We start from the raw sequence: 72,089 nt of genomic DNA, 5'->3' as shown, positions 1-72,089 counted from the left end.
TCTTTGAATTGACATTTGTGAATTTTTCAAATTTGAACCGATTTGTCCTTCTGTGGATTTCTGATATTTTCTTGATGGATCATGATCAACCTTTGATCAAATGATGCCTTTGACACTGAAATATTGATGTTGACCCAAAAATCAAAGATTTTGACTGTATTTTGACCATAGTTGACTTTTAGGTCGACCAGTCGATTATTGATCGTTTGGGCCATTGAGTGAGAAATCTTTTGAATCAGGGCTTGACACTTGGCATGAGAATTCTTTGAAGTATATATGAGGCCATGGAGTCCTTTGGAGATATCAGAATCTGACTTTTCTTTGAGAAAAGCGAAGACCCTAGTTTCAGAGCTTTGCTTAGGAGACTGTGTCTTGAAACTTTATGTATTGACTTGCATTTGTATAAGAGAGATAGTGTGGGCAAATTTTGGGGTATGACAGCTGCCCCTGTTCAATTTTCTTAAACCTGAAGATGTAGAGTGGTTTGTATGCCAGTCGGTATCTGAAGGTGGAAGATGATTGAACACTAGAATACCAAGAAATTTGCCCTAGCTGAAGTAGGGACTTTTGTCGGACATGGGCTTGAAGATGCCATCAGGCTTGCTAGAATTGAGAAGCAGAATTCATCGTACGTTAGATCATTTCCGGAGAATAGATTGAGTCATGTGTTTGACTGAATTTAGTTTGCATCAGCAGATGATGTCTGGAAAACCGTGCGTTAGGCTCGAAGGATGAGTCGTGCGTCAGACTAAATCCAATTTTGTTGAGAAGTATTTGAGAAGCATTTGTTAGAGATTGATCGTGTCAGCATTATTCGTGATGAGAGAAACGGGTCATACATTTAGACCATGTGTGATAGAGGACGTCAGAGCAAATAGACCATATATATTGAGGGATGTCAGAATGAGTCGTACATTTAGACCTTGTCTGTTGAAGGATGTCAGAACGAGTCATTCATTAGACCATATCTGCAGAGGAATGTCGGAACGAGTCATACTTTGGACCATATCTGAGGAATGTCAGAATGAGCCATACATTAAACCATATCTGTCGGAGGGTGTCAGAACGAGTCATACATTGGACCATATCTGAGGAAGGATATCAGAACGAGTTTTTCATTAAACCATATCTGAAGGAGAATACCAGAACGAGTCATACATTAAACCATATCTGATGAATAATGCCAGAACGAGTCATACATTAGACCATATCTGACTGAGAATACCGGAACGGGTCATACATTGGACCATATCTGATGAATAATGCCAGAACGAGTCATACATTAGACCATATCTGACTGAGAATACCGGAACGGGTCATACATTGGACCATATCTGATAGAGAATGCTTGCTTGTTAGAGTTGATAAGTTTATTTGATGAAGTTTTGGAATGTAAAAGGCTTGTCAGAATGAATCTTCAGCTTGATTATATCTGAGAGGAATACTTGTCGAGGCGGAACCTGAAAACAACGTTAGAAATATGCAGTGTCATGATGCATGTATTATATAGTAATGTATGCAATGTATGAATATGATGTATGACTGAGGTTGTTTGGAGTGTTTTGAGAGAACAAATCTCTGTATTGTTGTGATTCTGATGCCTGGTCTTGTCTTGAAGATAAGCAGCTGGGAATTTATGATTTCTGCTTGGGGATGAAAGCAATTTGAGTGATTGATCTTGATATACCATGACTGGGGATAAGAAGGATGAATAAACCCGTTTGAAGAAGAGAAAAGAGTCAGGGAATCAGCAGTGTCGAAGATGTAAAACTCTGTTGGGGAACTAAGTCCTTGTTGGGACGAGAACATTTGAAGATATCTTCTTAATAATTACTTTGTGGGGATATGATCCTGTGAAACCGGCTTTGTGGGAAGACATGGATGTCCTGAATGTTGCCCCCAGTATTATATTAACTGTCATTCCTGGATTTGTATTGATTGGAAAACTCCAATGAATATTGATCGAAGCGTTGAACGTGCCTTGTATAACTTTGCCCCAGCTAGTAGAAACTTGAAGAGATTCACCTCGTGAGGAACTTATGAGATGTGCACTATGGGCGAACATGCCTTTAGTAATCATGGGCCCAGGACAATGCCCCATGTTGACGGGAAAATAGCTTCAGATCTGTTTGGATGCATGCCCCTGATTGTTTTTTTTGGCATCCTTGAGGGATTTCTCAGAATATCGACTTGATTGCCCCAGATTGATCGGGAACTAGTTTGAAACCCACTTGGGATTTGTGCCTTTGACTGTTTGGCTTTTGAGAGATTCTTGGAATCTTGACTTGATTTCCCCAGATTGATTGGGAAAAACGGAGTAATATTGTCTGTCGGGATAACTTCCAGTCATTAGTTGAACCCTGTGCAAATTTTTTCTGTTGCTAACATTTGAAATTATGTAGCAGAATATGTTTAATAGTGTATTCATGAGATGCAATGCATACGTTTGTCTTGAGTTTTTTAAAACAAGAGATGTAAAAGCGTGATATTTGTAATACATGCTATTTGTAACAATGTGATGTTTGTAAAAACAAGATATCAACTTAACATTTGTAGTAAACCTTAAGGGGTCGGGATACCCTTTTGGTGCCAGTATGCTCTCGAACTAACCATGCTTCAATTAGGACTTTCAAGGGTTGTAACGTGGCTTGGTTCACGGTTTAAGAAACAAAGGATAAAGGCTCAAAGTTTATTTGTACCCACCCCTCTTCGTGATGATCTTCAGTCCTAAGCTCAGTTAATTCAACTTATGCATTCAGGTTCCGAGAGACTTTTGGATTTGCACCTTTGATAACGATGATGGTTCATAAGCACAGAGAACTTTTGAGATGACAGTCACTTCTTCCTTTTGGTAGTCACAACATTGTGTTGTTCAGGAATTTATTTGACTTCATCTTTTTGATATCCCTAACTTTTGCCTGAACTGTCTATTTTGAGCTTACAGTCAGCGGGATGCCTTGATTTTTGATAAGTCTCCTTCATAGGTTTTGACTTAGCAGGCTTTTCTTTGTATATATGTTTTTTCATTTTTTTTTCTTCTTTTTGAAAGATATTGACTGCCTTGCTTAATGATTGATGAACCATCATTGGCTTTTAATTGACATCTCCAACACTCCTTTGATGTGTGCGGATGAACGCTTGTGATTGAAACCTTTGTTGAAAGGTGTACTGAATGATTCTCCTAAAATAGAATGCACAGCCAAATTAACTGAGAACTACCCTACCCCAGGTTATGATTAAGGGTTTTAGTTAGTACAAGAAAGAAACTTCTACTTCTTAGGCTCAAAGAGGTTGACGAGGGATTATCATCCTTATATCTCCACTGTTTAGGAATTGAAACAATGCCTGTACATCGTCAGCATAGTCTGCTCAAAAGCATACTGTATGAGGTTGCGGTATCATTTTCGTCATCCTCCCTAAAAAGGCTTACGGCTTAGCAGGAGTTGAATATCACAAAACACATGCAAAGTAAAGACATAATTAAAAAATGAGTGAGCGAAATAATTAATTCAAGACAAGAATATGCAATGCACTGATGATGATCATTAAAGCAAATAATGTCTATCATAAGTCAAATGTTTAAACAAACAGGAAAGAAATTGCAAATGAAAGTAAATCTAATGATCTAAAAGTCTATCTTTCTAGCCATCCACAGCATTAGCAATTTTGTTGTGATTACGCATGGTTGCAGGAGAGTCGAACTCAATTTCTCCAGCGTCGATCATATCCTGGATTTTGTTCTTCAACGGCCAACAATCATTAGTGTCATGTCCAATGCTGTCAGAATGATAAGCGCATCTTGCATTAGGATTATATTGATGAGATAAGGTATTGGGCTTCAGAGGAGGATCCTTTAAAGTAATCAACCCTGCTTTCAGCAACTGTTGTAACGCTTCAGCCAAAGTTATGTTGATCTTTGTGAATTGCCTTTTAGATGCACCTTGTTTACGTTGGTTGCCCCTTTGTTGTGTCAGCATTTGATTGGAGGCTAGGACCGTCCCCACAGTATTAGATTCATTCCTCTCATTGTGCGCTTTCTTTGAGGTATTAGCATACGTAGCCACTTGAATTTTACCGCTTCGAATACCGCTTTCAACACGTTCCCCAGTCAGTATGAGATCGGTGAAACCAGACGAGGAGCTTCCAAGTAAATGGCTGTAGAAAGGACCAGTTGGTGTATTCATGAACATATCAACCAACTCTCTGTCAGTCAAGGAAGGTTTGACTCTTCCAGCTAGATCTCTCCATTTCTGAGCATACTCCTTGAAACTTTCCTTAGGTCCCATGGACATGCTTTGTAGTTGCATGCGAGTTGGTGCGAGATCAGAATTATATTGGTATTGCTTATAGAAAGCAACAACCAAATCTTCCCAAGTACGGATGTTGGTACTTTCCAGTTGATAGTACCATTCGAGTTGAGTTCCAGATAAACTCTCTTGGAAGAAATGGATCCAGAGCCTCTTATCAGCAGTGTGGGGCTGAATCTTTCTTACAAAAGACCTCAAGTGCATCTTTGGACAAGAGACTCCATCATACTTAGCAAAGGCGGGAGTTTTGAATTTTGGAGGAATAACGACCCCAGGAACGAGTCCAAGCTCTTCAAAATCCAGCCCAGGTACCTTCTGAATTTCCACGCTTCTCAGACGTTCTTCTAACATCTTGTATTTGTCATCAGGATGTTCATTCTCATGGTGATAGTCCTCTTCTTCTTCAGAGGGTTTGGCAGAATCATGGTTACTTTTTGCATCACTTTTGATACTAGCATCATCATCTTGCTCATCCTCATCACTGTCTTCAGAGGGTTCAGCATCCCTGAGTTGCAAGATCGGTCTAAGCTTTTTCCCCAGAGTCTTCTTACCCTTCTTCTTCTTCTTGGTCAGGAGTGCTTTCAGTTCATCTTGCCCCTTGGACAGGTTCAAGATCAGATCTTGAAACTGGGCGTTCTGAGCTTGAAGGTCTTTGACTGATTGCTCGAGATTCATGATGCTGAAGTAAACGGCGAGGTGGTAAGAAACCTGTGGTGGAAACCTGTGATGCAATGTTATGAATGCAGATGCAATACTTCCAAGGATCTTTGGAAATTTAGTTAGCAACATTGGAACATGATTCGGTCGCTTCTTCGTTTGAAGAACTCTGATTTTTTGGATGTTCTTCTATGGGAATCAAGCTCACCATATCCAGTGGGTCATCGCCTCTGATTCGGGATACTTCGAATTTGAAGGTATACGGCCAAAGGAAGATAAATCCTCTTGCCCCTTGATAGGACTTTAGTCCTTGATAAGAGTACCTGGAATTGTGCGCCCTAAATCCCTAAGATCCTTGAAAGGGTTAGTTAAATCATGTTATGCTTATGATGTCATGATGTCATGATCTTATGCGAATGCAGTTCATTAGACTTGGTGCGAGATGGTAAGGACAAACAAATCCTTTCAACAAAACCTGCGAGGAAATGAAGGTTAGTAGTAAATACAAACAAGTCACACAAGTCACACAATTTTTGGCTTAAGGCTTGCATGGAGTCTTATCGGGTGTCCTTCCCAAGGGCATTTATATGGATAAGGAGATTTCAGCAGCGGGTTCTACCAAGTGACCCAGAATTGTCAGCCCTTCTAAAGCACCCTCGAACATGATACATACATACCATGCAATGATACTTTGAGAAAGAACCTATCTGAGTTGTAGTATCGGGTAGCGACTATGCTCTCAACATACATCAAGAGTAGTCCCCCCACTACGTTCCTAAAAGTCAGGATGGGTTAAAGGTAACTAACGGTCCTTGAGCTCCGACTCACCCACAGGTATCCACACGAACCTCCCTCATACAAGAGAAGCATGTAAACACCCATAGAGGCCTAACTCAAGCGTGAACTCTCATATTGACCAATCCCAAGCATACACAAGGGAGGTCGCCATGACTATGCCACTTCCTATCTTAGATGTACTTGAATCCGGGAATAGGATTCGTCCTTCAGTTAATTCCCAAAACGCCCCTGAAAAATATACCAAAACAAAGCAAACAATAGAAAACATTTAAAATGAATCCTAAACTTTTAAGGTAACCCCTCTTAATCGAAATGTCCCCAGCAGAGTCGCCAGTTCTGTAACACGGTGAACTGACTTTTTAATAATCGAAATGTCGCGGTAAGCAAGAGTCGCCACCGACTTTTATTTTATCCAAACAATATTCGGAAAGGCAAAAAGAAACAGAAAAAAACCTTTTAAGAAATCTAAGTTCGGGGGGTAATTTATGCAAAGGGAAGGTGTAAGGCACCCTTTGCATCCATGGTTTTCCATGGGCTCTTAATTGCTTTGCTTGCTCGTTTTCAGAAAATGTAGATGAAAGAGGAAAAAATGGACTTTAGCTCGTAAAATGAGCGTAGCCAGTTTTTGAAGAATTTTGAGAAAGAATATAGAAAATAGAGCATGGCAAGGCAATTAGGGGCAATTACCTTAAACTCAGATGATAGGTCTCTTTTTAGCCTTTCAGAATGAAAGGGTCAATCTTTGCCATAAGAGGGCAGGAAGCCTTTCGTTTGGAGGTGGAAGGGTCATCGAATTATCATTCGCTCAAAGACTGACCCATGCCATAAAGAGGCAGGTAGTCTAAGAGGAAGGATCAGAATAGCCTTTCGTAGGCAACCAGAAGATACCTCAGCCTTTTCCGTAGGCAACTTCCGAGGGTCGAGGTCATGTTAGTGTATCGAAGGCAGCATCATTAGGGACCATGACCTTTTATCGAGGCAACATGGCTGAGGTATCCTCATATTCGAGGGACTGACTATTCTGCAAAAACACAAGGCAACAAGGCAACAGGCAACAGGCAACAAGGCAACAGAGAGGGTTACCCAAAAGCGTGCGTGTGTGCACCAATCACGTGATTATATTCAATTATATTATCTTGTAAATTAGTGAGGCTAATTCAATTTAATGGTTGTCACTCCCTATTTTACTAACCACGCAGGCAAGAAACAGTAACATGGGGGAGGGAAATTGCAACCAGCGGATCCCTTAATAGGGTTTGACATAAGTAATAATAATAAAAAAAGGGTATTAAAGCCAAGGTTTAGGGTTACCAAACATTCGTAGCTTTGGCAATCATCGAACCCTGAAAATGCAAACAAAATAAAAATAGGGTGAGTGTATGGCTAATTCAGAGGTGAACATCTCTAACCCTAAAATAAGAAGGTTGAGACAATAAATTGAAATGAGCAAATAAATGACAGGTACTTAGCTTTTTGCATTTGATCTGATATGGTTAGTAGTCAGGAGAGATCTCAGGGTTAACCCTGAAAAAGACAAAGGCAAAATGATGAAGGCAAGACAAACCTAATTTTTAAAAGGAAACCAAATAAACTTTTAAATTAAAATAAATAGAATACGTAGCTTTGTGACAGACGTGGCGTATAATCGGAGTGTACTTGAAAAGTCAAACCTGAAAAGAAGACACAAAACAAAAATAAGTGTAGGGCATGATCTTTGTAAACCTTGATTAGGGCGTAAGTTAGCCATAGTTAATAGAATAAATAAAAGCCAAATTAATTAATTATTGGTTTTCAACCTAATTAATTAAATCGGTGAAAATAGGATACCGACTAAATGTCACAACCCTAATATATATTTTTAAATAATTAGTAAAGGCATTAATAATTAATTAAATAATTTAAATAAATTTAACCAATTTAAATAAAATAAAATAAAAAGCTAATACTATTAAATGTTTTAAATTTAATATTTTTAAATTAAGAAAATAGAAATTTAAAATAATAAAAAGTTTGTTAAGAGAAAAAACTAAAAGGATTTTTAAGAAAAAACAATATATAATCAAATATATAAAAAGTAAATAAATTGTGTGATCAAAAATAAAAAGGATTAAAGAATTCTTAGCTTCAATTGAGTGTGACACGCTTCTGAAGGTCTATGGTGCTCCCTCAGCTTTGGATTCGTTGGATTATATAGTGGTGTTGATCCAATGGCGACGAGGGAAGCTGCATCGTAGTCTCGCGTGGGGCAATAACACAGAATCTAAATGCATGCTTTTCCAGAAAATTGATGAAAATAAAGGGAGGGCGCTGGGAATCGAACACGCTCCCCTTTGGTCATCAGCCTCTCTCGCTTGCCAACTCTTCTGCGTGTATATGTTGTCACTATAGCGCCAATGAGCAAATAAACATGATTCTAGATTTTGAATTTAAGGAAAACGGCGCCCAGCCTATCATCCCCTTCGTGGGATTTTCTGTAAAAAAGAAAGATACCTATAGCAACGGTTTTTGCGTGTTGCCAAAGCCCTGCAATCATCAATCTCATTACACATATCAAATAAATTCCAAATAGGCACATGAATCGATCATAAATCAACCTCTGAATTCAATGAGCCCCTTAATTTGGCATGAAATTGCTCTTATACAAAACCCCCATTCAAGAACTATATAACCCTAACAATGGTGGATTGGGATGCTTACCTCTAAACTTCAATCGATTCATACAAGTAGCTTCGAAATTTCATTATGAACACGTACATACCATCAAATCATGTCAATTATGCAATAATTAAAGAAAACGATGCAAAGAAAAGGTATAGCAAACCGTGGTTGTCAATGGCTGGTTCGAGGTGCTTCAAACGTTGGCGACGCTACTGTTGATTCCAGAGAGTATTGGTGAATCGATTGGACTCCTTAGAATTGCTTCAATTTGCTAAAATTCGGGTCTGCATATCCCTTCCAAACCACCGATTTTTTTTATCTCTGTAGGGTTCTTTTTTCGGCCAAGAAAATCCTCCCCTTGTGATTGAGCATGTCCAATATATATTAGGATACTGATTTTTTTAGGTTTAAAGAAGTGAATCAAATCCTTGCATTTGGGAAGATTTGATTTCAACTTGACATGAAATCTTTCCTTCACGTTCTCAGCTCCTATACAATCCCTTCCTTTTTTATTTTTCTTTTCTTCTCTTTTTTTTTTAATGTTATTTTCAATAAATCAAAAATAAATAAAATAATAAAAGAAAATAAAAATGGGAATTAGCTTATAGACCTCAAGGATTATTCTTTGGGCCTTAGTTTTGATCAAGCCCAAAATTAATTCATTCACTTTGTATTTTATTTAACTTATTTGAATAAAAATCCAAATAAATGTAAATAAGGGTTAAAAAAAAAAATTTAAGAGTCTTCTTTAAGATCATGGGCCAATTTAGCATTCAAATGGTAGGCCCATTAGTGAATAATCTCTAAATTCTTTGAATTGACATTTGTGAATTTTTCAAATTTGAACCGATTTGTCCTTCTGTGGATTTCTGATATTTTCTTGATGGATCATGATCAACCTTTGATCAAATGATGCCTTTGACACTGAAATATTGATGTTGACCCAAAAATCAAAGATTTTGACTGTATTTTGACCATAGTTGACTTTTAGGTCGACCAGTCGATTATTGATCGTTTGGGCCATTGAGTGAGAAATCTTTTGAATCAGGGCTTGACACTTGGCATGAGAATTCTTTGAAGTATATATGAGGCCATGGAGTCCTTTGGAGATATCAGAATCTGACTTTTCTTTGAGAAAAGCGAAGACCCTAGTTTCAGAGCTTTGCTTAGGAGACTGTGTCTTGAAACTTTGTGTATTGACTTGCATTTGTATAAGAGAGATAGTGTGATTCCCCCCATTCCAGAGTCTTTATTAGAAAGATCGCCTTTGATTAAACCAATTTCGAGATTTCTTCGATGCTAAGTGTATACTCGTAGATGACGTTGTACCCTTTGAGAAGTAACTCCAATGCGATATGTATGCAAGTTTTGAAACCGAAGTCCGTTATGAATTAGGACTGGATGGTTTTGAAAAGAATGCTTGAAGAAGCATAGTGATTAGAAGTAGTTTTAACAAACATAGGAGTCAGTATAACAAATTCCTGCTTAATATGCTTTCGTAGTTAACCTTGCCTCAATTAGGACTTTTAAATGTTGTAACTTGGCCTGGTTCATGTTTTAAGAAACAATGGATATAAGGCTCAAAATTTTATTTATCCCACCCCTTTCTCCTTGATGTTCTCCAGATCCTAAAAATTCGCCTAATCCAATGGATGTGCTTTGTTTGCAAGAGAATCGTTTCAGTTTCGATGTTGAGCAGAAGTCTCAGTAGAGATCCAAACTTTGATGACATATGTTGTAAAGATCCAAGCATTGATGTGAAGCTTTGATGGTTTAGCAGTCACAAGATTATCCTTTGTATTTCACCTTTGTTTTTATCCCTTATTTTTGCATGAGCTAATTCTTTTGAATTTGACCCATCGGGATGCCCCAATTTTGCCTAAGTCTTTTTGTTTCCTTTTATGGAATTTTCATTTTGACTTAGCGGGCGTTTTTTATTCTTGAAAGCTCCTTTTGATATTGATTCTTGGATATTGCATGTTGTGACTGCTATGTTGATTTTGATTTGTAAGCTTCGCCTTTGATACTTCCTCGATCTTGAATGATGTAATGAGGAAGAAGGTGTTGTAAATGTTACCTCCATTGCTTCCTCAATCTTGGATGAATGCGAGGAAGAAGATATGCTTGAACCTTATGCTTGGATTGACTGATTCTCTTGGCAACCAAAATACATCATTGAATTAGTTGACATCTACCCTGCCCCTGGTTAAAATCAAGGTTTATTTAAAAGTAGAAGAAAACTCCAACTCCTGGCTCGAGGGGGTGACGAGGGATTAACATCCTTATATCTCCACTGTTTGGGAATGGAAACAATGCCTGTACATCCTCGGCTCGGTCTTACCTTGAAAGCATATATTTAGCTGGACTTAGTTTTTGTATTCGTCATTCTCCCTCAAGTTTGTTAATAACCCTAAAAATAGAAGTGTGTGACTGGAAAGTCATGGTAGTGAGTGAATGAATTGACTCCAAAACCTGCATGGTTGTCCCATTAGAATTACTAATCCGAAGGTACAACTTTTATCTTGAGTAACACTTAGCGGTCGTAAGGGTTGAAATTTTGAGCACGGTAAACACCTATTGATCCTAGGGATAATCTCCTTTGTAGATCCACTGACCTTGTTTCACTCCTTAGATTCTTAAACTTGTAGAAGTGAGGGCAACCTCGAATTTTCTTTGGACATGTCAAACCTGGCGGGAATAAATCGTTAGTGGTGGGTTTTCGTCGTATCGGAACTTCATGAGTTTCCTTTGACTGAACCTCTTTTGCTTCTCCTGAGGATAGTATCACCTATGACCCTTTTTTCCTTTGGTGTGGGGCTGACATATGTCGCATTCCCTCCATTGTAGTCATGCATCTTTGCTTAGGGTATTGCCCCAGTTGGACTGACCCTTGCCCCAGGTTATCGTAGAGCGTCCTTGAAAGTTTGATATGTTCTTAGATGAACCCCTTATGACTAGATACCCCTTGAGTGTATCTATGAGGGAACTTCTTTGTTGAACTAATCCTTGTTCGACGATAACCTTTGTTGTATTCATAATCCTGTTATGACAAGGCATGGACATGTGGTTGGCATGGGGAAAGACATCCTCTTTTTTCTTAGTAAGACTAAGGTCATTCTCAATTTATCCTCCTTTCTCCATAGTCTACGATCCTTTGATTTTTTTTTTGCGAGTCTCAGGAAATCGGCTAGCGCGGTAAGTGTGGATCCAGGTGAAGATGCAAATGTAAATATAGATGCAAATGTATGTCAATGCAAATGCATGCGTATGCGAGAGACTCCTTGTATTATAACTCCATGTATGCAATGAAGACGTGTGACGTGTAATCCTAGGGATAGCCTTAGAGGCGACATTAGACCCTCTTGGAATCTTTGCAGGATAAATGTTATGACACGCTAAGGGAAATCCCTTGGATTCGAGAGTATGCAGAAGATAGCGGCTAGTGACCGATCAAGACAGTCACTAAATCTCATGGCCATCGAGAGGCCAATCAACGTGTACCAATGAATTTGTCCCTCGTGGGAAGGTTCTCTATGCGGAACACAACCTATCTAAGGACGATATGGACGAAGAGAAATCCCTACAGGCTAGGGATGTGATGTGTAAATGGAGATCCAAACCCTACAAGTTAGAGGGTGCGCGGGAATAAGCATGGAGTGACCGTTCAGGATAGTCACTAGATTTCATAGCCATCGAGAGGCCAATCGAATGCATGCTAGTGAAGTTGTCCTTCGGGGAAGGACGCGTCGTTGTGAAAACACACGGGTGTAACAGAAAATCCCTGTATGCTAGGGAGTACGTAGTAGCAAGCACGGGGTGACCGTTCACGACAATCACCGAATCGTGTAACATCCCAAAATTTATTATTTAATTAATTTAATTAAGTTTTAAATTAATTAATTTGAATTAGCATTTTATTGGAATTATGTGGGAAGAAATAATAAAATGTAGTGTTGGGCCATTGGTGGAGTTAGTAATGTGGGGGTGTTAGTGTGAAGAGGCCCATTACTAAATTATGTTATGTTTTGATAAAATAAGAAAAAGAAAAATTGGAAAGAAAAGAGGAAAACCTAAGAGGAAGAAGGAGAGAACTCATATACAAAAGCCATTTTCGTATTCATGGTGCAGCCTTCACAAAATGGGTCATAACTCTCGGCTCGTAACTCCAAATCAGGTAATTCTCGAAGATTCGGATTCTACACGAAATTTCCTTCGATTTGATATATTAATTCGTGTCAGGGAGGTTCTCGATGAGGGATATAAGCGAGTTTGAAGATGGGAGATTCTTGCTGAATTTGAGGGAAAAAGGGCTTACGGGTTTGATGAAGAAGAAGGGGAAAAGTCCAGATTTTTGGCTAAGGTAAGGGGGGACTCTTCCGGTTAATTTCTATTATGTGATTATGGGTAATGAGATGGATTAACGTATGATTCGATTCGAATTGGTATATTGGGATTTGATATTGTTAGGTATGTTATGATTTGGGATAATTGATGAATTTGTATAGATTGTTGGTTATTGATGTGTTGTTTTGATGTATAATGATGTGTGATGAGAAATTCGATGATTATATGCTTGTATGCGATGTATGGAATCGTTTTTGGGTGAAAAGGATGTGAAATCGCAGAGTCTGAATGCAGACCGTAATTCTGCAAAATCGCCAGGTCGCGCCGCGAACCACTGTTGCGCCGCGAACCGTTGGGCAGAAAACCAGGAAGTTGTGATACGCTCAGGTCGCGCCGCGTCCATGTGTTGGCGCCGCGAAGGCGTAAGTTTTTCTCGTTTCGCGCCGCGAACCCAGTTGGCGCCGCGTGCTGTAGCGATAATTGTTTTCTTTGAAAAATGTAAAAATGTGTAACTTTCAAACCGTAAGTCCGTTTTAGACGCCGTTTTGGACGTTGTTCCTTAAATTGAATGTTCTACCATATAAAATAAATATAACAGCAATAACTTGATTTTATTTTGAAAAGTATCGTTTTCTTCAAATGTGGTTTATTCTTGTTTTGCGTAGTTGATGAGGTGCAATGGTTTGTTGTTTGCATAATTGAATATGTGCAATGATGGGTGTTGTTATAATGCGATTGCTTCTGCTTGTTATGCAAAATGGATGTTGTTCATGGTAAATATGGTTATCATGTGTTTTGATGAATGATGATGTAAATGCTCTGTTATTGTTGGGTTGATTTGTTGTACTTGGTACACGATTGTGAGGGGTGCTATTGTTGCACTGTGTGGTGAATGTTTTATCTGTTATGATGTCGTGGTTGTAAATGGTAATTGATATACATATATTGTTGATGTAAAATATGTATTTATTTATAGTTGAGAAATAGCATAACTGTGTGTGGCTATTGATTATCGTGGTAGTTGATGATTATGACATTTGGTTGTTTAATGTTGATGGTGAGCATGTTATGGTTGATACATGCATTTCATAATCATGTTGTGGGCTGTATCCCTTATGGTGGTGGGACAGCGGTAGCTAATTCCCATTGTGTGGAATTGGTGAGAGAAGTAGCCGAATCTTTATGGTGGTGGATCGGTGAGATGGGTTATCCCATGTTTGGTACCACATGCATATAGTTGCATTTGCATTAGGTTGTTGTGTATAATTATAACATGAATGGAAGATTGTCCAATGTTATAATATTTGATGACGGTGTAATTGTTATGGTGTTGTCTTCTGGTAATGTATTCTTTTATTGTGTGAATTGATGAATAGTAGATGTGAATCTGAATATATGACAAATTGGGTGAATGATATATTATGATGTTTTGTTGCTTATGAATGCATAACATTGATTAATTGAGAATGAGACTCACCCTTACTTTGATGATTTCAGATTGGCGAGTAGCGGCTTTTGGCTCTGGTGAGGATAGCTCATAGGCCAGTTTGTTTAAGTATGGTGTCGGTGTCATGCTCTGATATTGTAACACTGGGGGAACGCTAGTTTAGAGTTGATGATGATACTCTGTTTTGTTGTTATTGGAGTAATTTTGTGAGATGTTGCATAGGTGATGTTATGCTTATCTGTTGATTATTGTTCCGCTGTATAGAAACATGATTCTGTTAAATGGATGATTTTCCCCTAAGTGAAGCATGACAATTGATTTATGAAAATTTGTTATAATTGGAATTGTGGCACCCTTGTTTTCATGTTTTACTCTGAGTTATTTTATTAATTTCCGCGGGGTTTAGAAGGGTGTTACAATAGTGGTATCAGAGCAGGTCGGTCCGTCCGGCCAATTGTTGAGTCAATTGAGTTGCACGACGGTTGAATACTGTCGGCATTTTTATTCCTTGGTATGCGACATGTGGGTGAATCACTGTCGGTACTTGGTTGTTTGTTGCAAGTGTGGGATTGAAACAAGTGGGGGAGAAGCTTCGCTTCTCGGTTACGTTTCAGTTGAAGAAGATTGATTCAGTAGGCTGTTGTTGGCAACAGTGCGAGCGTTGTTGGAGTTTGTTGTTTCGCGAGTTGAAGGTGACTTAGAATTAAGACTTCACTGGGAATTGAGTTGGAACATCTTGAAGGAAGATGATTAGAGGTAATTGACATTTATTGTAAGAGAAGGAAAATTGGAAAGTTGCAATGTGTCAGCTCTGCTGGTGTGCTGCGAAGTTGTCAGTTGAGTAGCCTTGCGTCTCGGAAGAGGTTCAGTTACGAGTTTGCAAGGAGGATTGTTGTCGTGATGTTGCAGGAAGCGGACTTCGGCGGAGGAATGTGTCGCTTAAGTTATAAGGATGTTTGGAAGTGAAGAGATATGATAAGGGGATGTTTGGAATGTGATAGAGTTGAAGAGAATGAGTTTTGGAGAGAGATTTTCGTAAGCAAAACGCAGGAAAATTGCTGAATAGCTGCGGAACTTCGAAAATTCATAACTGGAGTTCTGGACATCCGATTTGAGTTCCGTTTGAAGCGTCGGAAAGCTAACGAGATGAACTTTGTTATAAAAATGGTTGCAGCAGCTGTAACATAATTAATTGTGACAGGATGACGTTGGAAGGAGGCGAAGTTGCGGTTACCCTTGTTCTTATAACTAGACTTGTTTATTGGTACTGCACGGGATGTCAGTGTCAGTGTTGAATGGATCGAAGGAATAATTAGAAGGTTTGTTGAAGAGTAATTTTAAGAAGTGAATTTACCAATTGAGGAGTTTTGGATATATCGTATAGAGTGTCGCTGCATGATGTCAGTGTTGCATTTTTCGGGCAACGATTGGAAAATTCATATCTTGAGTTCCGAGTGTCGGATTAACGTGCCGTTTGAACCTATGAAGAGGAGAGATCATGTTCTACATTATGGGGAAAGTTATAAGTACAGTAGATTGATCCTATGAGGAGATATTCTGAAGACGGTTGAGGAAGCGTGAAACTTGTTGAATAAGAATGCCTACTACCGCGAATTGTTTGAACAGAAAATCGAGTGGAACATGTTGTTGATGAATAGGTTGATGAGATGTTCGGTAATAAAGATGGTTTGAGTACCGATGGGTTTTAGTGAGAAGCGAATTAGTATTAAAGATGGGATAAACTTTAGAACTATTGGAATCGTATTTGTGATGGCAAGGTAACGATAAGTATAAAAGAAGAATTGTAGGGAATTTCTAACATTTGTTGGCGTGAGGAAGACCTTGTTGAGATGTCGAGTGGGATGATATTTGGGCATGAAAGATGTCATAGAATTTGGAGCAAAACCACGAGTTATGAATGTTGAGTTACTGCTTGAGTAGGAAGTCTTTAAATATGTCGGTGCTAAGGATGAATGAGTTGGATTGAATTGGACAATTTTGAGACTTGAGTTGGTATGTGAAGGTGATCCTAATAGTGTTAGATTGAGTATGCTAGAAGATGACTAGTGGTATTCTTAACGAGATTAGAGAAGGTCAGAAAGATGATGTTGAGTTGATCGATAGGTTGACTTTGAATTACCAAGGTAAAGGCGGTGAATTCAGAATCGACGGGAATATATAATGAGGTTGAGTGATTGGATTTGTGTTCCTGATGTTTTGAGCTTCGGAAGAATATTCTAGAAGAAGGACACCGTAGTGGATTATTGAACTATGACGATGTTAATGAGTTTGGGTGCAAACTCGAAAATGGACACTATTATGTAGTAACGACGGTTTATGCTTAAATATGATTTTCAACTAATATTGACAAATTTAGGACTTGATCACCCTAAATCTCTTGTTGGTAGTAGATGGAATCATATAGAAGAGATAAGCTTGTTTTGTTACCTTAATGGTTTAAGATGTGATGAATATTAAGACGTGAGGATAATCACTCACTATGTTGTGTGAACTTATGAGGAAGTGAATATGAAAGAGTGCAACATGATGGGCAAATGACTTAAAACGGGTAATCAGAGTCGCGCAGCGAAAGTGAGATGTGGAGTAGTGTTATGAGTACTACTTGGGGGAAGTGAGGAATTAATATGTCAGGAGCTTACCTGGGGAATATGTGTCGATCTATATGTTGGATTTAGAACCCAGTGGATGTAAGGATGTCGGGTCGAAGAATTATAAATCTTTTGAATAATTGCCGAGATGATGAATATGTTATTATGGTTGTATGTAGTTAACGAGTATGTATTCGGCGGAATTAAAACGAAGAGTTGATGTTATATGATGCTGTAATAAGTTTGTGCTGTTAATAAGGTGATATTGTATATTCCAGATATAATGAGTAATTGCACTCTATGACGGACGAAGTGGATTTAATTCTTAAAGAAGAGTGGGATTCGGTTTGAACTAGTATGTAAGCAATGGTATATCGAGGCTGATGAGTGTGATTATAACTACTTGTGCGTACTCGTTCCGATGGCCGGAATGTTTAATAGATGTAGTAAAGCAGGAATTTGTTTTTGAGTGCGAGTAAGTATTGCTAAATGGTAGATTAGTACCATGAATGATGAAGAATGATTCTTGAAACGAATGAGTAAAGAGAGTCGGAATCGGGTAAAACCCAGAAATCTATTTGGTATAGGTGATTGTGATGAGTAGTCAGAGTAGTGCGGAAAACGCGGAATGTAACGTGTTGGATAATTACTGGTGTGACTTAAGAGGAGTCAGATAATTGGAATTCAATGGTATAAGAATACGAGTATTGAGTTTCTTGAAGGAAGTGGCTGATGAAAAGTGTAAGTATTACATTATCACTTAGATGGAAAAGTGTGTCTAAGGTTGGTATGTTTGGTAGATGGAATGCATTACTGCAGTGTTGATCAGTGTGATCATACTATGGATTGTGTAATTGTATTACTCAGTTGTTGAGTGTATTGTATAGGTTATGTCTCAATGTTCTATTGTAGTTAACCTTTTAGAGATATAATGAGTGGTACAACTTTTGGATAGTCAAATGCGACGTAAGAGCTGGGATTTGAATGTACGAAACATGGTTCCTGTTGGTTATGTTAATTGGGATTGACTGATGGTACTGTTAATTGGGAGCTGGAGAGTCAGGTGAAGTACTCTTATGCGAGCTGGTTACTTGAGGTATGTTTTCGAGGACGAAAACTCTTCTAGTGGGGGAGAGTTGTAACATCCCAAAATTTATTATTTAATTAATTTAATTAAGTTTTAAATTAATTAATTTGAATTAGCATTTTATTGGAATTATGTGGGAAGAAATAATAAAATGTAGTGTTGGGCCATTGGTGGAGTTAGTAATGTGGGGGTGTTAGTGTGAAGAGGCCCATTACTAAATTATGTTATGTTTTGATAAAATAAGAAAAAGAAAAATTGGAAAGAAAAGAGGAAAACCTAAGAGGAAGAAGGAGAGAACTCATATACAAAAGCCATTTTCGTATTCATGGTGCAGCCTTCACAAAATGGGTCATAACTCTCGGCTCGTAACTCCAAATCAGGTAATTCTCGAAGATTCGGATTCTACACGAAATTTCCTTCGATTTGATATATTAATTCGTGTCAGGGAGGTTCTCGATGAGGGATATAAGCGAGTTTGAAGATGGGAGATTCTTGCTGAATTTGAGGGAAAAAGGGCTTACGGGTTTGATGAAGAAGAAGGGGAAAAGTCCAGATTTTTGGCTAAGGTAAGGGGGGACTCTTCCGGTTAATTTCTATTATGTGATTATGGGTAATGAGATGGATTAACGTATGATTCGATTCGAATTGGTATATTGGGATTTGATATTGTTAGGTATGTTATGATTTGGGATAATTGATGAATTTGTATAGATTGTTGGTTATTGATGTGTTGTTTTGATGTATAATGATGTGTGATGAGAAATTCGATGATTATATGCTTGTATGCGATGTATGGAATCGTTTTTGGGTGAAAAGGATGTGAAATCGCAGAGTCTGAATGCAGACCGTAATTCTGCAAAATCGCCAGGTCGCGCCGCGAACCACTGTTGCGCCGCGAACCGTTGGGCAGAAAACCAGGAAGTTGTGATACGCTCAGGTCGCGCCGCGTCCATGTGTTGGCGCCGCGAAGGCGTAAGTTTTTCTCGTTTCGCGCCGCGAACCCAGTTGGCGCCGCGTGCTGTAGCGATAATTGTTTTCTTTGAAAAATGTAAAAATGTGTAACTTTCAAACCGTAAGTCCGTTTTAGACGCCGTTTTGGACGTTGTTCCTTAAATTGAATGTTCTACCATATAAAATAAATATAACAGCAATAACTTGATTTTATTTTGAAAAGTATCGTTTTCTTCAAATGTGGTTTATTCTTGTTTTGCGTAGTTGATGAGGTGCAATGGTTTGTTGTTTGCATAATTGAATATGTGCAATGATGGGTGTTGTTATAATGCGATTGCTTCTGCTTGTTATGCAAAATGGATGTTGTTCATGGTAAATATGGTTATCATGTGTTTTGATGAATGATGATGTAAATGCTCTGTTATTGTTGGGTTGATTTGTTGTACTTGGTACACGATTGTGAGGGGTGCTATTGTTGCACTGTGTGGTGAATGTTTTATCTGTTATGATGTCGTGGTTGTAAATGGTAATTGATATACATATATTGTTGATGTAAAATATGTATTTATTTATAGTTGAGAAATAGCATAACTGTGTGTGGCTATTGATTATCGTGGTAGTTGATGATTATGACATTTGGTTGTTTAATGTTGATGGTGAGCATGTTATGGTTGATACATGCATTTCATAATCATGTTGTGGGCTGTATCCCTTATGGTGGTGGGACAGCGGTAGCTAATTCCCATTGTGTGGAATTGGTGAGAGAAGTAGCCGAATCTTTATGGTGGTGGATCGGTGAGATGGGTTATCCCATGTTTGGTACCACATGCATATAGTTGCATTTGCATTAGGTTGTTGTGTATAATTATAACATGAATGGAAGATTGTCCAATGTTATAATATTTGATGACGGTGTAATTGTTATGGTGTTGTCTTCTGGTAATGTATTCTTTTATTGTGTGAATTGATGAATAGTAGATGTGAATCTGAATATATGACAAATTGGGTGAATGATATATTATGATGTTTTGTTGCTTATGAATGCATAACATTGATTAATTGAGAATGAGACTCACCCTTACTTTGATGATTTCAGATTGGCGAGTAGCGGCTTTTGGCTCTGGTGAGGATAGCTCATAGGCCAGTTTGTTTAAGTATGGTGTCGGTGTCATGCTCTGATATTGTAACACTGGGGGAACGCTAGTTTAGAGTTGATGATGATACTCTGTTTTGTTGTTATTGGAGTAATTTTGTGAGATGTTGCATAGGTGATGTTATGCTTATCTGTTGATTATTGTTCCGCTGTATAGAAACATGATTCTGTTAAATGGATGATTTTCCCCTAAGTGAAGCATGACAATTGATTTATGAAAATTTGTTATAATTGGAATTGTGGCACCCTTGTTTTCATGTTTTACTCTGAGTTATTTTATTAATTTCCGCGGGGTTTAGAAGGGTGTTACAAATCGCATGGCCATCGAGAGGCCAATTGACGTGCGTTAATGGAAATTTCCTTCGTGGGAAGGACGCGTAGTTGTAAGAATACAAGGATATAAAAATAAAATCCCCACAGGCTAGGGGATGCATAGATGGTGATGTCTTCCGTGGGAAAGACACGGTCTTTTAGAAATTAGAGTCCCTACAGGCTAGGGACCACGTAGGGATACCTGCAAAATCCAAACGCATAGATATCCAAAGCAAATAAGTTGCAAACATATAATAAGCACATGAGCACGAAAGTCCTAGGTTCATAGGTTCGACGTAGGGGCTCTAGGGAGCCAACCTTTTTATGGGAGTGTTCTAGAAGGTCTCATGGGGTCGTTCGTAGCCTCCGAGACTTTTTGTCTCTTCGGATTTTAGAACAACTCATTTTATCCATGAGGTTCGAATTTTTGGGGTAGGTTCCCGGAGAGATCAGCTAAGTATCCAGTCCAGCCCTCCACAAAGTCAAGCTTCGTTTCGGACCTTTCCAAATACCTAACCCACTCCGAGTGGAGTTATCAGTGAGACTCGTAAGGCGATTCATGTCCCCTTTTGGTCTCAAAGTTAACTCCCACACTTAAGGTTTAACAACAATTTTATATAACCCAACAGATATAGTAGGAAAAAATATATTCATTTAAATAAATATTTAATTAAATTGCGGTGATGAAATTGCGAAGGAAAATAAATAAATAAATAAATAAAATTTAAATATTCAAGAACTAACCTTGGAATCCGCCCGCTTGCAGTTTTGAGAATGCATTAAAGCAGCGATTATTTAAATAAATATATTTATTTAACTAACATAAATAGTTGGAAAGAATAAATGAATAAATAAAAATTTAAATATTTACAAAAATAAATAAACCCTAAAAATGGATAATTAGCCAAACCCTGACAATTTCGCCAAAAACCTAAACCGTTTGCCACAAACATAAACCTAAACCCTCTCAAGCCTTAGGAGCATAGTAATTCACTGTTAAGTGTATCCCTAGCAGAGTCGCCAGCTGTAGCAACCTGCCTAAAAATTTCAGCTTTCGAGTCGCCACCTATTCTGAAGGGCGAATAGGAAACCCTACGCAGATAAGAGATTGAGGGTAAGTTATTATAATCAGGCTGAGGGAAGGTGTTAGGCACCCTCAGCCCTTTCCTAAAGGCTAATGTTCAAAGATTAGGGTTGCATGGCAGGATTTGTAAAGAAATGTGGCAAATAGAATTTTAATGACATGATTGAGATTTTGAAGAGGGGGACTCGCCTTGTTACCAAGTGCCTACGTACCTCCTTATGGAGGATCAGAGTCTACGTAGTTCGGGCACAGGATTGTACGCCTTAGAATTGAATTTTATTGTATTTGAAGTTGTTTGAAATTGTTTTGAGTTTGATTTGAAAATCGCAGTTGAATGGATGAAAATCCGTAGTATCGTGGTTTAGTGTCTTAAGATGTTGGGCGTACAACCCTGATTTAATATGTCACTATTAACCGCAACGATCAATAGATTCGATCGCCATAGTTAACAGATTAGTAAAGGATTGCTCGCAATTCTAATCGATTGATTCGATTATCACTTTTAGCAAATTGATGTATTTTAATTATTAATTTATTAATTTATCGTTACCCCTCATAATCGATAGATTCGATTACAAATAATAACGAATTGATAAGGGAGAAATATGCTAATCATCATAACCAATAAGATGGTTAAAACCATTTAGCAAGATAATGGGTGTTTTGATTCATAGGATTTGATTAATTAAATTAATCGATTATTAACCATCGCGACCAATAGATTTAGTCGGAACGAATAATAAATTGAATCCTAATATTTCGATACTTTGGACAAATGGGATTGGCAAACCCTAATATACTTGTAATTTTAATAGGGTTTTTTTGTGATTATAATATTTAATGCTAATTAAACAATTTAATCGAAATAGTAGAATAATCGGGGAAATGGTCGGAAAAAAAATCCTCATATTAGTTATATCCTAATTAATTCTAATTAACAAATTAATTAAATTAAACAACAATTAATCATCACCTAATTCTAAATATTTAAACAATAATAATAAATATTATATAAAGAACCTGGCTTATACTCCAGTGTGGTGCACTGATGCATGCCCATGGTAGTCCCTCAGTCTTGTGTACGTTAGATCAGGATTGATAGGAGATCCAAAGGCTGGGCGCTAGGGGTACACGGTAGGCACACGTTGGTGAGCAGCGCTGGATCCCTGTTTGAATGTTTCTTGAAAAAAATAATTGTTATTGCTGGGGATCGAACCCAGTATTCCTTGATTAAGAACCCCTCTCCTTACCATGTATGCTGCGCTTGTTTGCTGTTAGTTGCATGCCTTCAAACAATTAAGTAAGAAAACTAGAATTAAATGATAAATTCAAAAGTCAGTCAAACCTGGGCCCCACGCGTGTATTAACAAGCGAATGAGAGAAGGAGAGAAGTTTGTTGACTTCTTGACTGACCAATAGCAGTCCTACGCGCATGGAGAGAGATAGCACCGGATCTGACGGGCCAATGGCGGATCGTGGAAAAGCCAGACGTACAATCCACCAAATCCCCTCTACTGTTCATCATCCCCAACCTACTTACCTGCGGATTCACCTTTGGGCTTTGTTGCGGAAATACCTGCGGATTCAACTTCGAATCCGTGGTTAACCATTGACGTGATATTGCACCTATAAACAACGATAAAGCAACGATACTAACAGCCCAGATTACCCTTTTAAGACATGCTGAGTCCATTGGCAGCGCTCACGTGGCCTGATACCGTTTGAAAACGTGATTTCGAAGCTTGATAGCTTACTTGCCCTAACAATGGCAAAACACTATCCCTGTACCAATTCTCATAACCAAACATTCAAACACACTCCAAACGCGATTATGAATCATAACATGTGATTAAAAACAATTTAGAACGCATGTAATGGCAACTACGAATTCGAAATATTAGTGCAAACCGTAGGTCTCAAAGAGAGGCGTTTAAGAGTGCTCCGGGCTCAAAGAACAACATGGTCGTGTTCCTGGGATCTTCAGGAGAGCAATGGTATGTTTGAAATCAATTCAAACTTGGTGGAAAGAAGCTCTTGGTCGTGCCCTAGTGTGGAGGACTTTTTTCTCTTGAAAAACCCTAGGCTTTGCCAAACCTTTCTCCCAAAAAACGTCCTCCCCCTTTCTCCATGTTTTTTTTAGAATATATATGATCTTCTTAGGGTTTCTAAATGGGCTCTTGGATCTCTTGTATCAAGTGAGAAAGCATTCTCTTAAAAAATCATGAAACTTTCTATATTGAGACCCTCCTTTTTTTCTAACCAAATGCCATTTGAATTTGGACCTCTTGAATTTGTTATTTGGGCCCCTTGGATGATCTAAAATGATTCATACATTTCAATCCATTTGTTTGATATTTTTCTAAGTTTAATTTATATTTAAATGGATAAAAATCCATAATATATATAAAAAAATAAAAATCACGAAAGTATGGGAAATCCTTGGGATTGAAGCTTGATAATTTCCATGGAGATACCTTGAGATATATGGAACACCTTGAGGCCCATTTGAGACTTTGAAGATTCAGATTCCTTTGATAAGATGCAAAACCCTAGTTTTGGGACCCTCGATTAGGAGAGAGTGGCTTGAATGAACCTTTAAACCTTGAGCCATTGAAAAGGCATAGAAGAACCTTTGATTAAATATAGGAGGGCAAATTTTGGGGTATGACAACTGGTGCGTCTGAATGAAGCAGCTAACCTTAAGTTGGGTTGGGACTTGCTCAATAGCTTGGAGAGCTGGGCGATTCTACTTCGGAACAGGATTTTCAAAGGCTCTGGCCCTATTTGTTATTATATTTTCTCCTCTCTTTGGACTGGTATAAAATCTGAGTTTGATACTCTGGTCGCGAATACCGTGTGGTCGATTGGCTCTGGTTGTAGGATTTATTTCTGGGCTCACGCGTGGTGTGGCTGCCCCTTGATTCAGCATACCTCGTTGGCCTTCCTTCGGTCCAAAAATATCATTTTGCTCTCGGTTTTGGCATATTTTGTTCATAGAGGCAGTTGGGTTTTTCTGTCAGAGTGGTACGTTTGGTTCGCGTCTTTATTGATTTGGATCCCTAACAGTCCCTACACTTTGGATGATTGTTCGGATCTGCTTATTTGGAATCATAACGTCTCGGGTTCCCTAACTCTTAAATATGCGTATAAGTTCAAAGAAAAGCTTTTATCGTTCCGTCCTTGGTCTAGTATTTGGTGCAATGACATTCCTCCGAATAAGGTTATGCTTGTGTGGAGAGTTTTGCATGATAAGATCCCCACGGATGTTTCTCTCAAAAACCGCGGCATCTCCTTGGCCTCGGTTTGCTGTCTCTGTCATGCTCATGAAGAAAGCTCTCAACACTTATTTTTCCACTGCAGTTTTGCTACTGCCGTTTGGGATTGGCTTATATGGAAAGCCAACATTCGTTCTTCCCCTTCTTCTTTATAACATTGGCTGAGCTATTGTTACGGTGATAAAAAAATCAAGCCTCTATAGTGTTAAAAGCGGCGGTTATTCTCATTATCAATCAGATTTGGTCCGCTAGGAATTGCTGGCGTCATGATTTTATTCGTCCTAGTAAGTCTAAGTCCATCAACTGGATTATGTCCAATGTGAAGCTGTTTGGGAATTCCTCCACCATCTCCTCTGCCATCTCCATTGTGGATTTCACCATCATCAAGGCTTTTGACGTCTATATCCGTCCTCCTTGCGCCCCGAACATTATAGAGGTTTTATGGAGTCCTCTTGTTTTTAGATGGATCAAATGCAACTGTGACGGTTCGTTCAATCCAATTTCTAAGCCTGTTGGGTGTGGTGGGATTTTCCGGAATCACTCGGGTAATTTCATCCTTGCTTTCGCTGAGAATCTTACAGCTATGTCGTTGGTGTTCGCTGAAATTTTGGCGGTTATTAAAGCTATCGATATAGTGATTTCTCATGGTTGGAGGAAGTTATGGATTGAGACTGATTGCATTATGGTCGTAAACGCCTTCTCCAATAACGATTTTGGTTCCTCTTCAGCTTATTCATAGGTGGAATTGAAGTTTCAACCAGACTACTACAACTAACATTGTTATATCTCACATTCATAGGGAGGGTAACTCTTGTGCTGATTTTTTGGCTAATTTAGTGCTCAACACAGGTTCCTCTGTTATTTTTAACTCCATTCCTATAGGGATTCAGAGTGATTTTGTAAAGAATAGGTTAGGTATACCTTTCTTTAGGTTTGATGGCTTTTGATGGGATTAACTTAGCTCCCCTCTTTTTTTTTGTCTGGTTGTAATCTGTTCTTCTTTTTAATATATGAGCAGTATTCAAAAAAATTAAATCTTAGATAATATACTAGTATTTACCCCGTGCGATGCACATGTTTAGGCGGGATTTTGGTCTAAAGTTGGCGCCTAAACATGTATTCTGTTTTAATATATTAAAGATTTGTTTGTTTAAATAAAAAACAGTATCAAAACAATTTTTAGTATGTGCGTCTATTTACATTTTAACATATTAATAATTAAACATTTTTAGCAATTTTGAATGTCAATTTAAATATGCATTCATAAAACAACAATATTTTAAAAAAAAAATTTGAAACAAATGTGCGTCCAATACAAAAACCCACGTGAATGCAAATATTTATAATTCAAATATTTTTTATTAAAAAATAGTATACCGGAAAAAATATATTATTATCTTTTCTTGGGATGACAAATAAAACACTATTGTAAATTATATTTATCATATCAAAATAATATATATATATATATATATATATATATATATATAAAATTAATTTTTATGTTAAACCAGGAGAGAAAAATAGATTTTATGTTATACCAGGAGAGAAAAACTTTATCTTCAAATTTATTTCCATAATTAAAATAATTATTCTAATACATTTATTATTTTTATTAAATAATAATTATTCCAGTAGATAAAATGATCTAATTTTCTCTTAAATAAAAAAGCAATACTCTAGAATGTATTATGATAGTGATGACAGTTGGATATCAACTTATATTATAAGTATACATAAAAACTAATTATAAATGTTTGTATAATTGATGCATATATATAAAAAATGCATACTTCATAGATATTTAAACGTGTTAATAAAAATATATGTCATTTTAGTTAATTTTCTAAGTTTTTTTTATAAAATGATTTTATTGATCTAAATGTTTTTACGGATGCTAGACATTTTTCTATACATTCAATTATTATTTTTTCAGGGGTAACAGATCTTTTTCTATACATTCAATTTTGTTTTATTTTACGGGTACCAGACATTTTTCTATAAATTCAATTATTTTTTTTTCACGGGTACCAGATATTTTTCTATACATTCAATTATTTTTTTATGGATACCACACATTTTTCTATACATTCAATTATTTTTTTTTCACGGGTATCTAATATTTTTCTATACATTTCAATTATTATTTTTTCACGGGTACCAGATATTTTTCTATTAAAAAATATTCATCTAAAACAAATGCGCGTCCCGTACCAGAACTCGTGCGAACGCACGGGTTTGTTACTAGTTTTAGATAAAGAAAAGTCAAATATTTATAAAATTTTAATAATCATTATTCAAGGAATATTAAATATTTTTACATTATCGCATATCAATTAAATTATTTTTATTATAAATTTATTAAATTTTCTAAAATCATTCTTATTAAACCAAAAAAATCATTTTTTTTATTGATGTGGTTTAGTTTGTAATTTATAAAATAAGATTGAAATTATTTTATTGATTTGAATTTTTATTTCATTTTATTTTACCAACCTCACACCCTAACTTATTAATTACGATCATGCTAGTTAAGCAAATTGTTTTAAATTGATTGATATTTACTAAAGAATGTGATTTTTATTATTTCATTTAAATTATTTTTTTTGTAATTACACAAGCTGAATGTGCTTAAATTCAATTAAAAAAGAGTGAAATGTTCCAATGTTTAAACACAAATGGCTAAAAAATATTTTTAATTTTGTGAAATAAATGATACCAGTTAGCATAGCATGCTATTATCATTCTGGTCTATCTTTAAGAATAATTTAAAACAAATTATCTTGTAAATAAATGATACCAGTTATGGAGTGATTAAACCAAAAAATTTACATTAAAATTTCAATAAACTAGTTCCTAGCTTCTAAGGTTGTCAGTAATAATACGATCGAAAATCACAATAAATGTGTATGATATAGTACTAAATAGATAATCAAACTATTATTCAAAATAGAACAGAAATCAACTTGAACAAAACAAATGTCAATCAGATTAAAAACTTTAAATCTAAAAAGAACAAATAAAATACACCAAATTATTGATCACATATCAATATTTCTTATTGACAAAAACATTAGTCAAAACCATCTTCGACTCCAATGAAGCTTTGAGCAATTTAATACCCTAGAAAAAAAAATAAATTCAACCTAAGTTAGAATTTTAGAAATAAAATTTACATAAAAAAATTATCAAACACAAAAATAAAATAAAAAATTAAGAATATGAAGTGATTATGTGAACTAACCTCATTCATTCCCAATTCAACAATCATCTCCCGAGTCTCTTTGATATTAAACTTGTTAACAACCTCAATTATTGAAGTAAGAGGCTGAATAACTAAATCATCCATCACTAGAAAAGGTACCTTATCTTCCACAAACCCATTATTAATTGAAACATTCTCTTCATTCTCGTTGGCTTGTTCTTTATTAAAATAGTTATAATCGTTCTCACCATAGCCGTCTTCTTCATCATAATAGTTACCGTCGTCAACATCTTCATTGTCTTTGGCTTGTTCATCATAGTAATAATAGTAATAGTCATCACCGTTGTCACAATCTTCAGAGTCATAGTCATAGTCTTCTTCCTCAACATAATACTCACCATCACCACCATCTTCGTTGTTACTGGCATGTTCCTCAGAGTAATAGTCATCGCCGTTCACACAATCATCATTGTAGTCATCTCCTTCCTCATAGTAGTAGTTATCATCCCCGCTATCCTCTTCTTTGTCATAGTCTTTTTCTTCTTTGTCATCCCCAGTGTTTAACTTGTTCACTATCTCAAAGTCAGATAATCCGGATGAAGAAACAGAAGATATGTCATCCTCATCCTTTGTGGGAAGAAGATTACAGAATTCATCCGAAGAGATAGTTGCAACTGGATTTAAGAGAACATTTTTAGATTGTTCAGAATGCATGTAATATTCATTGAGGTCTTGCACACTTTGATACAGGTTTCCTATAGTACCGGCCATGCCATTTCCTAGAAGCTTTGCAACACTACCTATAGGCAAGCATAACATGTAGAAAATGAAATCTACAACAGGTTTTGAAGCTTCGGCGAAGATCACTTTCTCAGTTTTTGTGTCTATGAGAAGCCTTAGGCTAAATCTGGAGGTTGGAGAAGAAGTCATTGTGAATTTTTTAGATTAAAATCAGTGGAGACTCCTTTGGTTTAAATATAAGCTGATGATGCGTGAAAATAGGAAAAGTTGTTACTGTTATTATATATTTTCCAATTAGAATCTAATTAAACCAATCAAATAGCACTAAGAAAAATTAAATCAATCTAATAAAACTAACTAAATCTTTTGTTTTTATTAAAAATAAATAAAATCTGATCATTATCAGATTGGATGTATATATATTATATGTTTTAAAATATATCATATTATATTATGAAAAATTATATAATTTATTATTTCTTTTAATTCCTATAATAATAATAAAAATAATTATATCACAATAATCATATAATTTTACTATAGTATCTTTGGGATTATATATTAGGTTTTTTAATCGTAACTCACTTTTGATGATGTAGGATATTGTTCATTAAAAATATGTATTTAAAGTTTATTAGATTAATTGATATGCTTTGTTATTGTTAAAAAATTTACACGCGGATATATATCAACCATTTATGGATGGATATTTTAGATAAAGAAAAGTCAAATACTTATAAAAATTTAATAATTATTCATGACATACTAAATATTTTTACATTATTGCATATCAATTAAATTATTTTTATTATAAACTAATTAAATTTTCTAAAATCATTCTTATTAAACCAAAAAAATCAATTTTTTTATTGATGCGGTTTAATTTGGAATTTATAATATAAGATTAAATTTTTTTTATAGATTTGAATTTTTACTTCATTTTTATTTTACCAACCTGACACCCTAACTTATTAATTACAATCATACTAGTTAAGCAAATTGTTTTAAATTGATTGATATTTACTAAACAATGTGATTTTTATTATTTCAATTAAATAATTTATTTTTTTAATTACACACGCTGAATGTGCATAAATTTAATTAAAAAGAGTGAAATGTTAAAATACAATTGGCTAAAAAGATTTTTAATTTTGAGAAATTTGTTGTTGCTATTAGATTTTTTTTATTTGATAATTTACAAACAGGGGTACAAGAGCCACGGATCATTCACAAAAGAAATATGTGCAATAAAAAATTCACACTTGTTATTAGCATAAAGAGTACGATGAGATTATTCTAGTCGCAAAAAGGCCTGGGGCAATGGCCAGGAAGTTGAACCATAACAAGTCCCTTTTTTTTAAATAAGGGATTGGATTATGAAATCGCACTAGGGGTCAACCCATACAACATATTACACATTCAAAAAGCAACCAAGCGGTCATTTGTACCATTCATAAAAGGTTGAGAAAGAAGAGTTCAAAACTATTCTAGCTAACCAACTCCACGAAAATTGATACCCTCTTCCCACACAAAGCGGACCTTAGATCCACGACATGAACCCGACATTGAAAAAAATTGCACCTCGCCACGAGCTTGGAGGAAGAGGAGATAGTCACATTCCACCATAGATCCATCATCCTCGCCGCCCGCCGTAACACAACTGTATTAACATTGAATTATTTAATAATTCATTAATCGTTGTAGATGCCTCGGTTGTTTATATGAGAGTTGTTTATACGAAAGTTGTAATTGTTGATTTCCCAAATTTTATTGGTTGTTTGACTATTGTCGGCTACTGTTTGAGACTATATTGTTAAAATGTATTATAATCGATTTTGTGTACTATGGTGTACTTGTTGTTATATGAGAATAATTATGATGTTGTTTTGGATTGTTGAAGGAAACATATATCGACATCTTCTCAAAATAATTTCCTAACAATAGAACATAAACCATCACAAACAAATTAAGTACTTCTATAAAATATTAATCATCTTAACATTGTGCATGTAAAAAAGAAAATTTCTTCACCCACCTCCTAACCTTCTTGCCCACCCCTGATGAATTTACAACATTACCCCTTGTTTCGGAAGTTCATTTCCGAAACGGTACTTTTTTTTGGAAAAAAGGTGTTTTCGGAAATGAACTTCCGAAAACGTGTTTTTTTTAATATAAAATATTGATTTCGGAGATGCGTGTTTTTTTTAATATAAAATATTGATTTCGGAGATGCATCTCCGAAATAAAGTTACATTTTCAGAAAATGTGGTGTTTCGGAAGTTCATCTCCGAACGCACCCCCTTGGAAGAAATTCGGAAATGAACTTCCGAAATATTCCAAGACCAAATTGGTCTTGGAATGTTTCGGATATACACTTTCGAAATAATTAATAATTATTAAAAAAATTAAAATCAAGGTGAATCAATACAATTAATAGGTATAAAATCAAGGTGAATCAATAAAATGAAGGTGAATCAATAAAATCAAGGTGAATCAAAACATTCTAAACTATTTGAAAGTTAAAAATTATTTTACTAACTTATATAAATCAAAAACATTTTAATTCCATAAGTAAATTTTGAATTATATAGAATTAAATATAAAATTTATTCATTAAATAAAATTAAGACAAAATCTTTTTTTAATTTTTTTAAACTAAATAAAAAATTATCTCATTTTTAATTATGAATCAGAATAGAAATATATAAATATATAATAATAATTATTAATTTTGTAAGTGAAATATATAAATATATAATATATAAATATATAATAATTAATATATAAATATATAAATATATAATAATTATTATAAATTAAAACACTTATTTTTTTAATTTTTATAATTATTATATAAATATATAAATATATTTGTAATTAATATATACTAATTATTATATAAATATATAAATATATAATAATTTTTATAAATATATAATAATTATTATAATTATTATATAAATATATAAATTAAAACACTCATTTTTTTAATTTTTTTTGTAAATACATAATGGTTATTATAAATATATAAATATATAAATAAAAAATTATAACTCATTTTGTAAGTGAAATTATTTTAATTTTTTTTAATTAAAATTATTTTAAATTTTAATATGAATCAGAATAGAAATATATAATAATTATTATTCATAACTAATAAATTATATCAAAATATATAATTATTATTAATTATTACTCATAAATTATATCAAATTTATAATATATAAATTAATTCATATCCTAAAATTAATATTTGGAATTTTTAGATTTTCTTTGTTTTTTCGTAGATACATCTCCGAATTAATCAAAATCCCAATTTTTGGGATTTTTTTCAAAAAAAAATATTTCGGAAATGCATTTCCGAAGCAGGGGTAAAATGAGATTTTCGCTGGGGGTGACCCCATAGAGAGGTGAGTAAAGAAAAAACCGTAAAAAATTAAGCTGCCACATAATTGGTCATATATCAATATCTCTTAAGAAGACATCAGTCAAGACCATCTTCGATTTCGAAAACAGGGAAGCTTTAAGCAACTTGATACCCTATTACAAAAATATAAAATTCATGTCAATGTAACAAAATAAATACTTAATAAAAAATATAAATGAAAATACTAATTAATTACCTCTTTCATCCCCAATTCCACAACCTTCTCTTGCAAGACATCAACCTCTTTGATATTGAAGCGTTGAAGTAAGAGAATCATTGAAATAGATGAAACTAAGGGCTGAATAACCAAATCATCCATCACCAAAAACTTTACATTATCTTTCACAAATTCATTTTTAGTTGAAAATTTGCCATTGGTGTAGATTGCATGATAAAGCATATAGAATTCATTTGAAGAGATTGGATTTAAGAGAAGATCCTTATTTTGTTGTGGAAGTATGAATTTTTCGTCAGTTTTTCGACACTTCGATACACATTGCTTAAGGTACAGTTGGTGTTGCCTAGGAGGTTTACTACGGTACCCAATTTCAAGGATAGAAGGGAAAAAAGAAGGTCTACTACAGGTTTTGATGCTTCAGCAAACAAAACTTGTTTGTTTTTGGTGTCTATGAGAAGTTTCATGGTAAGTTTGAAATTTGAAGCCATCTTGAAATATGCCTAGGTTAAAAACTAAAACCCTAATGTGCTACAAATACCTAATAAATTACAAAAATCAATTTTGAGGGTATAGTTTGAGAGCATAGAACCTGTCAAAATTTTGTGGCCATTAATTATCATGAATTAGGGAGAGATTAAAGGAATAATCAGTTGGAATTGATTAGTGAAATAAAATTCAAACATGCAAACAGTCAAATCCTATTTTTTTGGTCAAGTCGTGGACTCCTTTTTTTATTAAGTACCAAGCATGTTTATAAATAATCAACAAATTAAAATTGAACCAAGTGTTGCTTGTTTTTAAAAAAAACTATAATATTTTTATATTAAATAACATTTTCATTCAAATTAAATTAATTATTTTTATTTAAATTAATATATTTTTTTAGTTTATCACCACGGTCCTGTCTGAGAGATCAGCTCTGACATCAAATGGGTCAAGCCTCTTTCAATCGCAGTTTCGGGGATCGAGCCGTGGTCCTCCCTATCAAGTTCATCGCCAATCACCACCGGATCTTATTTTTCATAAAATATAAATATATTTTTATATATGTAATAATAAAATATATTTTTGTTAAAAAAATGGATGTACACTTTAAAAAAAATGCCACAGATATATTGACATTATTTATACAATAAAAAAACACTTACTTTTAAAAAATTCACTTTAAATAAAATTTTATTTTTATTGATGTTTTTAAATATAATATAAAAATAAAAAAGTAATGAGATAAAATGTGGAGTTAAGGGCATAAACAGGATCACAAAAAAACATCTCCTCTCTTCTTCTACGTAACTCTAACTCTGCATCTTTTTAGTCTCTCTCATTTTCACTACCAGAAAAACTAGGGTTTACATTTTTCCAATGACGTCTGAAACTTCTTCGCAACCGTCTACGTACAGTCTTCCTCACTTTGATTCACTCTCGGAGTTAAAGATGTATCTTGTGATAAACAAGAGAAGCACTAAAGTGTTGTACGCTCAGGCCAACAAGGAAGTGGTAGATTTCATATTCGATATACTCAGCTTATCAGTTTTGGATTCCATCAAAATTGTGAGTGATTCCGAAGCTGGGCTATATGGAAACATCCTCAAGAGTATCACCAATCTAGCTGTGAAATGCAAACTTCCTGTTAGCATTTACAAATCCTACTACATGTTCATCCTTTTGGAAGGTGGAAATGGTTCAGGCTCTACTAATCCTTCAATCTACTCCGGCTACGTGAAGAAAGATTTAGGTTATTATTACCTGATAAATGATGATCTTACTATTAAGAGATATGATCGTTTGTTTCTGTATGATCTAAACTTTGATTTAAATCCTGAGGGTAAGGAAGAAAGAGTAGTTATCATGACTAAAGTAAAGGTAACTATTGATTATACATTATATTTTGTATTATAATTTATACTATTATATATGTTATTACTTATTAATATCATCAATTGATTTTTCTGGTTGTTTGGTATTAGGCTACTAATTTCATCAAAGCTTGCATGAGAGGCTCAACAACTGTTTTCACGGATGTGTTTCTGGACCACGAGGCTGTTGATTCTGAAGATTGATGTTACTACAAGGTCATGTCGAATTAAATTTGTGGTAGAACTTAGTTCTTCTATAATTTCTGTTTGTGTTTTATAAACTGTTTGATAGATTGAAAAACGGAGATACAGGTCGGTATGCATGGCTTTCTTCTAGCAACTTTGCTATATAACCACTTGGTGTTAAATCTTTATTCTGTTAACTTAAGAGTCAAGACAATAGACTATAGTTATATTGTGGAAATCTTCCGTGAGTTTTGGACCAATTTCTCCTTTGTTGTGATCTCACTTGAAACAGTTACCCTTAGAGAATCAAACTTGGGGTTGTAAATCTTCCTATTACTCTCTATTTAATGTAATTTCCTTCATTTTTTTTTTCTCACAAAAGCCTATACATCATTCAATTTTAATTTTGCTCACAAAATTTATGAAAAAGAAACTTATTATACTCCTTGTAGTTATCACTTTGAAAACATTAAATACATTTTTCAGATTGTGTTTTAATGTGATATTACAAAATTGGAGAAAAATGGAGCAAATTTGATATTTATTTGTTTGGGAAAAAGTCCACAAAAAATCGTAAAATTATCAAGAAATAAAATATAATAGCGATGCTTATTGGAACTAAGAGTTGGTGATGTCCAAAGATCCTTATGCACAATATCAAAAGATAACAATGTAGATGACAATAAAAAGTTAATTTTATTTGTTTTTCAAGTTGACAAGACTAACAAAAAAAAAAAGTTCTGAAACATTACATAATAAAATTGTTTCGATGAAAAGAATTCAAAATTAAAGCTCTTGAATGCCTTAATGACTATTCCATAATACAATGTATAAAGCAACAAATATGGAAGGTATTGAGCTTCAATTGCATGATCATGTGGTGAGAGAATAAAGGTAAACAAGGTTGTTGCATATCACTAAAGGTATCTCTATCTCAAAATCCTTCATAATAAAAACCAAAAGGATCAAGTTCAACATAAACATTATTGTCAGTGGTAATATTTTTGATCCATAAACAATATTTTTGATCCATTTAGGTGCATGAAGGAATTGTTTACCACAACCAATAACTTAAATATTATGACAACTTTCAACAGTAATATTATTTTTTGTATTGGAATAAGATGTAAGATTACCTATATTTTCTGTCATGTGAGATGAGATCCCAGTGTCCATGACTGTTTTTCAGGAGAAGCAATAGAGAGAGTGTACACAACAACTTGCAATGAATATATGACACTATATCTATTGATCTTTTCCATATACTATCATTGAACATGACTCTACCATACAACTTGTTTGAAATCATCTCTTTCATGTATTATTTTGTAACAAATTTTATAGCTCTCTATCCAGAGCAAAAATTTCCAATTGCTCTATACTAATTCTTGAAAATTCGGCTCTAGGTATGAGAATTTTGAATAGAAAGAAATACTTTGTCTATGTTCAAGAAGTCATTAAGGAGTGATGTCATTGAGGAAAATTTCAATGAAGGCCAAAAGTATGGGCAATTCCATACAGGTATTATGGTGTCAACATCTATGTTTTTCGTCAAAGTTAAAATCATTGTTCATTATCTATTTAAACTAGGCCAAAAATTTCTTCTTATTATTGAATTGAATACAATAATAACTTACAACATCATTAGACAGTACAAAATTGCTAAACTTATTGCTCAAAGCATGAACCTGGTCCAGTAGGAGGAGTTCTAGCATGAAAATTTGTGACAGGAGCCGCTGGAACACCTCTTCTATTCAACAGACATCTGAAGTATTGCAGTCGCGGTGATGCAGTTAAGACTGTAGTATATTGTCTCGGACTCCACAAACGCTCTGTTCGAAACATGCAATTAACTGTTAATTTTTCATATTTTCAAAACTTTACGTCTCTGACATCAACACGATACTAACACGTGCTGTTACATATAATGACTTTAATTTTCTCAATGTCTACGTGTCGGTACTAGTATCGTGTCTGATGTCTATGTTTGTGTCATTACTTCATAGTACATGACACGAGCCCTTCAAATGACTTTTGATCTATACTTTTAAATTAACTATAAGAGTGAATGGAAAACATCTTTGGATTAGTAAGACAACTAACCTGCTGCTGCTGCAGCTCGAGGCCATATTGTTTGTTGAACATCTGATGTATCAGCTTCCTCACCCCACATGCAAACTTCTCCTCCAAGCACAAGTTTTTGTTCAGAAGCATTGTATATTCCTTCTAGTGGGTCGGCGTTATAGACAACATCCCAAGGTACATCTACGTGGTCAAGATACCATACACGTTGGTTACTGAAAATACACCTCAAGCCTTTTGCAACAACCTTCGGGCAAACACCGGAGCTCCACCTATAGAAATAATTACTTAAAATACTTTAGGATTGAGTCGTTTGAGATTTGGGCCAAAATAAAACTATATAAACAAGAACTCACCAATTATGCACTATAGTTTGCGGGTGGAGCTTTTCCGGAAACGCATTGAAGGTTTCTTCCCTGATAAGTTACATAAAAAGGTCGCATCTAAATAATATGGCTACAATTATTGCTCAATATTCATAAGCATCATTAGATTAGATCCATAAATGATACCAGTTCACAGGAGTCCAATTTTTCGAAAGAGCCATGTTTTGTGCCTTCAATACAAAATATTCGTAAGCATCTTTAGCAGTCATGTTGCGACTCTGAAGCCTGCATTTGAGATAAAGTCGCGTCTGAATATTTTGCTAGATGCATGACAATAATCAAATTTATTTATTTTGACGGTTAATTTTCTTTGACCACGGGATACGGGGGAAAATGACTTTCTATGTCGAGGTTCATATTTCAATAAAATTTGAGTTTCCATTGTAAATTTACAGCTCTAGCCAATAAAAAAAAAAAAACCACCTAGAATGCAATGAAAGAGCATAAAAGATTAAAATTTGTACCACTTATTCACACGAGAAGTATTGGTCCAGCAATCTGTCAAAATAAACAGCGATTTCTTATAAATTATGATTGTTTGTTCGGTTGTCCTGATAATAAAAATGATTCTTAGGACTTTGGTTAACAAATTAAAGATTTAGTTAAGAAAGTCATGTATACCAACCTGTATTCACTTCATCAGCACCCAAGTGAAATAGTTCAAAGGGGAATATTTTTCTCATATCTATAAATTTAGAAGAAAATAGTTAGAAAAGTAAAACGGCAAACATTTATTTATAAGGTCAGTATACATAGTAAGCTAAATGTGCATATTCAGAAATCGATGAATGTTTTATAGGAACGTAACCTGTCATAATGCCAGAAAGGACATCAAAGGTAGACTCCTTTGAAACATCGAGTGGGCTTTTACACGAGGGCGATGGCCAAACATCTGGATATCCAATACCCCTAAACATAAACAAAATATAACAACCTTAAAACATTACATAGGTAAACTAAGCCTTGGTATAAACTGAAAAGACTATCAGCTTAAGAGAAAATTGAGCATTGCATAAGCTTTACCATGACTTTGTATGACCAGGAACATCTATTTCGGCCATTATATTTATACCTGTGATAAATCATGCAAATAGAAACTTCCATTATCTTACAAGATCAAAATTGCAAAGTCTTGTGAATAATACGAAAAAGGAAACTTCAAAAGAATTTCGAGATACCTTACCTCTCATTTTGGCAAAGCTTTATATTAGGACAAAGTAAAACATGAAAAGAGAACAGTGTTAGTCAGCCATAGATTGAGAAAGCCAACTGAAAGACGTTACAGGAGGGAGTATCTTACTTGACAATTTCATATGCATCCTCAACTGTGTATCGTTCCGAATTTGAGTATGAACCTTGCCACAAGTTCGGATAGGAAGGTACTTCAAGAGGAAATGACTGTTCGTCTACAATGTGCCAATGTAAAACATTCTGCCATGTAAAACATTCCATATCAGCATTACATGAAAAACAACATGGTTTCAAACTGTCAAATAACCAAAAGGACAGTATAAATGAACTCATGATATTTGTCTTACAAGTTTGGCATATGACATAGATTCAATTATCTGCTTAATAACATTAACTGGGAAATAGTGTCTTGATGTATCTGCAACACAAAGAAACCAAAGAATTGTGTCAATAGCTTCTTATCAAAGCATATGAACAAACCATATAAAATATAAACTCATCTCTTTTATGAAATATATTGGCTCACCTAACATGAGACCGCGAAAAGGAAATCTTGGTTTGTCTCGGATGGACCAAGGTGCCTTGTATATTTGTACCGTTTTCGTTGAATAATCAAAAGAACACAATTGGCTGAACGTCTACGTAATCATCATAAGAAAAGAAGAATGTAAGAAATAATTCACATATAACACAAAGGGATTTACAAGTTTGTTAATCATTTAGAAACTATCTTATGTGTTTTGTCCACAACACTCATTACTTACCTCTAATCCACGCAATGCACCAAAAACAGTATTTGCCTGCATTAGAAAAACACAATTTAAATGATCAAAGTTCCAATTGATTTGTTTGGTTCCATTCCAATTTTCACCAATAAGAAGTGAAACACAACAAAACTGTCTTAGTCAATTTTAAAGACACTTGGTTGACCAAACAACAAAACACATCACAATCAACAAGTGCTTGATTGACTTGTTCTTGACCATAAAAATAATCTATTGAATCAAACCTTGATGATCACTTTGCCGGAACCGGTTGCTTTAGAAATCAACAAATTATAGCTTTCATCCACTCCAAGTTGAAGCTGCAACAAAATTTCAAAGATCTCAAAAATCGCAAAATCGCAAAATTAAAACATCCTGAAAACCACAGGAAAAAATAATAAAACAAAAAGTAACCGACCTCTTCAATTTTGTCCTGAACAACGACATTCAACTTGTTAACATCGTAAACAGCTTTGCCTGCTCTAACAAAACCGTTACTGAACACTATCCCTTTGAATCTATCAAAACCGGCTTTGAGAATTGGCGAGTTAGCACTGTTTCCGATGAGAGAAAGTGTAGGATCAACGGAAAGAGTTTCATTACCGAATGCGAATTTAGCAGGCAGAGGCCAAATGAAAGGAAGTGAGAATTTGGCTGCGAATGATTGAGAAATGAAGAATGTGAAAACAATGATGAGTAATGTCTTGTAGTAGCAGCAGCAACCCATGGTTGAAGCTTAACTTTTACATGTAATGGTTTGGTGAAGGAATTGTTAACATTTACATGTGAATTTGGATATGTTTTCTTTTGAAGAAACTGAAAATGTAAGAAACTTGAATGGGCAACAATTTTACATCAGCTCTTCCTAAAATGCCCTTTCAAATCACCATCGTTAGTTTCGTTTGATGGCAAGAACGAACCAAAAGAACACGTTATCACCATCAACACCCATGGTTGAAGCTTAACAAGCATGGTGAATTGCAGGAAAAAAAAAACTGAGGCAGAGAGAGTAATGGCTTGGTTTGGTTTTAAGGCATTGATGAATAAATGTTGAGTGGATGAGTTACATTCACACGTGAGTTAGGATATGTCTTTCTTGAAGAATCTGAAAATGTAAGAAGCTTAACAAGCATGTTTGTTATTTTACTATATATACGTTTTCTCGGATTTTTGAGCCACTCTTTGGCAAAAATTAAATGAGAGGTGTTATTTGAACACCCAAAAGTGAACACCAGATATCAATACCGTATAAAAGTACTTTCTATAAATATAGATTTAACATGAAGAGAGACAAAAAAACTGATAAAAAATTGAAACCATATCTACACCATCTAAATATACGGTGTTGGACACCTAAAATAATGTCCACATAACATTTCTCAAATTAAAGAGCTAAATTATGCACATTGTACATTATCCCTTTTTGAGAAAAATTAATTTTACTATATATACTTCTCATAAAAAATGTTTTTTATGTCTTAAAGTAATTATTCTTTTATAATATAAATAAAATATTTATTCTTTTTCTTAATTATCATACATTATATATTAACTTTCACGCTACTTGTAGTGTTATATTTTCAAAAGACGTAACAAAGGCAAGAGGGATGTAGCCTTCGGAGGAGGCGAGGACCATATGTCGCCTCTAAAAGGGGAATCGCCTCGCTCTAAAGTATCTTCCATTCCCCAGTTATGAGAAACATGGAGTAATATGTTTTTTAGACAGAGGGAAGATAGAGTCCATAGTTGATCCGCGTTTCTCTAGGAAGTAGGGATTCAACGGCCCAGTACTTTGACTAAATGGGCGGTTATCATTCCCAAAGAAAACCTAGGTTCAGGAGCCTCTATAAATACTTCTTCCTTAAAAGGAGAGATGAACAAATCATAACTTAACCATCATTAAGCATATCACAGAGTCTTTCACCTCATGTGAGTTGACCTCTCATACCACCGAAAACTCCATAACACTGCCATACGGGGCTTCTTGCCACCGTGGGCAAACCCTAGCTGTTATAAACCTACTAAGACCTGTTATAAACCTACTAAGACCTCTGAGTATAAAAATAATTTTTGCATTTTCAATTTCAACATTAGTATAAATTGAAAAGACTATCAGCCTAAGAGAAAACTGAGCTTGGGCATAAGCTTTACCATAACAATGCTTACCTCTAATCCAGGCAATGCACCAAAAACAGTATTTGCCTGCATTAAAAAACAAAACAAAATTTAAATGACCAAAGATCCAATTTATTTGTTTGGTTCCATTCCAATTTCCACCAATTAGAAGTGAAACACAACACAAAACTATCTTAGTCAATTGTAAAGACAATTAGTTGACTAAACAGCAAAACTATATTAGTCAATTATAAAGACAATTGGTTGACCAAACAACAAAACACACCAACCAACAAGTGCTTGATTGACTTGTTCTTGGGCATAAAAATAATCTATTGAATCAAAAATAAATATGTAGCACCGACACATCTGAACAAATGCACGCTCGGTGACACTGTCTGACACTACACCGACACATCTGAACAAATGCACGCTCGGAGATTTGAGCAGTAGAGTTCGATGCTTTGCCGATTGTGGTGGAAAGAAGAAGGGACAATTCAGGTGAAAAGAGGTTAACATTAGGGTTTAGGAGAGGTTTGTTCGAATATTGCGGTAGCATGAATTTGTGAGGGAGGTTTTGGAGACTACGATGCATGTTGGCTACGCCGGGGAGCATTCCATTTTCTCCGACGAGTTTAGCAACTGTACCCAAAGGCAAGTAGAGGATATTGAGAAGAAAATCAACAACCGATTTGGATGCTTCGGCAAAGAGAACTTGGTCGTTCTTAGTGTCAACGAGAAGTTTCATTGTTAATTTGGAGTGAGAGGAAGAAGAAGGTGATGAACCCATTTTGAAATGGAAAATGCTAACAGTTGGAAACACTCTTTACAAGTTGTTATGTTATGGGATCATGACATTGTTATGAATGGCAAAATAATCAACCATTTTCAAAAGGACAAAATTGGAATTGCAATCCATTTCATTTTGCCGCCTAATTAGTTAAATCACAAAATTGCTATTATGGCATTTATTTAATATTTATTTAAATTTAAAGTTTTAATTTTTCTTTTACAAAATTATAATACAATCATTTTTTTAGTATTCTAAATTTTGGTTGATTAACAAAATATGATACTTTATATTAGTTTACTTAAATTATTACAAGTTATGTTGGTTTAGAACTTAACTCTGGATAGCTATTAATAGTATTAGTAATAACAACAAAAAGTTTTTATAATTTTTTAAAAAGTGTGTAGGGGTTTACCGATAATTTTGACAAATAATCACTTAGTTTCAAATATATTGTTTGAAGGACCAAATTAATAAATTCTAGAACATATATTATTGTGTGATTTCTCAAGAAAAAAGTGTGCATTAAAGTCGTTCCGGGTTTAATGTCAATTGTGTTGAAAAAAATATTACGTGAAATGCAAGTATGAATTAAAGGAACAACAATTCGCTTGCCTCCGATTGATTTCTACGTGTTTTTGGCGCTTCTAGAGAAGATAAAAATCCAATTATTTGATTTAATTTTGAAATTTCTTTAATTGAATCTCCTTCAATTCTATTAAACCAATCATCTTTAAACATTTGGAAACTTCGCTAATTGTCAAACCAAATCTTGGGCAGGTCGAACAATGACATTTCACCTTGAACTTATTTATGGTCCAAAAAGTATAAAAGTCTGAGTTATTGGTTTAGAGTTTAACTCTTGATGGCTCTATTTATATATTTTATAGCATAAATAAATTGTTAATATTTATTAATTAACAACTAAAAAATAATAGTTTCTAAAATTTTTTAAAAATTGTGTAGGTAAGTAGTATCTTATGGTAATCAAATAAAAAAATTATAATTTAAAAATCTTACAGTATTTAAAATATATTACTTTCACTGTTTCAAATTATAAGTAATTTTGTATAAAAAAAATACTTTCACAAATTATAAGTTAATTTTTTTCCTAATATACCATCTATTAATTATTATATTTAATTCTTTTAATTTTTTAATTTCTATATTATATATAATTATAAATGACATTTATGTAAAATTATATAAAATTTATCTTTTCCATAAAAAAATGATATCATTTTTTAATCTGTGGGGAATACCCAAAACATCTTATAATTTAGAAATGTATAATTTTAATAAATTACTATAAAATGAAATTTTGTAAGACTTTTTAATTAATTTTATTTTTAAACATATTTATTAAAAAAAGTTCAAAGAATGAATTTTTACCTTTGAAAAATCTTTCGTAATTTTTAATTTATAAATCAATAATCATGCATGAAAAATTGATAAATGAAACAATTTGTAATAATATAACTTTACACCCTTCAAACCCCTCTATTTAAAATTATTACATTCTTTTCACTCAATTCTTCTATTTTTTTCCCTAAAGAGCAATGTCATGATAAAAACTAGTAACAAACCCGTGCGTTCGCACGGATTCTGGTACGGGATGCGCATTTGTTTTAGATGTATATTTTTTAACAGAAAAATGTCAGGTACCCGTTAAAAAATAATAATTGAATGTATATATAGAAAAATGTCTGGTACCCGTAAAAAAAAGTAATTGAATGTATAGAAAAATGTCTGGTACCCATGAAAAAATAATAATTGAATGTACAAGAAAATGTCTGGTACTTGTAAAAAAAATAATTAAATGTATAGAAAAATATCTGGTACTCGTAAAAACATTTAGATCAATAAGATTTTTTAATACAAAATATAATTTTGTTATAAAATATGTGCATAATAGAATAAAAAAATTTAATAAAAAAATAGAAGAAAAAAAATCATGAATGAAAAAAATTAAAGAGAAATCTTATCAATATAAAAAACAAAATAATATTTGAAAATAAGAATAAAAGATATATTAATTCATTAAGAGTAGAGGAAGATATATTGAAAAATGTCTGGTACCCGTGAAAAAATTATAATTGAATGTATAGAAAAGTTTTCGGTACTCGTAAAAAAATTGAATGTATAAAAAAATGTCTGGTACCCGTAAAAACACTCAGATCAGTAAGATTTTTTAATACAAAATATAATTTTGTTATAAAATATGTGAATAATAGAAGCTAAAAAAATGTAATAAAAAATAGAAGCTAAAAAAAATTATGAATGAAAAAGTATGAGAAAAATTAAAGAAAAATCTTATTAATATAAAAAAGAAAATAATATTTGAAATAAGAATAAAAGATAGGAAGATATATTAATTCATTAGGAGTAGAGGAAGGTATATTGAAAAATGTCTGGTACCCGTGAAAAAATAATAATTGAATGTATAAAAAAAAATTTGGTATTCGTAAAAAAAATTGAATGTATAAAAAAATGTCTGGTACCCGTAAAAACACTTAGATTAATAAGATTTTTTAATGTAAAATATAATTTTTTTATAAAATTTGTGAATAATAGAAGCTAAAAAAATAGAAGCTAAAAAAAATTATGAATGAAAAAAGTATGAGAAAAATTAAAGAGAAATCTTATTAATATAATAAAGAAAATGATATTTGAAAATAAGAATAAAAGATAGGAAGATATATTAATTCATTAGGAGTAGAGGAATATTATTTGAATTTGAAATTTATGAAGAAAGAGAAAATTGAAAAAAAAATATTTTAATAATATATTATACATGTATAGGTGAATGAGTTGACAAGGTATAGTAAAAGTTGGTATATGCATTGATAATGTGAAGATTGATTTGATTGATACAAAAATTTATTTTATTAATATATTTATTTGAGAATTAGAAACAAAGAAGAAAATGTAAGACTATGTACAATGGTTACATTATTCAACACCCTACTTTTTCACTTTTTATCTTCCACATCATCTTCTCTCTCTTCCACCTAATAATTCAACACCTATTCAATTTTTTTTCACTACAATGGTTTTGTTTAATAAAATTCAACACCCTACCCCACATCATATTCTTATTTTCTTTTAAAGTTTTGTTTTTATGATTATATATTAATATCTATTATCAATTAAAAGTGAATTTTTTTTTATGAGTCCAAATCAAATGAACCAAGTCTCTATTTATAGAGGAAAAAAAATAATGAATTTTGATAAAAATAAAAATAAATAAAAAATTTATTTACTATGAAATAATTAATTTTAATTGATTAAAATAAAATAAAATCTAAATAATCACAACAACCAATAAAATTGTGTAAAGTGTTGCATGTGGCCCCACTTTTTTCTCATTCAACATGTTGAATCTTTTCAACACCAATTAATCCATATCACATTAAACACCTCATTCAACAAACCATTGTAGACATTCAACTATTGAATAATTTTTTCAACACCCCCATTGTAAATGGTCTAAGAAAGAAAGGGAAGTTGGATGGAGAAACCATCCATGTGGCACAATAGAAGAGCAATAGAGACATTTTAGTATTTGGCACAACATATAATTTTCTTATATTATAGATATCAATGAAGCCAAAAATATGGACAATTCCATGAGGGCATTATGGAATATGGTATCAACGTCTATGTTTTTCATCAACGTTAAACTCAATGTTCAATATCTATTTAAACTAGGCCAAAAATTTATTATTATTATTATTATTATTATTGAATACCATAATAACTTACAACATCATTACAGTCAACAGCTCTAGAATTCATCAACCACTACCAGGCATAGTAGATAAACATGAGCTACATTCAGCACATGTCTAGAGACCTATTAGACAATATTACAAGTATGCTAAAATTATTGCTCAAAGCATGACCCTGGTCCAGTAGGAGGTCTTCTAGCATAAAAATTTCTGACAGGAGCAGCTGGAACACCTCTTCTATTCAGCAGACATCTGAAGTATTGCAGCCGCGGCAATGCAGTTAAGTTACCATTTCTGCCTGTAGTATATTGTATCGGACTCCACAAACGCTCTGTGTGAAACATACAATTAACTGTCAATTTTCATATTCAAAATTTAAGTGTGTCTGACATTGACACGATACTGACACATTATCAATGTCTAGATGTCGTTATCAGTGTCGTGCCTGGTGTCTATGTCTGTGTCATTACTTTTGGATTAGTAAGACAGCTAACCTGCAGCTGCTGCGGCTCGAGGCCATATTGTTTGTTGAACATCTGATGTATCAGCTACCTCACCCCACATGCAAACTTCTCCTCCAATCACAAGTTTTTGTTGAGAAGCTTCTTGTATTCCTTCTAGTGGATCGGCGTTATAGACAATATCCCAAGGTACATCTACATGGTCAAGATACCATACACCCTGGTTACTGAAAATACACCTCAAGCCTTTCGCAACAACCTGCGGGCAAACACCGGAGCCCAACCTAGAAAAATAATTCAAATACTTTAGGACCGAGTCATTTGAGCGTCGGGCCAAAATAAAACTACATGACTACATGGACGAGAACTCACCAGTTATGAATTACTGTTCGTGGATGGAGCTTTGTGGGAAACGTATTGAAGGTTTCTTCCCTGACAAGTTACATAAAAAGGTTGCATCTAAATAATATGGCTACAATTATTGCTCAAAATATTTGTAAGCGTCATTAGATCTATATATCATACCAGTTCACAGGAGTCCAGTTTTTCGAAAGAGCCATGTGTTGAGCCTTCAATACAAAATATTCGTAAGCATCATTAGCAGTCATGTTGTGATCCTGAAGCCTGCATTAGAGATAAATACACGTCTGAATATTATGATTGATGCATGACAAGATTCAAATTCATTGGTTTTGATGGTTAATTTTCTTTGACCACCAGATATGGGCGGAAAACGACTTTCTATGTCGAGGTTCACATTTTCAATTAAATTTGAGTTTCCATAGTGAATTTAAAGCTCTTGGCAATAAAAAAAAGTCATGATAGAATTTGTAAATGAATGACTATAAAAAGGGTTTAAATTTGTACCACTTATTCACATGAGAAGTATTGGTCCAGCAATCTGTCAAAATAAACAACGATTACTTATAAATTAGCATTGATACAAAATGGCTTATAACTTGCTCAAAAACAAATTTCTCTCTGCAATTATGATTATATCATTTTGATTGCTGTGAAACCGCCAACATTGTTACACATTTCCACACTATAACTATAGTCTATAGACTATAGTGACAAACTTAGATTGCACTAATAACAAAAATAATTCGTAGGACTTTAGTTAGCAGATTAAAGATTTTATGTCAAGAAGAAAGCCATGCATACCAACCTGTATTCACTTCATCACCACCCAAGTGAAATAGTTCAAAGGGGAATATTTTTCTCATATCTAAAAATTTAGAAGAAAATAGTTAGAAAAGTAAAACGGCAAAAAATCATTTATAAGGTCGGTGTACATAGTAAGGTAAGTATGCACATTAGGAAATTGATGCATGTTTTATAGGAACTTAACCTGTCATAATGCCAGAAAGTACATCAAAGGTAGACTCCTTTGAAACATCGAGTGGGGTCTTACACGAGGGCGATGGCCAAACATCTGGATATCCAATACCCCTAAACAGAAACAAAAAATAAGAATCTTAAACTATTACTAAGGTAAACTAAGGTTTCGTATAAATTGAAAAGACTATACGCTTAAGAGAAAATTGTGCATTGCATAAGCTGTACCATGACTTTGCATGACCGGGGACATCAACTTCTGCCATCACATTTATACCTGTTATAAACCATGCAAATAGAAACTTCCATTATCTTATTCCAGAAAAAAAAATTAATAATATGAAATGGAAACTTCCAAAGGATTTCGAGATACCTCACCTCTCAATTTGGCAAAGCTTTATATCATAACAAAGGAAAACATGAAAAGAGAATAGTGTTAGTAAGCCATTGATTGAGAAAGCCAACTCAAAGGCGTAACACGAAGTATCTTACTTGACAATTTCATATGCATCCTCAACTGTGTATCGTTCCCACTTTGTGTATGAACCTTTCCACAAATTCGGATATGAAGGTACTTCAAGAGGAAATGACTGTTCGTCTACAATGTGCCAATGTAAAACATTCTGCCATGTAAAACATTCCATATCAGCATTACATGAAAAACAGCATGGTTTCAAACAACCAATAGGAAAGTATAAATGAACTCATGATATTTGTCTTACAAGTTTGGCATATGACATAGATTCAATTATCTGCTTAATAACATTAACCGGTAAATAGTGTCTTGATGTATCTGCAACACAAAGAAACCAAATATTTGTGTCAATAGCCTCTGATCATAGCATATGAACAAACTAAATCAAATATAAACTTCTCGTTTACAAAATATATTGGCTCACCTAACATGAGCCCGCGAAAAGGAAATCTTGGTTGGTCTCGGATGGACCAAGGTGCCTTGTATATTTGTACTTTTTTCGATGAATAATCAAAAGAACACAATTGGCTAAACGTCTACGCAATCATCATAAAAAAGAAAGGTTGTAAGAAATAATTCAAGGATTTACAAGTATGTCAATCATTTAGAAACCATGTTAGGTGTTTTGTCCACAACATTCATCAAAAATAACAATGCTTACCTCTAATCCACGCAATGCACCAAAAACAGTATTTGCCTACATTAAGAAAAAAAAACACCCAAATGTTAAATGACCAAAGATCCAATTGACTTATTAGGTTCCATTCCAATTTCCACCAATAAGAAGTGAAACACAACACAAAACTATCATAGTCAATTTTAAAGACAATTGGTATACCAAACAACAAAACTATCATAGTCAATTTTAAAGACAATTGGTTGACCAAACAACCAAACACATCACAATCAACAAGTGATCGATTAACTTGTTCTTAGCCATAAAAGTAATCTATTGAATCAAAAATAAATATGTAGCACCGACACACCTGAAGAAAGGGCATACTCGGTGTCACTATCATACATGACACCGACACATCTGAAGAAAGGGCATACTCGGTGTCACTATCTGACACGACACTGACACGTCTGATTAGTCTAATTTACTTTCTTTTTTTCAAATCATTATAGGAGTGCCCATGTATAGTAAAAACAACACTTGAGATTGACACAACAATAGACAAAAACATCATCATCAGACATTAGGATTCAAACCACAAATGTCGGTGGCAAAAACAAAACCAAACCTCTATAGTCACTTTGCCAGAACCGATTGCTTTTGTAATGAACAAACTATAGCTTTCATCAACTCCAAGTTGAAGCTGCAACAAAATCTCAAAATCTCAAAAATCTGAAAAATCTCAAAATCAAAACATCCTCAAAAACAAAAAAGTAACCTACCTCTTCACTGTTATTACGAACAACGACATTCAACTTGTTAACATCGTAAACAGCTTTAGCAGTTCTAACAAAACCGAAGCTGTAACCGTTACTGAACACTATCCCTTTGAATCTATCAAAACCGGATTTAACAATTGCGGAGTTAGCACCGGTTCCGATGAGGGAAAGTGCTGGATCAACGGAAAGAGTTTCATTACCGAACGAGAATTTAGCAGGGAGAGGCCAAATGAATGGAAGTGAATGGAGAGGTTGCGAGATTTTTGCTGCAAATGATTGAGAAATGAAGAATGTGATGAAAGCAATGATGAGCAATGTAGGTTTGTAGCATAAGCACCAACCCATGTTTGAAGCTTAACTTTACTATGAGAGAGAGAGAGAGAGAGTAATGGTTTGGTTTGGTTAAGAAAAAGTGAAGGAGTTGTTGCATTTACTTTACACGTGAATTTGGATATGTTTATTTTTTTGTTTGAAGAAACTGAAAATGGAAGTAACGTTAATAGTGGAAACAATTTTAAATTTAATGTGCAGCGAAGCATTTTTGTTATTTTAATATATAGTACTTTATTGATTGATTATATACTATACTCTTTTTGACTAAAATTTATTTTACCATGTATACTAGTAATAAAAATGTTTTTTTTCTTAAAATAGTTATTCTTTTATAATATTAATATAGTTGAGTTAATTTTATAAAATTGATTATGTTTAAAATGAAATTAAACTGGTAACATTTTGAATAAAATTTACTTTACTATGTATACTTCTAATAAAAATATTCTTTTTTGTCTTAGAATAATAATTCTTTTATAATATTAATATAGTGGAGTTAATTTTATAAAATTGATTATGTTTAAAATGAAATTAAACTTGTAACAGTAAAGGAATTTCTTTCTGAAGCAGTATTTTAAAAATCGGATCGAACCGGCCGGAACGATTGAACTGGGAACAGGAGGGGTCATCGGTCTGGTCTGATTATTGGACCAGATATGCTATTGAACCAGTGAAAATCGACAAAAACCAGAAAAAGTCGGTAAACCGGCGATTTTAGAAAACCGGCTATCCTAATGCATGGTCTCTTTTTTCCGCACAAAATAACATTGTTTTCATGATTTTTTTTTTAAAGTAAAATTAAAATATAACTAGACTCTATTCAAATCTTATTTGGAACAATTTTTCTACTGTTTGCAATTAGACCAGGTTAAAAAAATTTAAAAATTTATATTTTGTATTATTTTTTTGTGAATTATTATTATATTTAAAATTTGAATGTAAAGAATAAACATGTGAAATTATGATATTTTAAAATTTTGTAGGTGTTTTGATTTTTTTTTTATACTGAGTCATCCGGTTCAACCGATTTAATAAATATATAATACTACAATAGAGACTGATTTATTCAACCGAGTTATCTGGTTTAATCCGATTTAGTCATGCGATTTGACCAATGACCCAGTGGTTCAACCAATAAACCAGTGATCCAATACTCTCACCGGTTTGATGATCGGTCCGGTTTTTAAAACACTGGTATGAGGTAAAAGTTAATATTGAATAGTAAATGTTGATATGTAAATACAAAGTCTAATATTAAATTAAAACAAAATGTTACCCGGTCCTGTAACACCCGTATAATTTTATTATTAATTTAAATTGGAATATTTAATTAATAATTAGAATTATTAAGGATTTTGAGGAAATAATGAATAAATAATGGTTTAAAGCATTTGGGCCATGTGAGGAAATAGTAAAGATGGGGTGTAATTTAGTAAAGCTTTCACTAATCTCAATATTATTATTTTTCATAAAATAATTGGAAATTGGGAAACAAAGAAAGAACGTGAAAGAACAGAATTGGGAACAAGGAACGTGAAGGAGAACTGTAGAGGGAGAGACCAAGAACCAAGACTTTTATCTGAGGTAAGGGGAGACTCTCCGTTTAATCTCTTTTATCGTATTATGGGTGATAGTATGGATTAGGAGTATGATTGGATCCATTGATTCTATATTCTGAATTTTCATCTGTGTTCATCATTGAATTTGGACTGTTAATCCCTAATAACTGATAGATTTAGGGTATGATGCATGAAATTGATTATGGGATCATATACTATGGTTATGGACGAATTCGTATACTGTTTAGATGTGATTTTTTCTAGTTTTTAGACTCAAAATCGTGGACTGGTATGAGTAAAAACGAATGGGTTTTGGACTGTTACGAATTCTGCAGGTTCTGGGCATTTTCTGGTGTTTCGCGTATGAAACAGTGCCATACGCGTATGGGATGAGGTCATACGCGTATGGGGGACACTCCCAATGGGCTATACGCGTATGATACGCAGTTGCCCTGTCCCAAATACCACGTACTGGTGTTTTGCGTATGAGAGCGTATGAGGATGCTCATACGCGTATGGAAATTTTGAAAGAGGAAAATGATTTTGGTGATACGCGTATGGCAAGACTGATACGCGTATGATGTTGCTTATAGGCAAAATCTGATTCTGTTGAGATGCGTATGATACGCGTATGAGGCAAGGGGATACGCGTATGGACGCGTATGGGCCCTATGATACGCGTATGGCTTCCTGTATGTGAAATTTTTGTTTTGTGATTTTTCTGGAAAGTTCGATGATGTGTAACTTTCGATTTGTAGGCCTGTTTGTATGCTGTTTGAGATTGTGTAAACCTTGTGATGTGATTCTGTGGTTTACTGATGATTGATTGTATTGAATGATGTCAATGTATATATGAACATGCTTAGTATTGACGATGATGATGATGAAATGAGTATAGATGATGCTACTCATAGAATGGTAATGATGAAAGTATGTTATATATATGTTGCATGCATTCATAAACATGGGCTGAATCCTATATGATGAGAGGATTCAGCGAGGGGCAGAATTCCCATTGTGAGGAATTTGTGCTGGCAGGGCCGTATCTGGATGATGATAGATCGGTCGGTGGATGATTTCCACTGGTGGCGATTGGTACCACATGCATAGTGTCAGTTTCATACATGTGCATGATTTGTTTATAGCATGATGATATATGTTATATGATGACTTGTCTGTTTATTTGTGGATGTGTGAATGACGTTTTGTCTGGATATGAAACAATTGGGTGAATGATATAACTATGAAGTGTTATTATTTATGATGCAATAACATTGGTTAACTGTGATGAGACTCACCCTTACTTGTTGTCATTTTTCAGATTGAGGATAGCGGCGTGACTTGGTGAGGATTAGCTCATAAGTCGGTTTTTAGTTATAGTGTCGGTGTCATGCTCTGGTAGATGTAACACTGGGAACACGTTTGTTTTGAGTTGATTATAACTCTAATTGGCTTTGTTGGTTGAGTCGGATACATTAATGATGAATGTTGACTCTGTGCTTTTAATTCCGCTGTGTAAAACATGATTTTATTTAATGAGTTATAATTTCAGTTGTTTCAGTGAATGCATGATATGTACCGACGTGTGTTTTCTTCATTTTATGAATTGTGACACCTCTTGCATGTTTACTCTGATTAATACTTATTTAACTGCCGCGGGTTATTAGAGGGGTGTTACAGGTCCCACTGGGACACTCTTGGAGATATGCACTAGGGTTTAATGTTTTAAAAATTAGACCACCGAAAATACTATGTCACTAGTTTATTAGTCGAACTATTGGATCATTAGTCGAACTGTATAACAAAAATGGATAACTCGGATGAATAAATTGGTCTTTATAGCAAAACTATATAATTATTAAATTGGTCGCATGTGATGACTTTGTCTCAAAAAAATCACGACTCTTACAAAATTGCAAAATATTATAATTTCATAAGTTCATTATGTAAATTCAAATTCTAAACATAGTCATCACACAACAAAATTATACAAAATACAAATCCAAATAAATTTTGAACAAAGTCTAATTGCAACATAGACTAAATTACAAAATAACTATAGGTACAAATAAATTTAACTCTAAAAGTTGTTCCAAATAAGTTTTAAACAAAGTCTACTTATATTTTAATTATTTAAAAAAAATCAAAACGACGTCATTTTGTATGAGAAAAAACATTCATTTAGTCTACTAATTTTCCAAAATTAGTGATATTTACCGATTTTTCAACTAGTTTTCACTTGTTTAATAGTTTATTATCTGATCAAACAATCAGACCAAATATCGGAGACCCCTTCGATTTCCAAGTTGATCTGTTCAACCGATAGATTCAGTTAAATTTTTAAACACTACTTGTGATGGCAATTCGCCCATCCTAATGAAAATGGGTACGAGCATGGGCTCAGATAATTATCCACTTAAATAAGTGGATATTGTTGCAGGTATGATCACCTTAGTACAATACCTCGCCTCATACTCGCATATTATATATTTATATATTTTAATTTATATCATTATATAAAAATAAATATCTTATCAACTTTTAAAAATATGTTATAATTGAATTAATTTTTATTAGAAATGCAGGTAACAGATACAGATATGGGTAATTACATACGCATTAGGCACGGGTATGGGTGCTAACGGGTAAGTACATACCCAAGCACCTTTTTTTTTTAGAAAAAAAAAAGTGACTTTACGTGTGCATATCTGAAGTCACCTATTTTTCAAAAAAAAATATGTGTTTAGAAATGCACTTGTGAAGTTTAGGAGTATTTTAGATTATTCGTCAGAGGTCCCTAAAAAAACCTCCATTTATTATATATAAGAAATTTAAGTATTAATTTTTAAAGCCCAAAACATAATAAATGGAGGCCTTTTTTTAATCCTTAGACTGAACGCCTGATTGCCCTGTCCTAAGGCCGGTCCTGTTAGTAGTAGTGGTCAAAATTATGATCGGAAATTGTTAAAATGGTGGCATATGCTGATCGAAGTGGTGGTTATAGCAATAATGGTGGTTGTATTATTCATGAGCAGAGACATATAGAATGAAGTGGGCTTGCCCCAACACAGATACACAACTTCACTAAATTTCGCCTAGTAGCCCAACACTTTGAATAATTTACCTCTTACTCCTCCTCAATTTTAAACTCCCATCTTACACATTATCAAAAAATTATTTTACCATTTTAAAATTTCTGAAAAAAATAGTTATTTTAAAAATTAAATATTTAATAAAAGAATTACTTTACCATTTTCAGCTTTACATTATGTTTTAAATTAGCGATTAAATCTTTTAAAATAATTAAAATTCATTTAAAAAATTATTTTTTATCACTACATGATTATTAATACATGTAGTGATAAAAAATTTAAATATATATCATTTATATTAGAATTTAATTGAAATATATTAACCGTGTAAAAAAGTTTTATGCTGTCAGTAAAAATTAAATAATAAGAAATTTAAATATATATCATTTATATTAGAATTTAATTGAAATACATTGACTGTGTAAAGAAGTTTTATGCTGTCAGTGAATCTCAACCGTTGATCTGTTAAAATATTTAACTTTTATTTTAATTTTTATTAAAGTAATTCATTTGAATGATAATGATGTATTGTTGGTGTAAAAGTTTTTACACTATCAATGCATACCAATTAAAATTTCTGTAGATATTCTACCGACAGTGTTAAGCAATTCTACTTCAAATCATAACCGTAAATTTTTATAGATGTTTGGTTTTTTGAATTATATAAAAGATTACTTATAAATAGTACTATAACACCTCGTACATATACGTCTAGAATAATATGTAGTGATGCTAAAAATTGGTAAATGAAACATACATAGGCGGAAAAGACAAGGAAAAATAAAATCGTATACAAATAAATTCATGTTCAAAATGTATACAATACACTTGTCCATAACACTGCACAACAGAAAAATATCGTCTGATTTCATGTATCTTGTAGAACCGAGTCAACTCATAAGATAGGGGAACTCACTGAGATTTAGTAATCTCACTTCAATCCTATCATTTTTTCAGGAACAAGTTAGAATTAGAAGAATTGCTATGATCCTTATTGAAGACGGTGGACTAGCAGATATCAGACGATATTTTTCTGCTGTGCAGTGTTATGAACAATGTTATGAACAAGTGTATTGTATATATTTTGAACAGGAATTTATTTATATACAATTTTATTTTTCCTTGTCTTTTCCGTTTATGTATATTTCATGTACCAATTTTTAACATCAGTACATATTATTCTAAACTGATTGTATAAAATATTTTACACTAAAAACATATAATTATTCTCTCTATAGATAATACTACGTAGTAGTATAAGACAAATATAATGGTCATTTAGAATCTCCTCTAATCCTATCCCAACCAATTAGCACTTATCTCTCACGTGGGGCACTGGGTCCCATGCATCCCCACCACTCTCTTCATGCATCAGCTCACAGCTTCACTTACTTTATATTCTATACATTTTATTTCTTCTAGCTCTACACATTTAGCACAACAAATCTTGTTACATAATACAATACTAAAAGCTATAGTTTGAATCATGGGAGACTCATCTTCTTCTTCTTCGGCTTCTTACATTCACTTGGTATATATATAGTTTTGTGTTACTCTATATCTATAATTATCTTTTTTTTGGGACTATAGTTAGTTAAATAGTGATCATATATTCTCATACATGCAAGTTGACAGAGTTTATTAATTATAGGTGCAGCACCTGATCGAAAAGTGTTTGATATTTCACATGACTAAGGAAGAATGCATGGAAGCTCTCTCTAAACATGCAAATATTAATCCAATTATTACATCCACCGGTATGATCTTAATTTAATTATAGTGATCCTTGGCGTGAGAAATTCAAGAGATATAATTCAGATCATAATTGGATTAATAAGACACTTTGATAGAAAGATATGATGAGAAGCCTATATACCGACGGCTATTCATAAATTTGATCAAAAATTGAAATTATAATACTTTATGGCATAAGTCTTTTTTTTCTTTATGGGGAATAGTCTGATCTTAATCTGATGTCTACTTAGAATTTAATAAAAATTAAATATAAGTTTATTTTATTCAAAATTTGAATGTGAGTTCTTTTGAATGATTTGTCTTCAAAAATTCATTAATTCCTTGCATTAAATTAATACGTTAATAAAATGTGAAAATAATTTTTTTACCATATAATATAATATTTCTATAGTAAAAATTATATTATATACTTTTCGTCTGTTAAAGGAATCACAAATCATATGCTTTACGACCTTAAATACATGTGAAAATTTAATATTAAATTTGTTGATAACTTTAAATACAGTTAAAATTTTGATTTGTTTCTTAATCTTCAACTATATATATATATATATATATATATATATATATATATATATATATATATATATATATATATATATATATATATATATATATATATATATATATATATATATATATATATATATATATGAAACACATAAGCCTAAAACGACTTCTCAATCCCCTTGATATTTTCTACGACTTTTCAAATTCTAAAAACTAGAATGAATTGTGCTCTTGCCTTTTTATGTTTTTTAATAGATAGAATTCATACTCTTTTCATTGTCTTTAGCTTTGAAGTCATGAAGGATGTAAAGACAATAATGATAAAGTCATATTTATAATTATTGAAATTCAATCGATCTTTAACGAATTCAAAACACAACCCATTAACGAATGGATACGCAAAACAAAATAACCAAATCTGATACAACTGAGCCGACTAAACCAGACCTGATGTCGGACGAACATGAACTACCTTGCCGAATTCAATCTAGTGTCGCAACCATCTGACCTTCATCGGTCTCCTTGGCTTTGTTGCTTGCGATCGCAGCCTCCGTCGCCTGCCGACTTCAAGTCAGCCTACGATTTACCGCCCATGCGACTCTGGTGTATTCTGACGACATTCTTGATGTTTTTCTACTTTTTGATTTCTAGGAATCTTGAAATTTGTTTTATTTCTCTTCATCATTCTTGGTTTTAAGGAATACTTATATAATTCTCCACCTTGACTTAAAACATGGTGATACAAATTTACCCTTCAATCACTTTGCTGCTCTCTACCATGTTGAAATAATTATTCAACAACTTGATCAAGTTCAGCCCATGCTTAAACCTTGATCCTGTCACTTACATTCACTTGATTCCAACCATATTTTCTTGCTTATGTAATCTAACAGGTCCATAAGCATGGTTTTTCAACCATGCTTAACTCCACTTGTTTTTCAAATGCCTCCTTGAAGGTTTTTGTTTCTCAGTTTTGCAACCCTTCAGCCACATTCAAAGTATAACACCCTTGACCAACATAATCATACCTTTGAAATGATACAACATACCTTTTTACCTCATCACGAGTCAAATAATAATCAACGACCTATGTAATCGTTCTCTCACTACTACCAGTATCCATAGCATGAAACTCCACCTTAAAATGAGTTTTCTGCGCCATAGCTTCTAAAACCTTCATCTTAAAGTCAGTACTCTTCCTCCCATGACAAAACTCGCTAAAAGTTATACATATATGAACGATGAAATTTGATCTTATAGGTTACATTTCCCACAACTCATAACCCTTCTCACCTCTTGAATAGACATTAAAGATACAATCCACAATTTTACCATCAAGTTGGATAAACTTGAGCTGCGCAATAGGATAAATGGAATAGGTTGTAGGGTAGAATAAAAACATCAATACATGTGTCACAACACTCACACAACTTCATTCTTACACTCAATCCATCAACATACTCAATACAATCACATATTCATCATTTAAATTATGCAATGAGACTCACAACATCAACTCGACTCATATGCATGTGGTACCATATCATCAATAATTGGTTTGCTCAGGAACGGGGCTCACCCTACTCAAACCCTAAATCCACCTTGATCGGATTGGGGACAAGTCACCAGTCCACCCTGTTGAGATTTGCAACTTGCCTCTTTCATCAACAACAACAACATAATGATGCATTTCAAATACACGTTTATGCAACAACAACAACAACATAATGTTTAAAGACCCCTCCTGATAATAAACAACTTACATTGACCCAACGATAATAGTTTCTCCCCCCCCCGAACTATTATCTTGCAACGAAAACAACATAACTCATTAGCCATCATGATCATACGGCAACACATCAACCTCATCACCACATTCGCACAAATTCATCATTCATCAAGTAAATCATAATTTGATTAAATTCAGGTTTAATCATCAAGTCACACTAAAACATTACCAAACAGTAGTTAACTGTGAGCCAACAACCAAAACAAAACTCAAAGAATCAAAATGGCAAACTAATTCCAGTAATGGGGCGAATTACGCCCTTCCTGGTATCATGTTGATTGCTCGCCACCACCATGGCGCCCGTCACCGACCTCAAAACATCAAAATTTCACCTATGTAATGAATGTTAGAAAGATCCTAAAGTCATATTGGTTGGAGATAGAGCATTGAAAGAGTTTATATAGATGGACATTCCTTACCTTACCAACCGATTTTGTAAGGATGAGTTAGGTCAAACTCTAATATGGTATCAAAATCTATCGATCAGACCATAGGCTGCCCACCGTTAATATCCATGCACCAAGACCAAAAAGAGTTCTAGGCGTGGTGGGGTGTGTTAGAAAGATCCTAAAGTCCCACATTTGTTGGAGATATAACATTAAAAGAGTTTATATAAATGGACACTCCTTACCAACTGGTTTTATAAGGATGAGTCAGGTCAAACTCTAATAATGAACGACTCCACAAACCGATCCTGGGCTTCATGACAGTTTACCCGTCACGGGTATGATGTTTGTCATCGCCTCAAGGGATGTGGCGATTTGGTCTCCATGACGATGGCGTCCGCCATCGACATTCAGCCACACCAGAACACAATTTTGATTATAGAGACTTAAGGAATCTCCCAAAATCACTTCCAACCATCCAAAACATAACCAAAACGCAATATACATGTTATAATACACTTTACGCATATTAATTCAACGATTTTCACATGTTCAGTCACTTATTTTTATGAAATCATAATTGTTCGAAAGCTTTAAAACTCACCAATGGTGTCAACATATTAACACATCAAAATAGAGAATATAACCAATCAAAGTGCATGAATTTCATCAATAATCACAACACAGATAATCAATTATTATCAATTTACATAATTGAATCAAAACCCAATGTCCTATTGGAGGTTAAAGACTTTTCATTTTACCCCTCATGCATATACCCGTTATTGAATCAACTCTTCCCCTTACCTTGTTATCCTAACAATATAAATTCTGGTTTGATGAATATTCTTCTCCCCTAAGTCCTAAGATCTTTCTCTCCTCTTAGTCTTCTAGCATCGAGCCTCTCTTTCTCAAATTCTGGTTTTTCCACGTACTGATAACCAAAAACTCCTAAACTTAGGTTATGCCCCTAATTTATATCATTAGGGTAAATCTTATTATAATTATAATTTTAACCCAAATGTGTATCCCTCTTACTCCTTCCTCCCTTCCACTCCTCATAATTTTCACTATTTTCTCAAACCCTTTATTTTTTCCATTAAATTAAATAAATCTAATGAAACATTATTAGTTTAATTATTAGAATAAACTCTAATAATTTTAATGAAACTCTACCAGCCTCTAATTACTCTCCACACTCCTACCTCAAGGTCACACACCCCATCACCCATATTCATTTAATTAATATTACCCCATAATTAAATAAACACATAATAATTATACTAAATTAAACAATTTCAATAAATCAAAAACTGGGGTGTTACAAATTGCATTTTTATCCATAATATTCTTCAAAACTCATTAAAGTGATCTAAAATAATTTCAAACATCTACCATGCCTTGACCTTAAATATCATAGCTTGTTATTGTCATGAAATTCTTCACTAGCTAATGACGAATGAACAACAACACTGGAACCTTCTAAACTATATAACTCACTTATTTTAGACCTTTTAGCCATGATTATTTCACCATGCTAAATCTTCAACACCACGTGTTCAACTCTATTGGAATAGCCTAAATCATTAAACATACTTATAGATAAGAAATTTTGATCAAGATCTAGAACATACCTCATGTAGTATAGACGAAACTAATGATTATTGAACATTTGAAGTTTGAATGTATAAGTACTATGAACCTTGCAAGCCTTATTCTCACCTAGGTGAACTATTCCATCTTCATCCAGCTTCAAAGTGTCGAAGTATTATTTTTTGGACACATGTGATAAAAGCAACGTAAGTCCACAACCCAACGTTATTCAATCCCTAAAATTCATACCACTAGTCCACTAGCACTCATATAATTATCCTCATCTAAGGTAATTGCAATCTGAATAGAATTGTTATCGCCCTTCCTCTAAGGACAACCCATCATGAAGTGACTGATTTTTTAACAAGTGAAACATTTTAATTTTGTCTTGTCAAATCTCTTTGATTTAGACATCCTTCTAATCTCATTCATTATCTTAAGACATTCAATCCTTCACCAATATAGTCATGTCCTCGTCATTAATCTTCACCTCAACGTTCTCTAGATATTTCAGGATCTTGTGAAAATTCTTAAATTTCTCTAATATGGATTTATTATCTACCATTTAAAAATACAATTTATGTTTCAAACACAACATGTGAATCAAAGACTTGTTCATGTAGAATGATCCAAATTTTACCCACATCAAAGTTGCAGTCTTCTCCCTGATGACTTTCCTTAGAACTTTATCCTTAAATCACAAGATAATGAGACTTTTGACTTTGTCCATCATCTAAACTTTCTCTTATTGTGTTAGGTGTGTAGGCATAGATGTCTCCCCATTTCATGCTTCAATACACTTTTGTTGAGTTCAGAATGCTTCCATCTTCACTCTGCATAACCCAAAATCTTTGTCTCTGGAATACTTCTTTATCTTCCATTTAGAACTCATGGTGCTCACTAGTAAGCAAAATATATTTTACCCATGGTGGACGTCACTTGTTGTGAAAATTGTAACAATTCTAGTGAAATTTGTATGTAGTTTAAAAAACTTCAAAAAATTTGATGTGTGGGAAAAAAAACAATGACAATCAAAATCCATGCCTTCAAGCAACACACTAACATGCTAAGAGTGAAGTCAAATACCCAACAAGTTAGAAGAAGATAAAAGACAAGAACACAATAAAAATTGTTTACTCTGTCAATCAAATTGAGCTACCATAGGGGAGAATTACTTTGCGATTCACTATACTTCCAAAAAGTATTACAAAAGATTAGAAAATAGTTACGAGAAAACAATGATCCATTTCCCAAAAAAATTCTTATTTTTTACCTAACTATTCTCCAATCACTTCAAAACACACACTCTCTCTCTCTCTCTCTCTCTCTCTCTATATATATATATATATATATATATATATATATATATAAGAATCACATACACTCAATGGGTTTATAAGTGTTTTCCAATCCCCTTAGATACCTCTAAGGGTTTCCAAATTCCAAGAACTTCAAGAAATTCTTACCATTGTTTCTCTAAGTTTTTCAATAGGATTCCTAACTCATATTTATGTCTTCAGCTCCGAAGTTCTAAAGTTTGTAAAGAGAAGAATGATGGAGATGCATATTCATAATTTTTGAAATCCAACAGATCCTTAAAGAATCCTAAACATAACCCATTAACAAACATATTTGTGAACCGAAACGACCAAGCTTGACGATACATGCGAACCGAATGAACTGCAGTTGATACTCAAAGAACATGAATTTTCCCCATGAGACCCGACCTCTATAGTCGCCACTGAATGTATGCCAGACTTCTCGGATCCTCTAATAGCGACCATCAAAACATCTCCATCACGACTTCGAAACTGCCATTAGGTTCTCACCCATTAGATAACCCCCACGACTTCTATGGATATTGTTGTTGCCGCCTTTATGATATCCAAAAATCTCGAAACATGTTTCTTTTTCTTAATCACTAAAACTTTTAAGGTATACATACTTCTACAAAATACATGGATGAAAAAATATATCAATATCTCAATGAAATGTACCAAATATCTTGGGTTATGTACACACGCACACACACACACACACACATATATATATATATATATATATATGAGTTATTCCTTAGTGTTACTCGTGAGGGGCTCCAAGAATATTCTAAAACGACAACGACACAAATTACATCGTTCAGGGTTAAAAAAAACCTTTTACATACCCCTTATTGTAGGCTTATAAATTTGCTAGATCTTGTCCCAACGAGCCTCTAATTGGTCATCTAAGCCCATTAAATTAGAGAATTTCTTAAAGCACCCTATGTGTTACTAACACACCGCATGAAAAAACAATTATACCCTCGTATTTCAAAGATGCATCTGCAGATGCGCCAAACGCACACTACCAAGGCTTATTTTGAGTCAAGCATTATAATTGTATATTATTAATCCGGAGATGCATCTCCGTAAACCTCATGGAGATTTATTACTGTAGCCTACTAAAACAGATACATAAAACTAAAAGTTGACAAAATGAAATTACCATTGATAACATAAACTCAACATTACATAAGTGATGTTAACATGAATCAAACATTACATTTCAATATCCAGGTAGACATTGCAACATCTTCTTAATATCTTCGACCGATCTCGAAATCGTCACATCCTCCTCGATCGAAACTTTTATTTTTAAACAAAAAAAAAAGTATTTCACATAGCCCTTAAATATGCGCACGTCTTCGGCTCAAAGTTTTTGAACTCAATCTTTCCTTCGTTGTCAATCGACGACGAACGATACTCGATCTTCACAATTTTTCAATTTTCGCCATATGGTAGGAGATTTAGCAGTATGTATTTCAGATCTGCAAGAGGGGTGTACTCATTAATCTTAAATGCAATTGAGGGTTTCACACTTTTAAAGTAGACATTGCAACATGCCAATTGATGTTCATTGTGGTGTAATATGTTTTGGTATGAAACAATTAGACAAGTTCCCCATATATATAAGTATATATATATAGTGGTTGTAGACAAATACAGACCTCTAAATTTATATCTTGTATCAGGGGATGTTCTTTGAAACACATTCATTCTCTTCTGGCATGAGGTGACATGCAATTAGATGGCCAACTAACTTTTCACACAAATCATGGTTATGTAAACCACATATCACATTAAATATCCATTTGTTATTTGCCAAACAGATAACTATGCAACTTAAAGGGACACTCACATTTTCTTAAAATGGTCATCTCGTTTGAAATTTCGGAGAGGGGGTCTATACTTCTCACTTCTTTCGCATGTTATCGTCTCAAATGCACCTCTTCAATCACAACCATTATTAGAACTTCCGATTACAACACCAAACTCCAGTTTGGATACCTCCGTACAAATCCATTGAAGCATGTAATCATGAAATTCAAACTCCTTTTCATTTTTAAATAGGTTACCAACATCTACCTCCTCCACAACAACACGTTTGGCATCCAATGACACAATCGATTTTGGGAAAACATCGGCGTGCCTTATATCTAATGAAAACAATAACATAAAATACTCAAAAACAACTAAAACTGAAAACAGACAGCTGGAAAATGAAAACAGACAAGACTCAAAGATGCATTTTCGGAGAAATTCAAACAGAGACCAAAAATATATTTTCGAATTAAACGTAAGTTTTTCATTTTCAAAACAATATTAATGTGAGCAACGAGGCTTGAAATAAATGAACTTTACCTTGAATTTTAGCTTCTTTTGCTCCTTTTGACGTGTTGAAACACAAGAATGAAGTTTTAGAGTGAAAATCTTGATTGAGAATTGAAATGTTTTTGGGAAGGGTTTGTAGAAAAAATAGGTAACGGGTAGATCATGCATATGGTTGTTTTATTAAAATCACGTTAGATATTTCCAGAAATGCAGCTCCGAAAATGTCTGACATGCAAAGGTGATAGGTTTTTAAATTCCAACTTCAAAACTCCGAAAATACATTTTATGAAACCTCACTGGGATGCTCAATAAACAATATATTGAATTGATCTATCTAGATATACATCTCTGAAACTGAATTTAGTTTTGAAATGGAGTAACACTGATTTTGCGCGCCACTGAATGATGCATAGGATGGTCCAAAAATAAATCTCCAAGAATTAAGGGGCATTTTTCGAATTTTTATAGAATGGATAGGGTGGGATAAAAAAATTCTTTAAATTATGCCAAAGTCTCTCGTTGGAGTGAAGATGAGATGCACTTCATGATGTAGGTTCGTACAAGACACAAATCAAATCTCATGAAATCTGCATACAATCAAATCCCAAACTATATGCTTATAAAAAAAAAATATCCCAAATTATATAAAATCTGCACAAAGTCAAATCTCATCAAAGAAAAACTCAACCTTCATGCCCACTAGACAAGCCCAAAATCACAAACCCAAGAAAACATGATTATTCTTTTATTATCCTAAATATATAAATGGTGCAAGACTATGTTCTCCTAATTAACCCCATATACTTTGTAACTCGTAGGATAGATTTACAAAGATTAACTAAGCTTTAAGGATTCGAGCATCATAAATGGCTAGACCTACACATATCTCATCATGTTAGGCGTATTGTAAAAATGAGGAACGTTTCTTGTAAAACCTTTCTTTCAAATATCTATCAAAGTTTCCTCGATCCCAAATATTCGTGAGGAGAAAAAAATCATGAGAAAAAGAAACATTTACCCAAATAGAAAAATAAAGAATAGGTGAATGTCTGTGGAACGGACCTAGTTGAAAATAGATTAGGTTAGATTTTAGAAGACCTGAGTCTAATATACATAAATTTAAAAGGTTTAAGTACGAAGGTTCAGTTTTTTGGTCTGGTCTGACATTTTTAAAAGTTTGATCTGGTTCGATCAGAAAGCTTAATTAAAAGTCTATATCTCATGAAATTTTTAATTAATCTATAAGATTAATTGGAATACATTGTCATTGTAAAATAACTTTACACCATCATTCAATTAGAATGAAGTATTTTAACACAAGAGGGAATCATGGAAAAAATAGTTATTAAAGTGATTTTATTATAATTTATTTATTTTTATTTTTAATTCCATAATTATGTGTCAAAATACTTCATTTTAATTGGATGACGGTGTAAAATTACTTTACACTGACAGTGTATTTCAATTAATCTTTCAATTAATCTTTTAATCTATATAAGTTAAGAAGCTTTAAAGGTCGGTCTATATGTACATATATAAGTCGATATGTTTAACCTTTATTCTAATATATATGAATACATAGGCTAGGTTATTTAACAAGTATATATGCATACAAATGTCAAATTTCTAATATATGAAAATATAGGTTGGTCTATAAAATTTCATAAACTTTTTTAATAATCTAAATCTGACTTATTTAATTAAATAAATTTTTATAAAAGTCTAAACCTGACCTATTTATTAAATAGGTCTAATATAATCTGACCTTAAATATGTTAGATTATAGTCCCGCAGTTCGGTCTAGCCTATTCCCACCTAAAGTGAGCATGGAATTATGGAGAATGCTACCCTTGCTCTTTTTTTTCTTCTTTTGGATTAATAGCATATTTTACCATCCAAATTCAAAAAAAAAAAAAAAAAAAATCACCATTATGGTAAGGGAAGGTCCATTAGAATTAAAAAATATATATTTAAAAGTGTTTCACAGCCTTGGGTTAGGTTAACATATGTATATAATTTGTTTTGTCGGTAGGAATTGGGAGTCATGGTGATTATTATTTTTTAATAACATTATTAAATAATATGTCCAAATAATTTAGGTTGCACTGAAAAAATTTGAAAAACAAAATTAAATGCCTAATAAATATTTTATGTCAATTCTAGTTTATGATTATTATAAGATAATATATCTGAGTCGTATATTATCGTTATTCAAATTTAAAAAGCAAATTTTTTCTATTTCCACCTCTACACGAAACAACATAAAAGCAAACACTATCATGCACGTGCATACATATGTTGAATTGACATAAAATTATGAGAAGCAACAATAAATAAAATAGGTTAATGAATGCAGTGTGGAATGAACTAGAGAAAGAAAACAAAGAATTCTTTGAGCCATACATGAAGTCGAAGAGCAGTACTATTACTAAAGAGGAGATGATGAGGTCCAAGGAAGAAACAACTCACGTGATAAACAATATGATTTCAACTTTGGATTCCTCTCAAAATCCACAACAAGACGACAAATAACATAATAATTCATCTGCTATACTAGTAAATTCCTATGTCCTTTGCAACCAGCCAAAAAACTCAGAGCAAAGGTACTCTCTACTTTATCATCACTAGCTAGTGTCACTTTATGTCAATTATTATTATGGTATTGTAATGTTCAAGAATATCCATCATCCATATGATTTCAGAAACAATGTATGTAAATATTCATGTCATGTATATATATGTATATGTAATTTTTCAGAAGAAAACATGTTGTTTTCCTTCAATCAGTTCTCTAAGTTGCCATAAATTGCAATTTGCGTCTAAAAAGAAGATACTACTCGGTAATCTAAAGTTTGGCGCGGTTAGGAAATCATTCGGGAACATCATGTTAATACACGATGTTCCTGATTGACGAAAAATACCTGCCATGGATCGACAAAACACACATGAACAAACCACACATTTATTACAGAAGAGAACAACATACTACTTCAATCGTTCAAAATGATAAATTACAACATACTATTCTTATTTCTTAACAAACTTCATATCATAGTGCATGTCTGGTATCGTTCACTAAACTCATAGTTTCGAGCTACTTCATGGATTGACCTTTGGTTCCCATCCGGCGATGACATATTTCTCTTCAGCCTTGGTTTTCTTAAATGATTCACGAGTGAAGAGCAGCTGCAATAAAACATTATTTATCTATCAACCAACCGAATCGTATACAGTTTGTGCCTCATTATGTGGAAAAAATTCTCATAACGCCCGGTTTTCACAGATGTTCAATGGCAACGTATAAGATAGTACCGAAAACATTACATTCATTACATAAAACAATGGCTTACCTTGACGTAGTTGTTAACATTAGTCAAACTCTCGGGAATAGTCCACTTCTTGAAGTGGCCAAGAGCAACCGTTAGATGGTAAAGTTTTGGTGCCAAACTCAAATCAACGGCAGAGACCTTCTCACCGGCAACATATGGACCCTGAGTTTACCATACATAGCTCCAACATATTAGTGTGGCTAATTAGCTGTTACCATAGGGTAAAAAAAAAACTTAACAAAAACTAAGATTGTTGATTATAAATTCACATGTATATACATTGGCCTTAAGATGTTCCTCCAAAGCATTCAGTTCAGCAAGCAAAGCTTGCTCTGTTCCATCATTTGAATCCTTGCTCTTCAAAAAGCTCACAAAAGTCCCAAATATGTTTGATCCACTGCAATTATGATGAACATGGAGTACAGCCAAATTCAGACGCAATGAAGAAAAACTTTTTCAATTCAAATAATTTATAAATAATCAGAACACAGCTTAAGTTGAGTATGCTTTTTCCATCACAATATAGCTTTGTTTGATTAAACAACTTAATTAAGCACTTAATCTATCCAAGAGATTTTATAGAAATAAGCTGAAAGTTGTTTATGAACGGATCATAAATTGTTTCCATAAGCTCTCTTAAAGAGTTTTACAAGTGTTTCAGCAAGTAAATAAGCTCAAATAAATCAATCCAAATAGTTCTTTGTATTAATTTAACTGTTTTCCGCTCACATCCCCCACTTCACAAAAAAAGAACAATCATAAAAGATCATAACCAACATCAACATCAACGCAGTAAGTAACATTCACATGATGATAAATATCAGAGTAATAATTTTCAACCACCCATTTTCTCCAACAAATAACATACAAAAATATGGTTAATTCAGTTGAGTAGACAATTAATCCAATTCAAGGTCAAAATTGTAATTAACTCAACTACATAATTTACCACAATTTCACAATTTTATACATGATCTAAATTAACCATCAACTCAATTAAATTAACCATAGATTTGCATGAGATTTTCAAGTTGGTGTAGGTGTAAAAAAATTAAGGGTCCATGAAGCTTTTTTTAAGAAAATTGGACCAAAAACAACGGTGACAGTCTGAATAGCACCAACACCTCTGAAAAAATTGAAATTATGTTCAATTTATTCAAATTTTAAAATTATTTTCAATATCAACATGTAAGTGTGTTTCCGGTGTCCATGTCAGAACCTTCTTTGAGGGCGTGCAAGGCAGATACCGCACAGGGCCTTTGAGGGCGTGCAAGGCAGATACCGCACAGGGCCTCAAATTTTTTACAGCTAGGCCGCAACTAAATAGGGCCTCATAAATCTTTGTCACTATTAAAAATAGGTTAAATAGGGCCTCTAATTATTTTTTCTGTTGAACCATAACTAATCTACACAGAGCCTCCAAAAATTTGAGACAGTCACGGCCTTAGTCCATGCATAGGTGATAGCAACACAATGGAAAGAAACGGTGTCAAAAGAGTAAACACTAAAAGGACAAAAACAGAGAAGGTCAAGTTGAATGTTGATGCAGGTGTAGAAAAAATCAAGGGTCCATGACCATGAAGCATTTTTGAACAAAATTAGACTAACAAACAACAGTGACAGCAACAGAATGAAAATAAAACGGTGTCAAAACAAAAAGTAAACCCTAAAAGGACAAAAATAGAGAGAGTCAAGTTGAAGGGCCATACACTGATGAAAATTGAGGAGGAGTAACAAGAGGTGGTTCAGGGTATTTCTCTTCAAGAATCCCCACAATAACATCAGAATCAGGAACCCATTTTCCATCAAACTTAACTACCGGAACCTTCCCTCCTGGATTCACTTCCAAAAACCTAACAACAAATTACCCACAAATTTCAACAAATTACACACAAACAACACATAGAAAAAGAAAAAAAACATAATCATAGTTGATTTTATAGTACCATGCAGGTTTGTTAGAGACATCAATTAGGTGAATATTGTATGGAACCTTCTTCTCTTCCAAAGTTAACAGTGCTCTTTGTGAAAATGGACCTGAAATGAAAGCAAATTGAAAAACGAAGAACAAATAACCGAAAACGAGAGACAGAGAGAGAGGGAGAGAAGCGTACAGTCTCCGAGAACAGTCGGAGCACCAACGGCGGCCTTGACGGCGATCTCGAGAGCCATTTGCGATGAACGAATGATTGAATGGAGAGAAATGCGAAGAAAGAATGGTGTGCGTTTTGTGATCGATAGGTGGTGTGTTTTTATAATGAGGGAATGTTGGTTAAGGAAATTGTTAGAGTCTTCTTAATATATTTTAATGTTTGTTAAATTTAAACATATGAGATTAAGTTTGACATGGTACTATTGCAAAAGTGTTATATTTATTGATACATTCACATCAAATATAAATTGTATATTTGCTCGGTCTCATAAAGAAATCATTTAAATTGTAGGAAATTTGAAAAAATGAAATTTCTTGATTTAAATAAGAAAAGTAATGTTTCTTTTTGTCATTATTATAAATAAAGGTTTGTGTTTAGGTTCTTTTGAAAATGTGATGTATTTGGTCTATATATAGACTAGATACATTAATTATTTAATGAATCTTGTCATAGTTGGTCTCATAGTCTAACTGGTTGTGATCCTACATAATAAATAGTCCACTGAATACGAGTACGATACGGTGTAAAAGGAGTTTATAGATGGTTTGATGTCGCCATCACAAGATGATGATGTCATCACAATGACATCACCTTTTTTAGAGTTGTAATCTAATAGACGGTTTCAGCACCGCGTAACTAAAGATAAACTTGCTCTATTAGGGCACTTGACCCAAGAAAATCATTGGAGCATGACCTACAATTGGTGGTCTTTTGATATTTTTTCCCTTTTTACAAATCCTAGAAGGTTCTAGGATCAAAAAATTCTAACACTCTACATTAAAAGGTCAAATAAATACTCATTTTTCTAACCTTAAATATCTTTTCACTTTCGATTAACAGCGACTTAAGTGTCTGAGTGTTTGCAAATACCCGTGTCCTCAGACCGGAGCACCAAAGCACATTTCAAATACTGGAGTAGACTGCTAGATATAAGTTCACCCATCTTTTGTGAATCTCATCGGTCTTCACAAATAAAAGTTCTGAATGTTTCTGCTCTAGTTGTTGTTTTGTCGTGTCTTCATTCTTGGTTGATCTGACTAGTTGGTTTTAACCATTCTGGTTTGAGTCAGCTACACTTGTTTTGGCTTTAATTTTGAATGTCTTCAATTAAGCACATTTCCTTCTTTCTAATGTCTTGAGCCTCCTTAAGAATTGATGTTGATCCACAACACTCCTTTAGATATGTAGAATATTCTCAGAGTATTGAGATATTCGCCTTGACATCTTCTGATTATACTGAGTATAGGAATATGACATTGATTTTCTACTAAGTGTGGTTTTACTCCTTATGGATCTCTCTACACGGTTAAGTGTTTGATCTTGAGATTAATAACAGAGTCATGCTCTGATACCAAATAAAGGTGGAGAAAAACATAAGAAATGAGGGATTGAATTGTGTTCCTTGTAAAATTAAAATTCCCTTTCTCCAAATTCTTTTCTTTCTCTTAGTATCTCGTCTTCTGTATATGCTTTAAAGTTGCGGAAGCATGCTTGGAATGGAGTTGCATAACCAATGAGATATTCATTTTAACTTCTTTATATCATCAGAACTTCTGACTTGTTTCAGTACAGTTCTGAAGACATTTCGCATGAATGTTCTGAGTTAAATGAATTATGCATAAAGTAAAAGACACATTCATTTTTATCCTGGCTCACATTCTGAATAAGGCTACCTCCAGTCCACCTTCCTCAGGTGATTTTCCTCTCAACAGAGGACTTAATCCACTATAACCTAACTTGATTACATTTGCACGATCATCTGTCGTGACTAACAACCTGCACAGTCAATTGCTGTGACTAACCCTGCACAGGCTACCCGCGAGTGACTAACTCCTACATGACTGGAATGTTCAGTGATCTCAGCGAGATATAATGTTAATCAATATAGTAACCTTGCACAAGCCAACTGCTCGTGACTAACTGAAATGGACTGTTCAGTGATCTGATCCACAGATATAACATCCATTTACTCCTGGACTTCTGACCTTCACTTGGTCTCCAAGAGAATTTCCACAATGACCACCATCATCGTCTTCTCAAGCTTCTGACCTTTTCTTGGTCGCTCAAGGCATCATCACCAAATTAAATTAGTTTCAATATAGTGCTTCTTAATAAGCAGATATTCTAAGTATAAACTATATGATACAATGACAAGTAATCATTTTTTAAGTGAATAATCGTTGGAGTCTTCTTGTTTGCATCTTCTGGTGAGATCATGACTTGGTATGAGTAGGCATAGTAAGAATATTAGCTTCAGTAGTAGAGAGTTTCTTCAAGTTGATCTTCGTCTTTAATTCTTCTTTAAGAGCAGATTATGAACATAGTATCTGTGTAGAGTTATTTTTTGTTTTGATCTTCTATTCTTCTCTTCAAGTGGATTAAGAACAACAGTTCTTATTCAAGGATGCTTCTTGTTTTGATCTTCTATTCTTCTTTTCAAGAGGATTAAGAACAACAGTTCTTATTCAAGGACGCTTCTTGTTTGTATCTTCTATTCTTCTCTTCAAGCAAATTAAGAACAATAGTTCTTATTCAAGGATTCTTCTTGTTTTGATCTTCTATTCTTCTCTTAAAGCGGATTAAGAACAACAGTTCTTGTTCAAGGATGCTTCTTGTTTTGATCTTCTATTATTCTCTTTAGGCGGATTAAGAACAACAGTTCTTATTCAAGGATGCTTCTTGTTTTGATCCTCTATTATTCTCTTTAGGCGGATTAATAACAACAGTTCTTATTCAAGGATGGTGTTTCAGATTTCTTCTGTTTAAGCTTTTAATCACTTTAGTGATTTTTCAGTTTTGAGCACTACATCTTTCTGATCCGCACATTCCATGATGGATCTTTCTTCTATTTGTACCCCTTTAGATTGTATCTGTTATCTTGATCTTTGGAGAGCACATTAAATGCTTGTGTGTTGCTTTCTTACTTTTGTTTTC

The 72,089-nt window shown here is 33.6% G+C and overlaps 4 protein-coding genes across 4 annotated transcripts; 1 reads left to right on the top strand and 3 right to left on the bottom strand.

Moving 5' to 3' along the window:
- Positions 1-35,707: 35,707 nt before the first annotated feature.
- Positions 35,708-40,850, bottom strand: LOC131629661 (beta-hexosaminidase 1-like). The gene is made up of 15 exons (XM_058900446.1): positions 39,117-40,850; positions 38,944-39,018; positions 38,699-38,734; positions 38,461-38,572; positions 38,282-38,352; positions 38,044-38,174; positions 37,927-37,943; positions 37,767-37,815; positions 37,552-37,652; positions 37,369-37,428; positions 37,208-37,241; positions 36,870-36,968; positions 36,714-36,773; positions 36,379-36,629; positions 35,708-36,107 (listed from the first exon to the last, which is right to left on the bottom strand). Exons 1-15 carry the CDS (start codon positions 39,423-39,425, stop codon positions 35,944-35,946), a joined length of 1,569 nt encoding a protein of 522 aa, XP_058756429.1. The 5' UTR covers positions 39,426-40,850; the 3' UTR covers positions 35,708-35,943.
- A 4,461-nt stretch (positions 40,851-45,311) lies between these two features.
- LOC131629660 (beta-hexosaminidase 1-like) lies at positions 45,312-49,429 on the bottom strand. The gene is made up of 15 exons (XM_058900445.1): positions 49,007-49,429; positions 48,853-48,927; positions 48,270-48,305; positions 48,033-48,144; positions 47,856-47,926; positions 47,626-47,756; positions 47,512-47,528; positions 47,362-47,410; positions 47,147-47,247; positions 46,964-47,023; positions 46,663-46,696; positions 46,321-46,419; positions 46,168-46,227; positions 45,829-46,079; positions 45,312-45,665 (listed from the first exon to the last, which is right to left on the bottom strand). The coding sequence occupies exons 1-15, from the start codon at positions 49,346-49,348 to the stop codon at positions 45,490-45,492; spliced, it is 1,614 nt and encodes a 537-aa protein (XP_058756428.1). The 5' UTR covers positions 49,349-49,429; the 3' UTR covers positions 45,312-45,489.
- Positions 49,430-55,393: 5,964 nt separating this feature from the next.
- LOC131629637 (uncharacterized) lies at positions 55,394-66,474 on the top strand. Its single transcript, XM_058900423.1, has 3 exons — positions 55,394-55,518; positions 55,639-55,744; positions 66,030-66,474. The coding sequence occupies exons 1-3, from the start codon at positions 55,474-55,476 to the stop codon at positions 66,203-66,205; spliced, it is 327 nt and encodes a 108-aa protein (XP_058756406.1). The 5' UTR covers positions 55,394-55,473; the 3' UTR covers positions 66,206-66,474.
- Positions 66,475-66,619: 145 nt separating this feature from the next.
- Positions 66,620-69,271, bottom strand: LOC131629636 (glutathione S-transferase DHAR1, mitochondrial-like). The gene is made up of 6 exons (XM_058900422.1): positions 69,117-69,271; positions 68,949-69,039; positions 68,712-68,855; positions 67,282-67,399; positions 67,024-67,164; positions 66,620-66,859 (listed from the first exon to the last, which is right to left on the bottom strand). Exons 1-6 carry the CDS (start codon positions 69,172-69,174, stop codon positions 66,773-66,775), a joined length of 639 nt encoding a protein of 212 aa, XP_058756405.1. The 5' UTR covers positions 69,175-69,271; the 3' UTR covers positions 66,620-66,772.
- Positions 69,272-72,089: the final 2,818 nt, after the last annotated feature.

Source organism: Vicia villosa, unplaced genomic scaffold, assembly GCF_029867415.1.
Source record: "Vicia villosa cultivar HV-30 ecotype Madison, WI unplaced genomic scaffold, Vvil1.0 ctg.000587F_1_1, whole genome shotgun sequence".
Taxonomy (NCBI): domain Eukaryota; kingdom Viridiplantae; phylum Streptophyta; class Magnoliopsida; order Fabales; family Fabaceae; genus Vicia; species Vicia villosa.
This window is presented reverse-complemented; position numbering and strand designations above follow the sequence as displayed.

Coding starts and splice junctions, on each gene's coding strand:
- LOC131629636 (XM_058900422.1), bottom strand. CDS start 69,174: ATGGCTCTCGAGATCGCCGTCAAGGCCGCCGTTGGTGCTCCGACTGTT. Junction 69,040..69,116: donor TCCGACTGTTCTCGGAGACT/GTACGCTTCTCT, acceptor CTTTCATTTCAG/GTCCATTTTCACAAAGAGCA. Junction 67,165..67,281: donor AGGAACATCTTAAGGCCAAT/GTATATACATGT, acceptor TGGTAAACTCAG/GGTCCATATGTTGCCGGTGA.
- LOC131629661 (XM_058900446.1), bottom strand. CDS start 39,425: ATGGGTTGCTGCTGCTACTACAAGACATTACTCATCATTGTTTTCACA. Junction 39,019..39,116: donor TTCAGGACAAAATTGAAGAG/GTCGGTTACTTT, acceptor ATTTTGTTGCAG/CTTCAACTTGGAGTGGATGA. Junction 38,175..38,281: donor CTATGTCATATGCCAAACTT/GTAAGACAAATA, acceptor TTTACATGGCAG/AATGTTTTACATTGGCACAT.
- LOC131629660 (XM_058900445.1), bottom strand. CDS start 49,348: ATGGGTTGGTGCTTATGCTACAAACCTACATTGCTCATCATTGCTTTC. Junction 48,928..49,006: donor TTCGTAATAACAGTGAAGAG/GTAGGTTACTTT, acceptor ATTTTGTTGCAG/CTTCAACTTGGAGTTGATGA. Junction 47,248..47,361: donor CCCGGTCATGCAAAGTCATG/GTACAGCTTATG, acceptor GTTTCTGTTTAG/GGGTATTGGATATCCAGATG.
- LOC131629637 (XM_058900423.1), top strand. CDS start 55,474: ATGGGAGACTCATCTTCTTCTTCTTCGGCTTCTTACATTCACTTG. Junction 55,519..55,638: donor CGGCTTCTTACATTCACTTG/GTATATATATAG, acceptor TATTAATTATAG/GTGCAGCACCTGATCGAAAA. Junction 55,745..66,029: donor TCCAATTATTACATCCACCG/GTATGATCTTAA, acceptor TAATGAATGCAG/TGTGGAATGAACTAGAGAAA.